Raw genomic sequence first — 72,089 nt, 5'->3', positions numbered from 1 at the left:
CACCCCAAAGAGGACTCAGAGTGGCTTACAAGGTATATATACATACAATACACTATACCATCAGCATAGTACAATATCAGCATTAAACAGAGCTATATTGTACTATATCAATTATATTATTATATTATTAGTAATATTACATGTAATATAACTATATAATTACAATATCATATTATTATTAGTAGTATTATTACATTACATTATAATATAAATATTAAATGTATATACAATATATTATATTATTTTATATTATATTATTAGAATAACACAGGAGTTGTGTTATTGTGGGTCCCCAGATGTTTTGGCCTTCAACTCCCAGAAATTCTAACAGCTGGTAAACTGGCTGGGATTTCTGGGAATTGTAGGCCAAAACACCTGGGGACCCTACAGGTTGAGAACCAGTGCTTGATTTTTTTCTGAAGACAAAATAGCCAAGTACTTTGACTCCTTTGTTCCTTCTCATTGATAATGCAAGCTGGGGTTTTACTACTGTTAATAGAAAGACTTGCCTGAATTCTGACATAGTTACACCAGATTTAGCTATACCAGGAATTAGGTGATTTTCCATTATTTAAATATTTGAACTCTTAGTGGCTACTAAATTGTAATATGTTTTTTCTATTTTTTCATATTTGGAATTACTTTGAGTGAAAGGTCAATCTTTTGGAATGATTCATACACATGGAAGGAGGACAATCCCTGTGTACGAATATATTTCAACAAACACGAAAACAGCATGAAATGCATGAAATTTTTTGTGTACATGTCATCAGATATGTGCATTTTTACAAGCAAGTTTGCTTTATATATACATTTTATTTTTTAAAAAAATGTCTAATGTACATCTTTTTAGCAACACTGTTCTCTTACTCACACATTTGTATGTAGCTGTCAGCTGAATAAAAATTTGGAAAAACACAAATATCAGGACAGAACCTTTTCTTTCCTGATGTTTGGAGAATGTGAACTGAGTAAATTGCCACTAATATGTGAACCAAACAAATTTATCTCCCAGTTATACCATCATAATACTTAAGGATAGTTTGCTTAGTAAACCATGTAAGAAAAGTCCTGATGAAACATAAGCTCTACTTTGGTTTCTTTCAGTCTTAAGCAATACCACTATATGAGACACACACACACACACACACACACACACACACACACACACACACATATTCTAGCATGCCTTAAGGCAAAGCTGTAGTTTCAACAAGAGAAATGAATGTTTGCAACCCAGCAGAATGGAACTGTTTCTCTCAGAGAACTGCAGATAAGTGTGGCAATAACTGTGAAGGGATAAGTGAAGAGCAAAGGGCAGATCCTCTCATCAACTTACAATCCTTGAGAAACATCAGTCTCACTTAGATGAGCTGTTTAGACAAGTGCTATAACAGGTTGGGGAATAAAACAAAGTAGAATATATTTTACTCTTAACATAAAGAGGCAGGAGATTTAGTACCATAACAACAAAAGAAATATTTTGCTGTTTAAAGGCAAGATGATTATTTTTTATTTTGCTCCACTTCATAACCCAGATCTCCAGTCTACACCACTGCTTTGTACTGATGGTTAATTATGGACAAACCTTAGATTAAAAAGTGTCATAGTATAGAAGATGCATTTGAGCACAATCTATATAAATAAAAATGCAATGTTTGTTTGTGGGATTAACATAACTCACAAACCACAGAATGAACTGATGCCAGATTTGGACACTACACTCCTAACACAACAATAAGTGAACATCATAAAAAAACCCATGAAAAAAGCAGAAAGAACTTCTAAACCCGCAACTCCTACAGGGAGAAACAGTGCATGCCCACAAAAAGACACCCTGGGCCACTCCCCCTCCTTTGAGCAGGAAACAGCTGGCTATTAAAGCATTGGAATCCAGGCACGCGTGCACACAGCCATGCACACACACATACACACACAAGCCAGCCATTAAAGAATTGGGAGAACCCTTGCGATGTGTGAGGGGGAATGGCTCACCTGGGCCACTTCTTCGATGTGCTGGCTTCCACGTGGCCACCATCTTCATTTTGCCTTCTCCGAGAAGAGGCTACTGGGCCCAGGAGTGGGCATCATGGGAGTGGAGGTGCAGGCTTGCCACATGGGCCCCCTTGTCAGGGGGGTGGTCTCCTCCTCCACTTCCCCATGCCTCCTCCTCCTCCCTGTGCTGGTCTCATCCTCCTCCCCCCACTGGCCACTGGAGTGGTCATCCTGGGAGCAGAAACACGCCGCAATGGTGAGAGGGTGGCCTCTTCCTCCTCCCCTTCCCTGGACCTCTGCCTCCTCCCTGCACTGGCTGCCAGAGTTGGCGAGGTCGGAGTGGAGGGCCACTGCAGGGGAGGGGGTTCTTTCCCTGCTATGCCAGGAGGGTGGCCTCCTCCTCCTCTGCTTCCCCGTGCCTCTTCCCCTTCCCCCCACCAGCTTTTTCCCTTCTCCAGACTTTTTCTTCTCCCGACTTTTTCTTCTCTCCTCGCTGACCTCATCCTCCTCTCTCCATTGAATCCACAGTGTAGATGCACCCAAAGTCACCACTTCTATGCTGTCATGTAAAATCTGGATTATTGAAGGAGAGAAGGAATGAAAGAGAGAAAGAGGAAGGGAAGGAAGGAAAGAGAGAAGGAAGGATGGAACCAAAGAGCAAAGGGAGGGAGGAAAGAAACAGATAAAGGAAGAAGAAGGGAAAGAGAAAGAGGGAAGGAAAGAAAGAGGGAGGGATGGAGGGAAGGAAGGAAGGAAGAAAGGAAGGAAGGAGAGAGAGAGAGAGAGAAAGGAAGGAAGGAAGGAAGGAAGGAAGGAAGGAAGGAAGGAAGGGGAGAAAGAGGGAGGGAAGCTTGGCCACAGCAAGACATGAAAGGTGAAGCTAGTACTTCACTGAAAATGGTAATTGATTCCTAGAGTGTACATCCTCCACCAGTTTAATCAAACCATGTTATTTGATTCATGTAATGCATACTGCTATGCTTATACCACAATATGTGGTTCAAATTGCAATAACTGAAGTTACATGTGGTGCATTTTATGGTAACCTTATGTTATAGTAAAATATCAAAAGCATTTCAGAGAAGTGGTAAATGAAGGGGGCAGAAAATAGGAACTACAGTGTGGCGTTGTTTTACTTTTTTGCTCTTGAAGACAGTTCTCTTTTATGAATCAATTAGCTGTACCCGCCACGCATTGCTGTGGCCAACCTTCCCTCCCTCTTTCTCTCTTTCCTTTCCTCTACTTCTTTCCCTTCCTATTTATCTTCTTCTTTCTTCCATCTCTACCTGTTTCTTTCCTCCATTTCTTTGCTCTTTGGTTACATCCTTCCTTCTTTCCCTTTCACTTTTTTATTTCCTTCTCTCCTTCCTTGTTTCTCTCCCTTTCTTTCTTTCCTTCCTTCTTTTCCTCCCTCCTTCCCTCTTTCCCTCCTTCATTCCTTCCCTCTTTCCCTCCTTCTCTCATTACTTCTTGACAGTCCCTTCCAAATCTATTCTGTAAGTCTATTTAATTTGTATTATATAGTAATATATAATAATAACATATTATATAGTAATGTATATAACAATATATAAAATATTGTTTATATCTTACATAGAAAGAAGGGAAGGAAGAAGGAAGGAAGGAAAGAAAAGGGAGGGGAAGAGGGAAAGAAGAGAAGGAAGGAAAGGAAAGAAAGAGGGACAGGAAGGAAGGAAAAGGAAGGAAGGAAGGAAGGAAGGAAGGAAGGAAGGAAAGGAAGGAGGGGGTGAAGAAAGGAGGGAGGGAAGGAAATGAAGGGGGAGGAAATGAAGAAAGGGAAAGGAGGAGGAAAGGAAGGGAGCGTGGAAGGAAAAGAAGGATAGGAAAGAAAGAAGGGAGGAGGGACAGGATGGAAGGGAAGGAGGGAAAGAAGGAAAGGAAGGAGGGAGAGACAGGAAGAGAAGGAAGGGGGGAAGGAAAGGAAGGGAAGGAAGGAAGGGAAGGGAGTGAGGGAGAGAAGGAGTGTGGCAGAGGGAGCTGCCTCCTGGTCTGGATGTTAATAGAAGAGAGAGAGAGTTAAACGTGTGCTCCTGTTGCCGGAGACAGATCTACAGAAATGAGAGAGAAGGAGCGGGAGGAAAGAAAGAAGGACTTGGAGGAGGAAGAAGGGAGCAGGACGCAGAGAAATGGGAGAATTCAAAAATAAAACTTGTTTCTGCCTCTTTCTTTCCTCCTTCCTGCAGTGAAGGGAGGGAGGCAAGGAAGAGTTGGTGAAGAAGGCAACAGTCTCTCTCCCCTCCTCCCTCCCTCCCTCCTGCCTGCTTCTTCCACCGGGGCATCTTGGAGGAAGAGGAGGCGACGAAAGGGAGGGGGGGGGGCAGCCAAGAGAAAAAGGCTGCTGCTTTTGCTAGCAAAGGAGGGACTTAGGAGCCCATCACCATCTTCCTCCTCTTCTTCCTCACTCCTAAAGCGGTGATGGTGCGGTTTCAGATGAGGAAGAAGAGGAAGTAGAGGAGGACAGTGGGTAGGCTCCTAAAGTCCCTCCCCCACCCGCTTTCCTTCCTCACATAAGCCTCCACCTCCACTCCCATGTTGCCCATTCTCTCTCTCTTGTGTGTGTGTGTGTGTGTGTGTGTGTGGCCATGCATGCGCGCCTGGCTCCTCATGCTTTAACAGCCGGCCGGCTGTTTCCTCGCAAGGAAGAGGGGGCGTGGCCATGGGTCTCTTTGTGGGCAATGCAGTTTCTCCTTTGTGAACATGTAGTTCAGAAGTCCTTTCTACTTTTTGTTTTCGTGGTTTTTTTGAGTGGAGAACATACATTCGGTTGTTAGGTATCTTGTGTCCAAATTTGGTGTCAATTGGTCCAGGGGTTTTTGAGTTCTGTGAATAGCACAAACGAACATTACATTTCTATTTATATAGATGTAGTCTAAAACATAGTAATATCTTCTATAAAGTGGGCTCTCCAGATCTTCAAATTCAACTGAACATGGATCATCATGGCCCATATTATTAAATGTCAGCAACTTGAACATAGAGACACTGAAGCATGGATGTTCATGACACCACCATATAACAGTATTTGGGTGTTACCATCCACATGTTTCATGTCACGTCAAGGTTTCAGAACCAAACCCCTGTGGATATAATTTATGGTAGTATTATTTAAAATAGTCTGCCTTTGAAAACCTACATTACAAATAATTAGGAATCAGTATTTTGAATTCAGAGACCCAGCATCAAAGTTTTCAAATTTAATCCACATATTCTAGAGATTGGTTGATTGACTGATATTATCAAGGAGTCAAAAAGGATCCCATATTATCATTAAGCATATTCCTCTTTTTCTATCTTTATGTTAGAGATTCTACACAGTGATGATATGAAAAATTGTGATGACTTAAAAGTGAAATATTTATTTCCCTGGAAACCATCCAGAATCCCAGATTCTGGATGGTGCTGGTTTAAAAATAAAAACAAGGTGCTGGTTTAAAAATAAAATACCAGAAGACTATGTTGTCAAAAGACAACTTGCACAAGATATAAATTTAGGAATGATTTTCCATCTTCAGTGCAATACTAAGCTAACCTTCTAATCATTCTTAACAGTTCTTTTTTGTTCAGAGCAAATATTCATTTATTTTTGTTCTAGAATCAAGTAGAACAATAATGGAATCCTCCTCCCTTAGAAGTCTGATTGGTTCCCATGTTGGCCTTGTTTTGCCTCTCAATAAATAGTATGGGTAAACATGTTTTTTCCCCTTAGCATTCTCACCTTAGGGTGCATCCACACTGTAAAATTAATGCAGTTTGATTCCACTTCAACAGCTGATGTTCAATGCTTTGGAGCCCTGGAAATTTTAGTTTGGTTAGGCAGAAAAAGCTAAAGGTTTTGAAAATAGATGCCTGCTGGGTAATATAGTCTTCTTTATTTCCCTCCAAGGCAGCTCCTGTCCCTTCAGGAGTCTGGCTGGAACTGGCTGCTTTGAAGGGGAAATTCTTAAAGACTGCATTATCCAACAGACATTGGTCCTGCTTTCCCCTCTCCTCTTTTCCACATCAAACCAGCCAACATTCTGTCAAAGGGAGAAGAACAGAGGCGGCTTTTTTCAGGACAGAAGAATGTGGATACGGAAGCACAGTAGGTTAAACTGCTAGCTTCAGAAAAGCTGCTGATCAGAAAATTGGCAGTTCAAATCTGTGAGTTAGGACGAGCTCTCGACTATCATCCCTAGCTCCTGCCAACCTAGTTATTTGAAAGCATGCAATGTGAGTAGATCAATAGGTACCGCCTCAGTAGAATGGTAAAAGGTATGCTGGCAACACAATCAGAGATGTCCATTGACAACAGGCTCATCAGCATGGAAAAATGGAATAACCACACCTCCCAATGAATTCAGTTGAGCATCACCTCGAGATTCCAGAGATGGAAAAGGGGAAGCCCTTTACCTTTGTCTATGTTGTATGTTGTTATTCACCGTGTGTGTAAAAAAGCATTGAATGTTTGCCTCATATGTGTATTTTAATCTGCTCTGAATCCCTCCAGGGTCATAAAACGAAATATAAAGTGTATTATTGTTATTGTATTATTATTAACAGTAGAACGGAAACCTGCAGGGTAATGTAGTTTTCTCGCTCTTTCCCTCCTCAACTGGCCAGTCTCTGCCAACAGCATGGCAGCCAAAGGGATGGGGGCACGGCAGGGTGGTGGAGGAAAGGAGTGGAGGAAGATGGGCAAAGGCTATACAAACCAGGGTGACTCCCTCCTATAGATGTCCATTCACTTCCATTAGGAAAGGCAAAAGGCTGGTGCTAGCTGAGAAGCAATGAGGAGGAAAAGAGGGAGAAATGGAACACGTGTTGCCAGTGCCGCTGCTTCCCAACAGGAGTAGGCAAGGAAGAGGAGAAGCACATTATATACGCCAACAAGTTTTTATTCTGTTTTAGCCTTTTCAGATTTGAGTTGTGCATTAGATTCAATGGCTCACTAGACTCAAGTAAATACAGTATTTATCTAGTCCACATTTAAGAGTCTTTGTATAAATCGACGAGTTAAGATTCCTTAAATAGACTAGAAATCTTTAAGGAGTGATAAAGGGATGAAAGAATGATAGTGAACGCTTATTGGTAGGGGGTTGGACTGGATGGCCCACGAGGTCTCTTCCAGCTCTATGATTCAATAATAATGATACATACTAGGCTTGATTGATTAAAAAAAATTGGTTCAAAACTTGTTTTGTACGTTAGGGGGTGCTGGTGGTTTGATTCTAAAGTCAATTCTGAGTTTCACAGAAAAAAAATGTTCAAATTTATTTGAAACTTCCGAGACTTCCGAATCCTTCCTTAATGGTTTGAAAGTGTTATTTCCTGTTTCATTGGGTGGTCTTTACTTTTGAAAGTTGCTATTTTACCACAGAAGTGGAGGGGGGGAGGGGGAGGCAAAGGGAGGAAATTCATCCACTCTTTTTAAAATGCTTCCCTGGCTCCAGACAGAAGTGAGGGGAGAGGAGAGGGAGGAAATTCATCCACTCTGTTTTAAAACGCTTCCCAGGCTCCAGACAGGAGCGAGGGGAGAGGAGAGGGAGGAAATTCATCCACTCTGCTTTAAAATGATTTCCAGGCTCCAGACAGAAGCGAGGGGAGAGGAATTACTAAGATTCCGACCGAACCTAACCATGCCTAATACATATATAGCAAATGTTTGTCTGCATAATATTAAGTTACTAAGCTACTAATATACTAACAGAGTAAATAACATTATGAAATTTCTTGGGTAATAATTAAAATTAGGTGATGACTGAAAAGAAATAATTGATGAAATTACAACAATGATAAGCTGGAAGAGAAGAAAAAAGAACAGGAGATAAAATAAAAAGATAAAGAAGGCACAATTATGAGGTTAAAAATTAGTGGACAATAACACTCCTCTCTTTGTTATAGAGTATATATGGAATGATTAATACTTTAAGTAATGTTTGTAAGTGTAATAGAGATGAAAAATAGATGTAATAATTATAACTCTGTACAATGTCTATTTTCTTGTCCCCTCATCCCCTCCCTCCTCCTGTACAACGTATTAGATATTGGGAAAGATATTAATTACTAACAATAACTCAATTCTCTCCACCCACATATCCCTTTATTTTTCCCTTTCTTTTACACCCAACCATGAGCCAACAATGTGATGTGGCAGCAAAAAAAGCCAATGGGATTTTGGCCTGAATGGTGTCTACTAAGTAATGCTACCCTTCTATTCTGCTTTGGTTAGACCACACCTGGAATATTGTGTCTAGTTCTGGGCACCACAATTCAAGAGAGATATTGACAAGCTGGAATGTGTCCAGAGGAGGGCAACTAAAATGATCAAGGGTCTGGAGAACAAGCCCTATGAGGAGCAGCTTAAGGAGCTGGGCATGTTTAGCCTGAAGAAGAGAAGGCTGAGAGGAGATATGATAGCTATGTATAAATATGTGAGAGGAAGCCACAGGGAGGAGGGAGCAAGCTTGTTTTCTGCTTCCTTGGAGACTAGGACGTGGAACAATGGCTTCAAACTACAAGAGAGGGGATTCCATCTGAACATGAGGAAGAACTTCCTGACTGGGAGAGCCGTCCAGCAGTGGAACTCTCTGCCCCGGAGTGTGGTGGAGGCTATTTCTTTGGAAGCTTTTAAACAGAGGCTGGATGGCCATCTATCAGGGGTGATTTGAATGCAATATTCCTTGGCAGGGGGTTGGACTGGATGGCCCATGAGGTCTCTTCCAACTCTTTGATTCTATGATTCTATGAACCTTTCCATTTTCCTTATTTGTGTGTGGAAAAAATGAAATGTTTAATTAAAATAATAATCATGATGATGATGATGATGATGATGATGATGATGATGATCATGATCATGATCTAGGCATGCAAGTCCTGGCAACTCTTTTCTTTCACTGACTCCAATTCCGAAAGTATGTCTACAAGATCCCACAATTTCCTGCATTCTCTTATTATAAGTTTGGGGAATGTTTTGAGTCTTTATAAGAGCTAAGTCTCTATTTTTGAGGATGTTCCAAATTGCACATCTAATCTAGTCCTCACTCGGTCTAAGGCCATATGAGGATTTTTTTACATTGTAGACTCTCTTTATTTGTGTGGAAGAAGCTGGGCCTAACCAGGCTATCAATAAAGTTAGCTCCTCTTCTATAGAGAATCTTAACTCTTTAAGGACTCTTTAGAATGTGATTTTCCATAACAGATAATCTTCTGGTTTGTCAGAAAATGTTTATATTCCTCTGCCAGCTAAGTCTCTTCTAGGGTTTCTGGAGAAAGTGGTATTCAGGATATCAAACTGGGCTAAAGGATACTGTGGAGGAGTCACCCCCCACAGGACCTAAAGACCTCATCACATGAAATTGCCCAATGCAGGCAACAGTGGGGGAATTCACCAGGCAGCATGGCAAATCTGGTGGGCAGCAGGGGAGCCTGTCGCTTCACAGCACCCACAGTGCTGCTTTCTCCATCCCACAGGGGAAAGCATCACTGCCCAACCTCCCCCATGGTTGCCTCATTGCTGGCAATGAGAACACGGGAAGCCCCCCATATTCTCTTTGCTCCTTCTATGGTACTTTCACAACAGTTCAGGAATGGACCCCACCCAGAAGTAACTCTGCATCATTTGATGGGATCTGGCAGGCTCCATCTCCAAACTGTAGTGAAAGTGTTGTAGGACAGGTAAATTCCCCCATGTGACGAAGTGCTAAGTGTTCAGGGCAGATTGTATAATGCCATTCAATGCATTTAACTGCATTATATGAGTCTAGACTGACAATATAATTCAGTTTGAAGCTGCATTATATAGCAGTGTAGATGGGGCCCGAGACAGGTGAAAACTTCTGGATCCTTCTTTATCACCATAATTGATCTATTGCCATTGCTAACATATATTCGCATTTGCATAGAGTGTTTCTGTTTACTGTTTGAGAATTCGGGCCAATCAGTGATGAAATGGTCCACCATATTTCATCACTGTGAACTGGTATGTGAATTGCCACTAATGAGAAAGGACTATGGCTTATCACTGTTGAAATATTTACTTACTTACTTACTTTGTTTTACATCTTGCCCTCTCTCCTTCATTGAGGGACTCAGAGTGGCTAACACTCTGCAGCAATTCAATGCTGTTCAACCATAATATAGTACTAATACAAAATGTATAAAAGAACAGCAGTGGCAAGGTTTCCTGACATATAAACATCTGATATGTAAAGATCTTAAAAGCCAACAGAGACAGTTGAACTCTCTGGGGTGTCCTTGCATTTGCCATGATTTTGCTCAATACCATCAAACTATAAGATAATTTGCCTTGCCTTATTAACTGTCTTCCCCAAATTTTTGGCTTGGTTTTCATAATGATGAGTGGGGAGAATACAGACAGATGACTTCATCAAAAGAGCAAGGATGGAACGACAAAGGAAATGCAATGAGGTGTAAACAAAACAAAGCAGCAGATGAGCTGGAGGCTAAGAGAGAAAACTGTAACACATTCGTTCCAGCAACAACTCTCAAATAGAGCCCTTTAAAAAATGTAAATCATTTTAATACCCCAAGAATGATGTACATTTCTTCAAGAAAAACAGGTAAACATGCATACGAAAGCAAAATTAAATGCATTCTTCTCTATGAGAGCTACACTGAAATGTAGCAAATTTGGATTGCATCACTAATTTTTAGGTGTCCCTTTACAAAGATAACTATGCCTTTTAGTTGGAATCAGCCAGATTTTACTTTACTAAATGATCAGAAACAAATTTGCATGATATGCTTTTAGTACCTTTATAGAATTTTTTTTATTTTGTGGAACATTGCTGCAGTCTAACCAAAATGTTGCAGTAATACTTTGGATATTGAATAGAGATTTTTGAATAGAGCTGAACTGTTTAAAATCTTAAAAGATGATGCTGTCAAGGTGATGCATGCCATATGCCAGCAAATATGAAAAACACAAGAATGGCCATCAGACTGGAAAAAATCAACTTATATCCCCATACCAAAAAAGGGAAATGCGAAAGACTGCTCAAACTTCTGTACAGTGGCCCTTATTTCTCAGGCCAGTAAGGTAATGCTCAAGATCCTGCAAGGAAGACTCCAGCAATACATGGAGCGAGAGCTGCCAGATGTTCAAGCTGGGTTTAGAAAAGGCAGAGGAACCAGAGACCAAATTGCCAATATCTGCTGGATAATGGAGAAAGGCAGGGAGTTTCAGAAAAACATCTATTTCTGCTTCATTGACTATTCTAAAGCCGTTGACTGTGTGGATCATAATAAATTGTGGCAAGTTCTGGGTTGGATGGGCATACCAAACTACCTTGTCTCTCTCCTGAGGAATCTGTACAAGGACCAAGTAGCAACAGTCAGAACTGACAACGGAACAACAGACTGGTTCAAGATTGGGAAAGGTGTCTGGCAAGGCTGCATACTCTCACCCAACCTTTTTAACTTGTATGCAGAACACATCATGTGATGTGCGGGGCTTGATGAATGCAAAGCTGGGGTGAAAATTGCTGGAAGAAACATTAACAACCTTAGATATGCAGATGACACCACTTCTATGACCGAAAGTGAGGAGGAGCTGAGGAGCCTTCTAATCAAGGTGAAAGAAGAAAGCGCAAAAGCCGGGTTGCAGCTAAACATAAAAAACCCCCCAAGATTATGGCAACAAGTATGATTGACAACTGGAAAATAGAGGGAGAAAATGTGGAGGCCGTGACAGACTTTGTATTTCTAGGCGCAAAGATTACTGCAGATGCAGACTGTGGCCAGGAAATCAGAAGACGCTTACTTCTTGGGAGGAGAGCAATGTCCAGTCTCGATAAAATAGTAAAGAGTAGAGACATCACACTGGCAACAAAGATCCGCCTAGTCAAAGCCATGGTATTCCCTGTAGTAACCTACGGATGTGAGAGCTGGACCTTAGGGAAGGCTGAGCGAAGGAAGATAGATGCTTTTGAACTGTGGTGCTGGAGGAAAGTTCTGAGAGTGCCTTGGACTGCGAGAAGATCCAACCAGTCCATCCTCCAGGAAATAAAGCCCGACTGCTCATTGGAGGGAAGGATACTAGAGACAAAGTTGAAGTACTTTGGCTACATCATGAGGAGACAGCAAAGCCTAGAGAAGACAATTATGCTGGGGAAAGTGGAAGGTAAAAGGAGGAGGGGCCGACCAAGGGCAAGATGGATGGATGGCATCCTTGAAGTGACTGGACTGACCTTGAAGGAGCTGGGGATGGTGGAGGCCGACAGGGAGCTCTGGCGTGGGCTGGTCCATGAGGTCACGAAGAGTCGGAGACGACTGAACGAATGAACAACAACATTGAATAGAGCTACTTGGAAGAGAACAAATACCTTGAAAATCACTATCTGATGATCAGAAACTCAGGATAATACTTTTCATATGTGTCCAGGACACTTTAAATTGAGGTGGCATCTATGTCAACAGAGAAACTGACAAGGAAATTAAGAAGTGGGTAATAATATTAGCATTTCATTGTATTTCTATCCTAATTGGAATCTGAGTTATCCAAGTTAATTGGGATCATAAGCAAGTATAAATCACTAGAAGCCAGTGGCATTGGCACCTATTGATGCTAATGCCATTCGTTTATATTGATGCTGTTTTGTTGGGTCATATGAGACTCAGATATGGCAAATGTAATGATGAGGCATTTAAAATGTGAATAGATTAGCCTTCTTTGATCAGAATCTGATACAGGTATTAATCTGAGTTTTAAAGGAGGAATCCAAAGTGCAGAACCATATCCCCATAACCAATTCAGCACACTGTATATGACTATTATGAATGAGTATCATTCTAGGTAAAAATATCATAGTAATGACATTGTTACATTTTCCCTGGCTCGTCTTAGGATTCATTGTGCTTTGTAATTATGAACTGAACCCAGCACTTTATTTGCTCAGCCATCATAGCTTTTAATTGTTTTTATAATGTCTGATTTTATGTTTATTGATGTTTGATATTGTTTGTTTTCGATGCTTCTTTTAATCTGTTTTGTTGGGCATGTCCCTCTGTAAGCTGACCCAAGTCCCTTTGGGGAGATGGAGGTGGGGTGTAAAAGTAAAGTTATTGTATTCTTGGGTTGTTGTAGGTTTTTCCGAGCTATATGACCATGTTCTAGAGGCATTTTTTTTCCTGATGTTTCACCTGCATCTATGGCAAGCATCCTCAGAGGTAGTGAGGTCTGTTGGAAGTAGGAAAATGGGTTTTCCCATATAGCCTGGAAAACCCTACAACAACCCAGTGATTCTGGCCATGAAAGCCTTCGACAATATATTGTATTATTATTATTATCTGAAAACTAAAGATGTCACATGTGGCTAGTATATAATCAGCAGTTTGCATTCAGAAAAGAAAAGTGGGAGGTGAAAGCATTACTACTGTATGTTATATGTGAAAATGGTCTAGCAACACCTGTGAGTCCAAAAATAAGATGACAAAACTGCTAACTGGGACTGACTGGTAATGATCACATGCCAGTATGCCGGTGATTGCATACATATTTCTGTGATTGGTAAATATGGCTGTTTTTTTTTTTAAAAGTCCCAAATCAGGTTCAATTTGTGGCATGACCAAGGATTCTACTTCCTAGAGATTCTACTTCCTAGAGATCAGATGAGATACCCCTTCTTTGTTGGGGCCATGACATTCTGGTGAAGTGCTGCCAGAAATGCCATCATGATATGACCCAGATACTCATCCCAAATGAACTAAATTCAAGGTTTCCTCACCTTTGTATGCCTCACTTTTTGACAACTCACTCTTTCAATGCTTGTAAATTACAGATACCATTAATTTGATGAGGGGTTCCACTCTTTCCTCATTTCTTTTTGCATATGAGATTCACTTGGAACAGCTTGTGAAGGGGGGAAATCCCAAGGTTTGTGTACAGAAAGAGCAGACAAGCCATACTCCAAGGCAGCACATTCCACTGTCAAACAACTCTTACTGTCAGCAAGATTTTCCTAATATTTGGTTGAAATCTCTTTTCCTATAGTTTGAATCCACTGCTTTTTGTCCCAATCTCTGGAGAAGCAGAAAACGAGCCTGCTTCTTCCTCATGTCATATGAACTTTCAAAAGTGGCCATGTTACATGGGGTTGATGAGATCTGCAATTCAAAATGTTTGAAGTGTGTCAGGCTGGGAAGAAAGAGACATACTTTTACTGGCTAGTGTCAAAAAGGGTTGTAAGAAAGGGTTATATAAATTCTTTTTGCTCCTACCAATTCTTCAGAACTATCAAAGTTGCAGCCACTGGTGCGGGCACTGAAAGATGAAAATGTGATTCAGATCATGCAGTGCACTGAACCAGAAGAGAAAGTAGGTCTTTGATGAGCATAACTAGTACACTTCCAAGTGCCAAGTGGATTACAAGGATATAAAGGTATTTGAATTTCATCTGAAAGGGTCAAGCATTTCAATATGCTTCTGTGTGGGATTAATTTACTCAAGCACATGTACATATTTTTACTCCGTTCCTTTCCAGCCCTCAGTTCCATATAATTGTATGTGTGGGTATGTAATATGTCTATGTATGTATATGAGGCATGCTACCAGTATCAGGTTGCCGTAGGAACAACTGTCAAAATCCCACATCATTGTAAAAGATTATTGTTTGCATTTACATAAAACAGCTTGCTTCCATTGCATTTACGAGTAATTCTGAAGTGATGATCTCATTTATCACTATTTGACTAAACCAAATTGATACTAATTTAAATGCAATCTTATTTTCTGCTCATTTGGTAATAACTGCATGATATCATTTTACACCAACAGTTATGTACTGATTAGTAGGGAAGGTGTGTTGCTTAATGTATTTTTTATCACATCTAAAAGAAAAGACTATGGGGTTAAAACTCCACTGTTAGAACTTGAGAAAAATATTATGAAGTTCCTTGGCAGGTAGCTTATAGTAGACAATGAGTTCCTAATATCAATTAATTGAAGAAGCATGTGCATCATGCTTCTCAGAAGAATAAACAGATTAATTATTTGGAAAATAATACCCAGTGTACAAAGCAGATATATGCAGTAGGTTTTATATTGAAAACACAGAAGTGTAATCACCAAAAATGGTAGCTACCAGCTGAAATCCTGAGCTGTTGGCACCTGGGTTTTTCAAGATAGTAGCCAACATTTTCACGATCTGTTGCTCTCATGGTGTGTGTGTGTGTGTGGCTGTAATTGCCACCATCCTTAGCACATACATAAGCAATGCTGGAGGAATGTGAAGAGAACTGTAGTCCAATACATCTGGAGCAATAAGTTGAGGAATGCTGAATTAGTTTACATAACTCTGGCAACAGTTGTAATGATGGAAAATGGGTGGTAATGGGGGGGGAGGGGGGCTGCACATGAGATTCTGGCACTAATATGGCCACTATTTGTGTATAATTATTTCAGCGCATCATGCTTCGACAATGTACTCACAGAGCTTATTTTCCACTAATGAAGGCAGCTTCTCAGCATTTTTGCACACATCCACATCATTTCAGGGCCCTGTCACACTGCATAACTATAGCACTATTTTTCTATTGGATACTGCGATTTTCAGTTTATCAAGATAATTTAGAATTCTAAAAGAGAGAACTGTTGCCTCACCCATCCACAACATTCAGCATTCCATTGGATGCTGCCCTGGCAGTTAAAACAGAACCATAGTGCTATAACTGTGGGATGTGAAAGGGCCCTTCAGGAATTACAGTAAGTGCTTGGTTAGCATAAAACTAGAAAATGGATGATTGTTTGAACTGTCACATTATAAAGCAAAAATGTATGCTACTGACAGGATTACAATCTATGACAAAGCAAAAATCCAGAAAAGTCAAAATTTGTAATATATTTATTTATTTATTTATTCAAAACATTTATATTCCGCCCTTCTCACCCCGAAGGGGACTCAGGGTGAAGCACAGCATATACACGGCAGACATTCAATGCCATGACACAGATTCACATACAGTACATAAACATTAAAAAACATTTATCAAAATATTAAAATACACCATTTAAAACCATCCTAGCCATCTGCATCAAATCCAATTGGCCTTGTCATCTTTCCCACTGCCGTTTCATTGCCCTGTCCCGAAAGCTTGGTCCCACAGCCAAGTTTTTATCATCTTCCTAAAGGACAGGAGGGAGGGGGCCGACCTGATCTCACCAGGAAGGGAGTTCCATAGCGGGTGAGCAATCACCGAGAAGGCCCTGTCTCTCATCCCCACCAATCATGCCTGTGACAATGGCGGGATGGAAAGCAGGGCCTCCCCGGAGGATCTTAATCTCCGTGATGGTTCATAGGGGGAGATGCGTTTGGACAGGTAATTTGGGCCAGGGCCGTTTAGGGCTTTATAGGTCAAAGCCAGCACTTTGAATTGTGCCTGGTAGCAAACTGGCAGCCAGTGGAGCTGGAGTAACATTGAAGTTGTATGCTCCCTGTATACCTCCCCGGTTATTAACCTGGCTGTCTCTCGTTGGACTATTTGAAGCTTCTGAGCAGTCTTCAAAGGTAACCCCTTTGAGTGTAGAGTACATTGCAGTAGTCTATTCTAGATGTAACGGGAGCGTGGACCACCGTGGCCAAGTCTGACTTCCCAAGGTACGAGCGCAGCTGGCGCACAAGTTTTAATTGTGCTAACACTCCCCGGGCAACTGCTGCAACCTGGGATTCCAGGCTCATTGATGAATCCAGGAGAACTCCCAAGCTGCAAACCTGTGCTTTCAAGGGGAATGTGACCCCATCCAGCACAGGTTGCGACCCTATACCCTGTTCAGCCTTGAGACAGACCAGGAGGACCTTCAATTTGTTTGCCCTCATCCAGACCGTCACAGCAGACACGCACCAGTTCAGGATTTGGACAGCCTCCTTAGCATCTGGTGGAAATGAGTGATAGAGTTGGATGTCATCTGCGTACAGATGGCATCAAACTCCAAAACTCCGGATGATCTCACCCAGCGGCTTCATATAGATGTTAAACAACATGGGGGACAATACTGAGCCCCGTGGGACCCCACAGGACAATGGCTGTGGGGCTGAGCAGGAGTCCCCCAGCAACACCTTCTGGGTACGACCCTCCAGGAAGGACTGGAGGCACTGAAGAACAGTACCTCCAAAATCCATCCCCGCAAGGTGCCCCAGAAGGATACCGTGGTCTATGGTATCGAAGGCCGCTGAGAGGTCCAGGAAAACCAACAGGGGCACACTCCCCATGTTGAGCTCTCTGCAGAGATCATCCACTAAGGTGACCATGGCTGTCTCAGTTCCATGTCCCAGTTTGAAACCCGACTGATAGAGATGACACTTCTTTCTTTCTTTCTTTCTTTCTTTCTTTCTTTCTTTCTTTCTTTCTTTCTTTCTTTCCTTCCTTCCTTCCTTCCTTCCTTCCTTCCTTCCTTCCTTCCTTTTAAGCTAAGAAGTAGGAAAGCCATGTGTGTGTATGTGTGAGAGAGATGAAGAAAGATTCACAACATTAGGTTCTTGTGGGTTTTTTCGGGCTATAGGGCCATGTTCTAGAGGCATTTCTCTTGACGTTTCGCCTGCATCTATGGCAAGCATCCTCAGAGGTAGTTTTCTAGTTACTTTATAAAAATTAATACTTGAGGGCATTTGCAGGCATTTCAAAATAGTTTTTCAGTAGACTATTGGTATCATTTTAAGAGTTAGTGCTTTTTAAAAAGAAAAACAATAGAACATACTATGTTGTTCACATAGGAAATGAAGCCCCAATTGGAGTTTAAAGTGCTGTGGGCCAAGTTTACCTCGATGAAAATGGTTTTAATATTTTCCATGCATACTTGAATAACTAGATTATTCTTGGAACTTTATGTCTTATGGCATAATGAGGAACCTCTGCTAAATATATTACTGTTTTATTAAACAAGCTTTTGGATTTCCAAATAACCAACCTTCAAAATCTGATGGACACAATTTCAGGGAAATTTTCTTGAACATGTTTGTGTTTGCTGTTTTTAGTAAGTGCCATAAAGTAAAAACAGGAGAATGAAACAAGCAAAAGCACAGTATGCTCTTTTTCTATGTACTTTAAATTGACATGACATTTTCAAATATATTTTTATTGCTGTTTATAGCATACTGTTAGGCACCCTGAGGGCTCTATGATGCATAGTCACGCTGGAGGGTTTACATTTCAAAATAAGACAAGAAGTGAAATGATAAATAAAATTATGTTTTCTCTTTACAGCTGGGAGCATCCTCTTCCTTAGCTGTATAAGACCACCTGTTCTCTCAAAGTAGCACTGAGATGGAAGACTGGTAAAGAAATCATTATTGGTCTGTTTGCTGGATAAGCAGAAAGTTGCTTTTTGAATTATGCATTAAAAACAGTCAATATCTTAAAATTCTAGGTTCTTGTAGGTTTTTTCGGGCTATAGGGCCATGTTCTAGAGGCATTTCTTCTGACATTTCGCCTGCATCTATAGCAAGCATCCTCAGAGGTAGTGAGGTCTGTTGGAAATAGGAAAATGGATTTATATATCTGTGGAATGACTGGGGTGGGGCAAAGAGCTCTCTGCTGAAGCTAGGTGTGAATGTTTCAGCTGACCACCTTCATTAGCATTTGAAGGCGTGGCTGAGCCTGGGAAAATGTTCTGTTGAGAGGTGTTAAGATGTGCCTGGTTGTTTCCTCTCTGCTGTTTTGCTGTAGTAATTTTAGAGTATTTTAATACTGGTAGCCAGATTTTGTTCATTTTCATGGTCTCCTCCTTTCTGTTGAAATTGTCCACATGCTTGTGGATTTCAATGGCTTCTCTGTGTAGTCTGACATGGTGGTTGTTGGAGTGGTCCAGCATTAAAATTCTGCTTTGCCCTGTTTTTTAAATCATAGCATCATGCCTGTTATCAGGGGCGGCTCAACCATTATGCAAAGTAAGCAATTGCAGTATAGTTGACTTTGCCCAAGGGCGCTCTTGAGGCGCTCTTGGGGGAAAATAGACCTTGACATATGCGAGTTGTAGTTACTGGGATGTATAGTTCACCTACAATCAAAGAGCATTCTGAACTCCACCAATGATGGAATTGAACCAAATGTAGCACACAGAACTCCCACAATGAACAGAATATATATATCAGTGATTGTTTGGGGGGGGGGGGCGGGGGCGCCAAAATATTGTTTGCTTACCGTTGAAAATTACCTAGGGCCTCCTCTGCCTGTTATGCTATGAGCAGTAGAAATAACATAGGTTTAAGTATTACACACCAACTCAAATAAATCTATCCTATCAGTCAAAATTTCATTAGTGAACACTAATATATGGTATGTTCCACTGGTTTAATGCATCTACTCAAACCTATGAAATTCATGGGGTGTCCATGAAGGCAACTTGAAACTAACAATTGGATGTAAGTCAAATATTTAGATATATAATTCTGTCTAAGAATGCATATTGATTGCTGGATTAACAGGTTTGACATCACTGCTATGGCTCAATGCTACAGAATAATGGGAGATGTAGTTTGGTGAGGCACCAACAGTAATAGAAACATAGAATAACAGAGTTGGAAGAGACCACATGGGCCATCTAGTCCAACCTCCTGCCATGCAGGAAAAGCACAGCAGAGAAGGCTAAAGATCTTATAAAGCTACAATTCCCATACTTCTGTATCATTGAACCATGACAGTTAATGTGCTGTGAAACAGAATTAATTCAGCAGTGCTGATGCACCCTGAATTAAGCCTTTGGATAAGCTGAAGGTACTGTATAATCAAAACAAATTAGGAACAATGAATCCTATCCCATAGATTAATTAAACATTGCTTTTTCTCTTTTTATATTTATCCTTTCATCTGTTTTTGGCAGATCAGTTTGTACTCATCCATCAGGAAATACAGAGGACATGTGAACTGTCACAAATGATTTTTTGTAAAAAAAATGAATCAGGGTGGAGTCCAAAACAGTACAAAGCAATAAGGGAAGTACATCCACTAATATTTAAATATTGAGTTAATTATTCTTGGGGCAACCTCTAAAACTTAACTGAGGCCCCTTCCACACAGTGGTATAACAATTATCTGCCTTGATATTATGGATGATATGGCTGCGTGGAAGGGCCCTGAGAAAGTGGTTAATGGTATGCTGTCATGCACACAAATCCACTGTTCTTCTGTAGGAATTCTGATGAAGTGCCCCAAATTAAAAGCAAGTTATCTTGCAAATATCCAAACAATTTTCAATCATTTTAGATACTGACTTCACCATAGGCTACTACAGTAGTACATCAGTTTCTGAGTTGAAAGATGACTATTTATTTATTTATTTATTTACTTTATTTGTATACTGCCCCTCTCAGCCCAAAGGTGACTTGAAGAGGTTTACATTTGGCAATCAATACCTTACAAGATAAAAATATAGTCAAAACAATTACACATAAAATAACCATGTAAAAAAATAAACAATTAACAATTAAAAACATAAATACAAATCTCAGTGTCTCATCATTAAAATCAAGACATGTAGGAACCAATCTGCACAATAACTATTTACTTCTTCTATTAGAGTCACAGTTATACCTTTCAAGGCAGTGCTTATGTGGAAAGCTACCCCTGGACCCAGGACAGTTTAGTCAACAGTCACAGTAACAAAATATCTGCTCTGATGGAAAGGTATTGCCATCTAAGGTCCCTTCCACACAGCTGTATAAAATCCACATTGAACTGGGTTATATGGCAGTGTGGACTCAGATTGTCAAGACCCAGAAGCTTCAAGAATGCCAAACACAATATAAAAGGTCCAAACACAGGTTTATTGAACAGAAAAAGGCTTAGAGACACTTGCTTCAGTGTCTCTAGCACAAACTAAAAGTCTATAGCAACCGCTAAGTAAAAAAAACCAACTTACATATAATCCAGAATATTCTGGAGTATTATCTGGGATAACGAAAATATACAGCAATCTGCTTGTAATTCAAAATGTCCAAAACAATGTGGAAGCAAGAAAAATCAACGTCCAAAAGCAGTCCGTAGTCCAGGCACATCCGAAGTAAGAAAAAGCAGTCCAAAAAGCGTAGTCATTGTCAAAACACGGTCCGGAGTCAAAAAGGGAGAGTTCTAGTCAGCACTTACGGAGTATCAGCCAGAAGTCATGGAAACACAAAGATCTGTAGTCCAAGGACCCAAGCTTGAGAGTAATGGCAGTAACAAAGATTCACACCCGAAAAGACACTTTGCCTTCTGCAAAGACCCATTGAAACCAAACCAACTTATATCCTATAACTCCTCATCAGAGGATGAACTGCTCCCCACCCTTTCATCATCACTTTCAGCTGCCCCATTCCCTGCAGCTGAGCACTGCCTCCCATCTCTCCACCTTTGCCAGCGTCTGTCAAGACTTAGGTCCTCCCAAGTGTTCCCAGATTGCCACTCTTCTGCAAACCCCTCAAAGTCATCACTGGAGGTAGGCTGAGTGGACATAACGATCACAGTGCCCTATACAATTATCAAATGTTTGCCTCCTGCTTCTATTCTATGAAGTTATATATAAGATGGCTGAGCCAAATAAGACAAGTGTGATTGCCAGTAGGACTCCTTTCTGCTTAATGGATGAAAGAGGGGAATTCAGTAGCCTGGCTTGTACTTAACCTGTTCTATCTGATTATTAAACGAAAGGATTCCTATCCTCATTCTGACCTCTTCTTCTCTATTTGGGTCATGTAAGTAGCAAAGAGAGGAATCTTGTATTTTTGTTATTATTGTAAAGATGAAATCAAAACTACTGCCAAGAGAAGTCACAAACAGCTGTAACATACCATAAAATGAGTGTGTATGGATCTTTTTGGGAACCCTGGATATTTTGTTTTTTATGAAAATATTTGCAGTTACAGTTTTTAGACCTACACCTGAAAGAAGCACAACTGAATATGGGAAGAAGCACTTAGCTATTTTTGAAAGAATACGTTTACAACCCCACAAATAGGACAATTATATTTAATTTTCATCATATTTGTCACACAGTTTACTTAACAAAGTTGCCACTAGGCCTTTCATTTCATTCATTTTAACTGTTCCTCTCCCCACATTTGACTTACACATTTAAATTATGGAAAGCATTTGAGACTAATCAGTAGGTGACTTTTTAGAGCCCAATATATTTTGATGAATATGCAGCAGTAATAGCAATGACAGTAGTGTGCAGGTACATTTAGTAGCACAAATATTACACGTTATGGTACTTAATTTAAACATGTTATGTGCCTAGATGAAGTATGTTTAGATGCAAAAAAGAATTAAGTGGTAAATAGTCATTGGTAAACTAGCACTTATTTAGTTTGAGCAGCATACCACTTAACCATGCTTTGTATTTTTCCCCATTGCTTTCACTGTTTTTTCCTGCCCTAGAATGAATAAAATATACCTCATTTCACAACTAAGGACTGTGTCTGTGTTGATATATCATGAATTAATATCTTCCTAACCATAAAAGTATCATAATGGAATGTAAAAAATAAAAGATAACTACTACTCCCTGCAGCTCACATCTCATGACTGCCCGCCGCCCCAATGGCTCACAATGACAGAATAATATACAAGTGAGCCATGATCTATAAATAGTCTGCAAAGGCACTCCAGCTACATTGTGCTTTTCCCATCCTCTTGCATCCACATGCACAAGTGTGAAAGAAGTGTGAAACACTATTTGCTAAGGAGAATATCTTGGAACATCACCTCTGAGGACTAAAATGTTAAATTCCTATTAATGGCTTTGATAGGGTTTCTGCTACTATGAAACTGTCTTTCCTACAATTAGACTTGAAGAAGTTCTCATTAGACATAATGGAAGGCTTCCTTCCATTCCCAGTATTAGTTGTCTATAGAAGGGGGTATAAGATTATCATATTTGGGCAGAAATTGTTAGATATTTATGCATTGGAGAGAAAAGCTCTCCAACCCCTCTGCCCCCACTGTTTGTGTTCTGGTGTACAATTAGTTGGTTCCATAAAGCAGTGGACATCTTGAATCATCCAAGCTGAGATGAGTAGGCTAATTAGGAAAGCATCCTGTAGCCAATCCCTCTGCAATGCCAGAAATGCAGCTCAATGGTGTAATAGGTTCTTGTAGATTTTTTTGGGCTATAGGGCCATGTTCTAGAGGCATTTCTCCTGATGTTTCGCCTGCATCTATGGCAAGCATCCTCAGAGGTAGTGGGGTAGCAGGAAGCAATGACTGCATATTCTGGTTTGAGTCTGCTATTGTTGCCAAGTACACCAGATTTCTGTGCAAGATTTGTTGATATTGAGTACATTCTGCTGTTTTTCCTTTGCTCTGATAGTCCATAATGCACTGTATTAGATGGTGATTTTCATCCAGCATCTTCTGGATAGTTTGCTGGGTGACCTCTCCTTTACCTCTCGGGCGAGCAGAAGCAAAGGCCACCAACATGATGGTGGGATGCTCTCCCTCTCCCTCGGTGCGTTTGTTTCCTCCTTATTGCCTATTTCCTTGAGAGGACGTGTCAATACAAGGGTGCCGTGCGGTGGGGAAGAGATGTCGAGGGGAGACCTGGGGAGATATATTGTTGTCTCCTCGCCCGAGAAGGAAAGGAGAGGTCACCCAGCAAACTATCCAGAAGATGCTGGATGAAAATCACCATCTAATACAGTGCATTATGGACTATCAGAGCAAAGGAAAAACAGCAGAATGTACTCAATACCAACAAATCTTGCACAGAAATCTGGTGTACTTGGCAACAATAGCAGACTCAAACCAGAATATGCAGTCATTGCTTCCTGCTACCTCACTACCTCTGAGGATGCTTGCCATAGATGCAGGCGAAACGTCAGGAGAAATGCCTCTAGAACATGGCCCTATAGCCCGAAAAAACCTACAAGAACCTAGTGATTCCAGCCATGAAAGCCTTCGACAATTCAATGGTGTAATGTTCAAAAATTACACCTTGGCAGCCACCTCTCAACAAAAGTCAACATTGACACTGAAATACAAGACTGCCTGAACTCTGCGAGTGCATCAGTTTTCCAAATGAAGCAGAGAGTATTGAGAACCAGGACAACCATAGGGGTACCAAGCTGCTTGTTTATAAAGCTATTGTCCTCCCAACCTTGTTATATGCTTGCAAAATGTGGGCTGTCTTCACTCAACTCCTGGAACGATTCCATCAGTGCTGCCTCCGAAAAATCCTGCACATCTCTTGGGAAGACAGGTGGACACATGTGAGTGTGCTGTAAAAAGCAAAGACCACCAGCACTGAAGTGATACTCCCACCTGGAAACTAATGTCCTCACTGTGGAAGAACATGTGGGTCAAGAATAGGGCTCTACAGTCACCTATGAATCCACCGCCAAGACCCTACCCTTGGAAGGCCATCATACTCGGAAAACGCGGGATCGCCTAAGTAGGTACGTAAATAAGTTGGTGCCATGAAGCTGTGGACATCTTGAATCACCCAAGCTGGAATGAGTAGGCTAGTTAGGGAAGTATCTTGTAGCTGGCCAAGTGCAGTTCTGTGTTCTCACTAACATGCTTAGCATAAACTTACCTCTTCGCCTGTACTAAGTGTTGTAACCTCAAATATCAAAATATATTATGAGCCCAGAATCTGTGGCAGATACTTTCTCAAACTGCAGGATATGAAAGACAACAGATGATAATAAACTCTACTGAAATTAAGGACTTTTGGCCAAAGAATGTCTATTTATCTATTTATTTAAAGTATTCATACCCTGCTCTTCAACCACAAAGGCTCTCAGAGAGTCTTACAAATTATTAATTTGCACTCAGGTTTATAATCAAAATAAGATTCAACAAAGAAGAAAAGTTAGAAATACTTTGGGAGTTAAGAAGTGGCAGTTGGGATGGTAAATAATCATCGGTTTTGTAAATCATTGTTGAGATCTTCTCCTTTCCAGTCTCTCCACTATTTCTCAGTGAGCGTTGCTTTATTTTCTGTTCAAGCCAAGGAAGTTATTCTGTTTTTATCTCCTTGTCATGACAGCAAACTAAATGATACATATATACTCTTTTCTTCATAGTTGTGTGGACCGTGACTTTGGTAAATCTGAATTTCCTAATCCAAGTCGTCCATCCTTCATGAGGTTTTCAGAAAATGATGAGGATAAACCCTTTAATAATCAAGAGTTTTTGTTACTGATTTAAAAAACTTCCTGTGCTTCTAAGTTAGACTTCTCAGATATAGGGGTTGTACTATGTATATTAGACTTGTGCATGGAATTTATTTCTTCCATTCCCTCCATTTCTTTTGGTACTTTCGGTACTTTGGGAGCTCATAATGGTAAGAGCTCTCCTGATACAAAATCCCACCTAACACAAAAGAGCTGATCTCAGCTCTTTCTCTACTTTTCAGCATCACAGTTTAAACTTTTTTATTAATCCCCCAGCAAACAAAAAAAGAAAACCCTCATTTAATGAAAACTACTATGAGTTACCTCTTCTCTTCTAGGAAGTCATTGCTCTTCTTTACCTGGAAGTGGGTAGCCTCATTTAAATGTCTTGGAAAGAGAGTGTGTGTGTGGACTGGGAGAGAAAGTGCATGCCTGCCTGTAACCATGTTCCTGAGTCTCCTCTAGAGTAAGAAACAGTTTTTTAGAACTTGCTTCCTTTAAATGCCTTGGAAAGAGTGTGTGTGTGTGGCGTGCATGTCCAGAAGAGAAAGTGTGCCTGCAGCTGAGCACCTCTCCTCTAGAGTAGAAACAGCTTAAATGCCTAAAATGATGGGAAGGGGAGCCTGGGGAGCCCCCCGAATAATGGGCTGATAGAAAACGGATCTTTTGCCACACCAGAGAGAAAAGAGATATCTCCCCCTCCCCTGATTTTGGGAGGCTCCCAAAAATGGATCAGGGCACCCACCAAAAAACTGGGACATGAAACGGGTCAAGGTTTTCCCCATTGTACAACTCTAATGTATAGTCAATGGGCTGCATTAAGCATTGGGCAGGCACAAAAAAGACTTCTCATAGTTGGGAAGGAGGGAAAATCCTCATCAGCCCAGCTAATCTTGCACTGATTAAGTGGGTGCAGAGTTTGGTTCAAAGAGTTCAGAGATGTGGACACCAGTGGCATGAAAAGTCTGGGTGGTCCTATTCTTTTGTTGTTTGGTCCTAGCATTTAGTATTTAAATGGATGCTAACTGATTATGGAAGTCTCATAAATGCATGCATCCTCCATGAATTTTATTTAACATTTTAAAATGCCCACAATTGGATTTGCCACACCTCTAGCACTTGTAGCAGTGCATTTGAGAAAAATCTATCAATTTGACTTCAGAATGGCAAGCACTTTGTAAGTTTCACACATACAAGTTCAATACTTGGCAAGTGTGAGAAAGCCATCCCAGATTAAATGCCACAAATAGAATTTCCTTGTCACCTAAAACCAACTCAAACACAATCCCTTTCAGTGTGATAGAAGTTCACACATATGAAAGCTGCAGATCACTGAACAAAATCATCAAGTGAGAACTATCAAGTGCTGAAAGTATACATGTCAATCAGTCTCAGTTTCATGCTAGTTTCACTCATGTGTCCCACTACAATCCTCTCTGAATATTTTAGTCTAGGAGTGATCAAATTACTCTTTGACCCTTACCAACAAGAACTAAGATGCCTAAGAACACACAAAGTGTTTTTCTTTGCTAGTCTCTTTTGTTCCCTATCAAAAAGGGGGAAAGTTACAGGCTACGGATTACACTTTAGCTTGGATGAAAAATAGTAAAAGTAGTACATCGTAGGCTTGTGCAATTTGGCTGAACTGTGATCCATTTCTGTTATTTGAATTTCAACAGACCTGTGGATCCATTTTTTGTGAACCTTCCAAAAGTGGCCATTGTCTGAAAAGCCGTTTTCGATCTTCAGCCAAAAAATGTGGCAAGATCCAGCCCATTGGCTGCAATTGGGGGGTTTCCTGGGCTCCCCTTCCTGTCATTTTTTAGGACTATTGGGATGAAAATGGCCACACTTGAAGGACACATCTACCACTGTTCGCTCACAAAGTTTCATAATGTTTGCATCATCCCCTGATTTTTAGAAATAAAATCTCCTTTAAAATCCCCCAAAATGTATGCCCACTGGCCCTGTCCTGTAACTTCTCCAGGAGCAGAAGCATGGCACCATTCCTTCTTGCCAAGTGTCCAAGATGCAGACTTCCACATCACATAGTCTCGACTATTACACTTTCTAATAAAAATAACCAACAGCAACTTCTTCCACAGCTTTTGCATTTTTTGTTCTCACAACACAGTGGAAGAGGCCAGCAGCCCACCATCCACAAGCAAGCAAGCAACATGTTCTCCTTATTAGAAAAACACTCCTGTATGATCCACTGGGAAAAATAATTAAAAATGTATTGTGGGAAATCTAGCCATGTTTGGGAAAAAAAAAGAGTTTGGAGCATATTAGTTATATTATTTGTATATCATATTAGCAAATGTTATTTTGATCCCAGTTTTAATGACACCAAATAAGGATCTTAAAAAAAAAAAACCCTACACCATAACAGTGACCCTGAGAGGTGTCACATATAACAGAGCTGTATATCCCAAGGTCACTTTCCCAGTTAGCCTCATCAGCTCAGACTTTATTGGTATATATGAGTAAGTATCCGCTTCATGCTTGGCTACGCCACATTGCACTTGCCAATACAATACCCAGTCTTCTAATTTGAAAAAATCCTATTGTTCTCATAATCCTAAACCATTTTGCATCATCAACAAATGTGGCTGCATCAGTACTTATTTCTAACTCCTTGAGGGGCCTCTGTATTTGCATCCATTCAAATTTTGTAAACATTTAAAAAACAGATTACTGTAGAAATCAAATAGAATAGATTTTAGAGGGAACACAAGTAAATGAAGCTTAGATTGACAATTGGAATAAAATAATGAATGCATAATTACACTGATTGTGGGTTTTGAAAATCATTACCACAATGTCACTTGCATGCAAGTAACCGTATTAGAAGCAACTATGAGTGAACATTTACAATTTAAAAAGAATAAAGTGCTTTTGAGACTAACCAGGGGGATTTCTTCTGTGCACTTTCGTGGATTTCATCAACTGCATTAACACTAAGACAGGCCAATATGGCTATATCCTTGAACAACTGCAATGTAAACTGTAAATATCTGGAAAACCAGGGAGTTGGCCCTCTATTTCTGTGCCTTCAAACCACTTGTCAACTCTATGAATATTATAGGGTTTTCTAAGACAGAATGTTCTCATACCTTTTTTTTCCTAATACTTTCCTCTGAAATACAGGCTACAGTACTGGCATTCATTAGTGACTTCTTATCCAAATAGTAACCAAGGCTGACCTTGTTTTGCTTCCAAGATTAGTCAGTATGTGATGCCTTTGGACTTTTTAGACCCATTGCTATATGGGATTTGAAATTTTCAGACATACAGTCTGTCCTTCTGGGACATTGGTTTTCCAAGTACATGTGTATTAACAGATATATCAGCACATTTTTTTAAAAAAAAATCTAGTGGAAAATATAACCATATATCATTTAGTTACCAATAAAATGGATTTTAATATCTCAAGTCAAGTTTAGTGAGTTTTAGATACAGTTCTAATGTAGATAAATTTCAACTGAGGTGACAGTGAGATGGCAGTGGAAGTTTCCTGCGATAAGGGACTGGGGGGAAATGACAAGATTTTTCTTGTAAGGAATCAGAGTGATAAGAGATATGGAGGGAATAACAAATAAAAGAAGTGTAGTTTAGTCATCTGGTCTAACAGAGAGGGAAATAAATCACATTTGTCTCTCCTATCCCATGTGTTTAGTCTCTATATGCATTAGTCACTTCTCTTATGGATCAAATGACAGACTCACAGACTTATTAATTGTCCCTCTGACAGTCAGAGGAGCAATTTATGCTGCTGTTCACAGGAAGAGGTAAAGGGTGCTCTTTTACATGTTGAGGTGAACCTATTTGAACAGCCTCCAGAATACTGAAAAAACAAATGATCAGAACACCAAGCCTAAAGCAAAATTAAGCAACTTTAAACTAGTTAGATGCATACAGAGAGAATTCTGTTCAGATGAAGGGGAACAGATTGCTTTGGTATTACAGAAATTATATTGCTTCAGCAACTAAAGTATTGATGAAGACAATTATATTATATTATCACCATTTCCCTTAAAGGTACAGTATATTGAATTATCAAAAAATGTGTAAAAAAAGACTGTGACTAAATTATCATTGAATACATTACAGGTGTGCAAGATTTTCAAGCTATGTTGTGTGCTTATTTGTATGTGTTTTGCATTAAATTAGAAAGGAAACTTCTGGAGGAAATAGAATAATTTACTATGTTGAAGATGTGAATAAAGTAAGTCACTGCTGAAATCTGCAACCTACAAAGTAAAGACTGATGGGACTGTCAGAGGTTTTACACAATAATAAAACACCTGTTAGTGCAGAAGGGACTCAGTTCTGTAACCCCCTTACGGAACCAGATACAATCAGATAGGTGTAGTGGACTTCTGCAGGAACAACAACAGAGACACAGCTGTTCTTTCTAAAAATGTGCAGGAAGGCCAGTTTACAAATCCTGCCAGTGACTAGGACACACAAAACTTCCCATGGCTAGTTTTCTCCAGAATGACCAGTCCAAAACAAATGCATGGCAAATGGCCTGGGATAATGGCTTTCTTGTGAAGCCCAAATGTCTATTCCAATTCTGTTCTACTCCAATTCAATATGACACTTTTCAACCATCCAATATTGTTCCTTTAGCCATCCTATCATAGAGTGATAGTGTGATTCGTTGATGAAGTAGTCATCACAGACTATCACTTGTGGCCGATTTTGAATAGAGTCTTGGTGGTGGTTTGTAAGTGACTGCAGAGAGCTGTTTTGGATCTGCATGTTCTGTTGCAGTGGGGGCATACATTTCAAAATGGAAGGCGGTCTCAACAAGACTTTGCTTGATGCTCTTGGCACATTTCTCCCTTTGGCAGACTATGTTTAGGGCACCTTTTCTAGCCCCCTCCCCATATGGGGTGATCAGAGTGGATTCTAATTAGGGCTGCCCAGATGTGGATATAACTGCTCAACTGCTCAACTGCCATGCATCTTGAGTTAGAACATCTGAACAACTGAATCCATAACAAGCCACACCTAAAAATTACCAGGCCATCAAATGCTAATCAAGGTGGCCAATTGAAACATTCACACCTAGCTCCAACAGAAAAGAGTTCTTTCTCCCACTCTGGACATTCCACAGATATATAAAACCAATTTTCCTAGTTTCCAACAGACCTCACAACCTCTGAGGATGCCTGCCATAGATGCAAGCAAAACATAAGGAGAGAATGCTTCTAGAACATGGCCATACAGCCCGGAAAACCTAGAACAACCCAATTGAATCCATATCCAGCACCCATGTGGTAGTCCTTAGCTAGGGGCTTCCAAATTTCACAGTCCTGCCCCCGTCACCACTTGTTCATAGTCATGGGACTTTTGTTGCTTTTTCTTTTTTTTGGGAGATGCCTATGTGTGAATTTCTTTTATATATGGAGATTGGTGCACAGCTATCAACATGTAGTCTTCACAGATGGAAATTCTTGATCCTATGGCATGTTTAACATGACTGGTGACCTCTCATCTGTTGCAGTGTTCTTCTGTTTTCACAGCTAGTTTAACATATATTTTGCTATCATCTGCCTGCTCTGCTGTTGAGGTCTTGTTTTTTATCTGGCTCCTCCCCTATGACCCTGTAGCCTCTGGGAGTTTCCTCTGGGAGTACATGATTTTGATGCTTTGCTCTGGAACATGCAAGCCCCCTCACAATGACAAGGTGACAATCCAGAGAGGGGGTAGGTATTAGTAAGTCTGTGGCAATAAATAAATCATTTTGTTCATAACTTTCTGTCAATTTCTTGATATCACAAAATATAATTTAAGATTGTGGCTAAACCTAGATATTGGTTGTGACTATAAACTGCCAAAGATATACCAAAGAACAATCAAATTATTGTTAATAAGAACATATTGCTTGAGCTTGGATAATTTCAGATTGATTTTTTTTCTTTCAGAAAACAGATTACCAGGATTCTCTTTAGTCTGGTTTCAGCTTTAGTTCTGTCAACCAAAACACTTCTCTAGATAAAAGACAAGGGAAATACTGCCTGGCAGATTTCTTTGGCTCTCCCTGTGGTTTTGACCATGGTACTTTGCTGGGACAGTTCCATTCAATGTTTCACGTTTCCATTTCCATCTATAGGTCTGGTTCCACAGGCACTTTTTGTTCAGTTCCATAACTATTAAGCTGATAACGTTCATGCTGAAAAAGTGTACCTTATTTTGACATCAGTAGAGGGGATGGATACAGTGATGGCTATGACATGGAGGTGAGATGTATACTGCCTTAACAGAGCAGATATGCTCCCTGGCTGTGTGAACAATGACCCTGGGTGTCATGTGAATGTGCCAGATCTGGAGCTATTCCAGAACAGTAGACTCTCAGTTAACCATCACCCATGGGAATTCTATAGACTCTCAGTTAACCAGCACCCATGCAGACTGGTAGATGCCAGATTATTGTAGTTTCTGATTGTCTGACAGTTTCTATTAAAAATAGATCTAACTAATACTATACCCCATACTTCATCATTAAAAGTTAATTAAAACCAAACTAAATCTGTGCAACATATCCCACATTCTACTATACTCTGAAGACTTTTAAAAATTCCATCCTCTTTCCCTGTTCTCTTATAGCCCCATCTCCAGCTCTTTTCCCCAATTGAACATCCAGTTTGATAAATAGTTCTGAAAATCTCAAGAGGCTGTTGACTTTTACTGACATTTTAGATGCCTCTAATAAGAACTGGTGAAACCACCTTTGAGTATTCCTTGCCTAAGAAAACCATATGAAATTCACGAGGTCACTGTAAGTCAACAGGCAAATTGAAGGCACATGCACACACAATAAAGTTATTCCCCAGCTATTACCTTTTAGATCTCCCCCACCCACTAATGGACCAGTGTGATTACCTTCGATTTTCCCCTAATAGATGTTTGTAGGAGCAAGATGTATACTTTCTCTTCTAGGGCATGAAGCAAATGCCCAAACATTTACATGGAAATATTGGCAGAAACAGCTATTTCATTCCAAGTCATTAGTTTTTATAAGTTCTGGGCTATGTTAGGCTGGAGGAGGGGAATCAAATATTTTTGCTGAAGGTGTTGTCAGCTGGGAGGGCAGGACAAATAATGTGTTCAGCTTGTCTTTTCAGGGAACCAGAACCAATCAATGTCAAAAAAGCACTCTAGCTCTAACATTTGTCTGAGCCTTAGCAAAACAAAAAAGGATGCTCAGTATTTATACTCTGATATATTTCTCAAGTTATTTGAACTACACTTTAGATTTTAATATGGCATGCTGACAGTGAAATACAACGTTGTCATCTGGCCTGTACAATCTAGATAAAGATGGGGCGGGGGATGATCATAAGCTACAAAGTCAAATCTGTTTTGTTTTTTGTTTTTTTGCTTCTTAGTTTGTCTTGTCTCTTCATGTCCTCTGAGGAAGTTATGTGTGCTTAAAGGAAAAAGCAGGACACACACTTTAGTGTAAGTTGAGTCTAAAGACTCAAAGTTGTTTAACTTTATGCCTCTGAGCAGCATCTCAGACAAGAGAAGTGTCAAAGTCCAGATCATGAAGAATGTACCTTCTGCATAGCTGGGAAAGATATTAATTTGAAACTCTGAAAAATTACCTGACCAGGTAAATCCATGTTAGCCCTATTGGAGTTAGATGGACTATTTAGTCTGGAACTGTGAAAATATTATTGAGCAAACTGTTAAGTGGATATTCTCAATAATAATGTAGTTGGAGGTGACCCCCACCCCAATAAAAGATAGTTCATAATCAGAGAATTCACAGTTTTGCCAAGGACACGAGGCTGGAATGACGTAATAAGAGTTAAGTTTTAGCCAATCTGCAGAAGGACTAACAACCACAACAAGGACTCATCTGTTCCCAACCCTGCATGCCCCCTTATCCTTTTATAAACCCCTGTATATGATTCATGTCCCCAATAATTCTATATATGTATGTGTAAAACATGAGGCAAGGTGACATTTTTATGAACTCTAGCCAGCTCTTCCTGACTCCAGAGCCACAAGCTGACCTGGGTCTGCATTTTGTTGAATGGACTCTCAAGCATTTCACAATTTAGACAATAGCTTGATGGCCTCTTTTCTTAAGCCACTTAAGAATTGGGTAACCTTTTGGACACTTTAATCACTCTTCACAAAGGATATTTCCCCTCTGCAAGGAGAAGGGGATGTCACCGTTCCTCCAACAATGATGTTCCCCTTCACAGAAGAATGGATCCACAAGATCCCATCATGAAACCAGTATAGCCGTACTTTTGAACAATGGACTGGCTCTGAGTTTTGAAATGTTATTTCAAAACTCTATATCCATAGCCAGAATGGGCTTGAGGGCTTGCAGCAATCACCTAGGTTGCTTTTCAATAGGGTCTGGTATGGGCCACTCATAATCCCATCATTTAGAAACTATTTTCCTTTGTTTTTACTGTTGCCATGCCTCCTTTCACATCACTGGATTCCCTGACATCCACTGGGAAGTAGCAGCCAATAGTTAAAGGACCAAGGCAGTGACATTTCCAACTCATCCCTTGTTTGGGTATCAGCCAGCACGTCAACAACTTAAATCAAGAAATAGTTTTCTAAGATCTACAGAGACACTCGCTGGAACACCTCAGCAAGCGAGAGTCCAAAAGTGGCAGGCTCAAACCCAGAACCTCAATCAATGGCTGATACCAAATGACAGACTCCCCCCTGGGCACACAGAAAACTGGGCGACTTGGAAGGCACTGAACAGACTGCGCTCTGGCAGATGCAGAGCCACTCTTAAGAAATGGGGCTACAAAGTGGAATCCATGACATGCGAGTGTGGAGAAGAGCAAACCACTGACCTGCTGCAATGCAACCTGAGCCCTGCTACATGCACAATGGAGGACCTCCTTGAGGCAACACCACAGGCATTCCAAGTGTCCAGATACTGGTTCAAGGACATTTAATCAACTACCAAGCTTGCAAATTTTGTGTTTTGTTTGTTTGTTTGTTTGTTTTGTTCTGTTAGAAATGTAATACAATTGTCTGGTTGCCCCTGACACGATAAATAAATAGCCAGCATGTCAACAACAGGCTCAAACCCAGAACCTCAATCAATGGCTGATACCAAATGACAGACTCCCCCCTGAGCACACAGAAAACTGGGCGACTTGGAAGGCACTGAACAGACTGCGCTCTGGCACCACGAGATGCAGAGCCACTCTTAAGAAAGTGGAATCCACCACATGCAAGTGTGGAGACCACCTGCTGCAATGCAACCTGAGCCTGGTACATGCACAATGGAGTATCTCCTTGTGGCAACACCAGAGGCACTCCGAGTGGCCAGGCACTCCAAGTGGCCAGATACTGGTGAAAATACATTTAATCAACTACCAAGCTTGCAAACTTGGTGTTTTATCTGTTTGTTTGCTTGTTTTGTTAAAAATGTAATACAACTGTCTGGTTGCTCCTGACACGATAAATAAAAATAACTTCCATCAGTTCTAGTGCAGTCTTTTGATAGAAAAAAATACTATCTCCTCTCTCCTCATTTTTTCATGGCTTCAGAATTATTCCATAGGCATTTTATAACCAAGGTAAAATATGGTGGTCTTCTTCTTCTTGAATTGTGTAAATTGTAGCAGATTTATTCAAAGGCAGAGTACAACTTAAATATGTGTACTTTCACTGTACAAACTGGACACTTAACAAGTTAGCTTAACTCTGGTGTAGGCACTGTTTTTGAAGAAAAATAATATCACTTTCAATTCTTAGAATTAGAAATGAATTAGGATTAGGAAAATTCACCTTACTGATTTTAATGCTTCCATTTGTACTTGCTGAAATGCAACTAAGAAATTTGTGATTTCTAAATTTATGAGCTTCCAGTCCGATTCATGGCTTAAAAGGTGCATAAGAATTGCACATTGAAAAAAATGTTCAAAAAATAAAAATGCATTTTAGTTAACATAGGCATAACATTTACATTTCAAAAAAAGCGATGTCAACGAGTGAATGTTGTTTAGAAACAACATTCTAAACAACATTTGGGGACTTTGGTGCAGCTGGCTAGGTGTCAGCTGCAGTAAGATCACTACTGACTGAAAGGTCATGAGTTCGAACCCAGCCCGGGTCAGAGTGAGCTTCCAACCAAATTTGTGTAGCTTGTTGTCGACCTTTGCAACCCGAAAGACAGTTGCATCTGTCAAGTAGGAAATTTAGGTACCACCTATGTGTGGGGAGGCTAATTTAACAAATTTACAAGGTCATAAAAAATCTCCAGCAAAGCATGTGGGGAATGCGGAAAGTACTTCATCAGTGTCGCAGATGGGCGGTGAAGCGACAGCTCCCCTGGTGGCCAGGAAAGTTAGAATGTTAAATAGCCTCTCACTGCCTGTCTATTTGTGTTGTGTGTATATGGCATTGAATGTTTGCCATGTATGTATGCATTGTAATCCATCCTGAGTCCCCTGCGAGGTGAGAAGGGCCGAATATAAATACTGTAAATAAATAAATAAATAAATAAATAAAATAGAAATACAATCTTGTGCAGAACTTGCAGGTATGAACTAGACGTTTCAACAACATGATTTTATTTTGAGAAGATTATTAATTTTAGTTGACTATGAGTTTGTAAAGAATTCTATTATTTTGAGCCATTTCATTAAGTTTGACATATTTCCCTGTCTATATTAAAAATTAGTTCAAAATATATTCCTTATAACATGTTAAATTATTTTGCTCTTTTGCTAATTTCAGGACAGCATCTTGATTCTCCAGATGGAATTATGAATTACAAACTCCATCTTATTTATTTGAAATGTATTCACACTAAAATCAAAATGGCATGAGTTGTCAATTCATCACATAACAGATTTTTCCACCACCTGCCTTTCACCATGAAAGACGGCTTGACATTTTGCATCTAAATTCCTCTCTGTTTTCAATCTACAAATTGCCAATACTCATAATCTTTCCTTCTTTTTTCTGTTCTTAAAAACCCTGGAAATGTATAATCCTGCATCTTTAGCAAAACTTATATTCTACTTTTGTTAAACCTTGGCTTTATCTATTTGAGGGAGATCATCAAATTAGTTCAAGAAAAGGTAAAATACCTATCATGTTATTTCAGAGAATTAAATAGGCCACAAAGAAGCCTCTTTCAATATCTTTCTAATATTCAGATCCAGAGGAGAAATTCATTTTATATGTATTCTTTTTGGAATCAAAAAATCAAATATGACTATTGCAATATAATACATAAAACATGCTAATGACTATGTGCTCCCAGATTTGAAACCACTGAGTTGATTACGATATATATTTATGTATAATTCTTATAGTTTTAGTCAAAATTTGACCTAAAAACCTCATCCACAAACCTTACCCGTGTCAATGTAAATACTGTACCTTACATTTTTTTATAGGAACCATTCTTCTCCCTCAGTAGCAAAAGACGCTACTTTGTCCAGAAGAAACGAAAAGAAGCACTGACTATCCTCTCTGCCATGGCATTGCTTCTCAGCTGTTCAAATGCCTGGGTAAGGAAATGCCAGCAGTAGCAGCCAGGGTCAGCAGTGCCACTAGCACTTTGCTCTCTTTGCAGAATGAACCTCAGCTCATTCCCAGGTTATATCAAATTCCATAATTTTGTCCTCAAACTTGCCCTTGATTCATACATGAGGTCAACTTAAACACGAGTATTTATTTAAGGTATCTATAGTGTAGCTACAGAGTTGTTCTTTTCCTTCTTAGAGAATTAGCCTAGAGGAGGCATAGGGACTAAAAAAGAAAATTCATCTAACAAAATCCTTGAGCCAGTATTCACATAAGTAATAAATTAGGAATATAACTCAATTAACCACTACATCTGGGGGCATCAGAGATAATGATATGACTGAATATCATACAGCCGAAGGGTTTTTATCTCTCAGTGTGTCAGCCTGTAAGAGGGAAACATTGCCTTAAGGACAGGGAAATCAAATTGACTAGGAAGCTCACTTTTTATTAAATTATCAGATCAACTTTTTTCTTTTGAATAAGGGAGTGCTCCCTTAATTTCAACTTGGTTACTTTAATCAGTTATTTTGTACTTTTGTAGTTTGATTGTCCACCAATAAAACGATAAGATCTTGGTACAAATTGTGAAGCATGCATACCTTGCGAGTTTGCTTATTTGACTTCATATTTCTGCATGCAGACACAAGTGTGTTTTATTAGCTAATTACTTATGCCACACTTGATTTCTGAAAATATTCCATCAGTGTTGCCTTCAAAAACTTCTGAAAATTACCTTTCCAGTCGCCCGCAAAGCTGGCGACGGGGAAGGGCTTTGCCTCTTCACCCCGTGGAAGACTAACCCAAAGTAGTTCCAGCCGGAACTACTTTGGGGGGCAGAGCTGGAGGAGATAGCTTCCCTCCAGCTCAGTCTTCTCAAGACGTCGAGGGAGAAGGACGTTTTGGAGGGACGCGTGTGAAGGTCTGTAGGTGGGGCCCAGTGGGGGTGGAGAGGTGGCCGCCCCTCCCCACCCTTTTTTGGGCCTCGGGGCCCAGTAAATTTCCCTGTGTGCCCTAAGCATTGGCGCATGCTTTGGGTGCCGCCGGAATCGTGGCCGTGCCCCGCGGCGGGACTGAACGGTGGCGGCGTGGACATGCGGCTTCCCGCCCCCGCGGGCCGCATTTTGGCGCTTTGCTGGAGGCTTGGTGCAAGGTCTTCAGGTGTTTGCCTAATTTTTAGACCCCTGGGCCATCTGAGGCCCTGTTGCGCCGTTTTTTCTCTTGGGGGTTGAGGCACACATCTGAGGCACAGCGGGTGGTTTTTTGGGGCCCCACCTGCCTACCGGGTTAGATGCGGTCGCCACAGCTTTGTCCCGGTGGTCCGCGAACTCCCCCTCCCTCCGTTTGTCGGTAGGACACCAGGTAGCCATAGATACTCTCTGGCATCGTGCGTTGGTGGCAAGCAGGTTCCTGATGGGTTGTCCCTGCTTCAGGCGCTTAACGCAGTTGGGACTGAAGCCACAGAACGTCTCCCGGGTTGAGGAACAGCCCCCTCTCTCTGCAAAGGCAACAGCATCATCAAGGGTTTTTGGGTGCATGATGCCAGCCATGTACATGGGTTTGGGTGGCTATACTCCTGAGACGTTGGGGGTCTATAGTGATATACGCATCAATTTGAATGGGTGTATATGATTGCATGTTAGGGACACACAGATTAATATTTACTAATAATGATCATAGAGTTTAAAAGGGGCTTAGCCCATTGGAGGGCTTGCCAGGAGAGTTCAGGGTTGGGCTCATGGCCTGAGCTAGGCCAGGTTTGTGGGTCTACTACGTGGCAGGCGGCCATTTTACTTTCACTTTAAGTCCGGCGGCCATCTTGGCTACCACGAGCCAGTGGCCATTTTATCTCTATACAGGGACAGTCTTTAAACTCATCAAGGGGTTAAACCCACCAGAGATCATACCATTGCCAAGATTGCTTTCCCTCAGGCTTAACCTGTGCTATTGGACTGAATTCCACTCTATCTTGGTTTGTCATAGCCAAAATAATAATAATAATAATAATAATAATAATAATAATAATAATAATGTAAATAAATAAATAAAAGAACAATGATAACAACAGCAACAACAACAACAACAATAATAATAAATATAAGAATGACATCTGTCTGTATGTGTGTATATATATATGTATGTATGTGTGTGCGTAGGTATGCATATGTGTATATATATATATATATATATATATAATTAAAAGAATAGATAAATCACAAAATAAAACCAAAAAAAACGAGTGGTACACCGAGGGTTTACAAGGTTTTTGGGTTTACCTAGTAATGACCCTTCTGGTTACATATATATATATATATATATATATATATATATATAATAAAAACAAAAAAAAGAAAAAAAAGAAAAAAACATACAAATGCAATAGATCAATAAGTACCGCTCCAACAAGGACTGAGCGATGCTCCATCCAGTCATATCAGCACATGAATAGAGAAGTGTCGATTGACAACACTAGCTCTCCAGGTGGGAGACGGACTACTGCCAATCCATAGAGTCAGACACGACTGGCTTAATGTCAGGTGAAAACCTTTACTCTTCAAATCTGGGTGACCAACATACATAATTATTTACACCGGAATGGGTTATATTGGTAATAACACCAGTTCAAAGGTACTATAGCTCATAACCGGTACCCAACATCAAATTGAGACACATCACAATTACCAGGCATTCGTTGGACCATTACCTTACTAATATTCGCTAACTTCCAGGCCCATATGTATATAAGCATAGGAGATACAATGTCACAGACCTGGGTCCCCGGCGAGGCTAGAGGGGCGAAATATAAATGCTGCAAATCTATATATATAAATCTGTTATAATAGTACAGATATCTACCTCAACTTTGATAAGTTTTACTATAGGCCACAGCAACGCGTGGCGGGGCACAGCTAGTAAAACAATAAATTAAGTGATCTCAACAATATAGAGCCAAGGCTCAACAGCCATCCAGGCCCAAAGGCTCATCATTATTAACCTTGGACCGTGTTGAATTTGGTTTACAGATGTTACCCAGGAAGAATGTCGGTGGCCCAAAGGGCAAGGGCCCGGCTAGAAGAAGGCTGACAAGACACCGCCAGTCCCACACAAGTACTGAGCTGCGCCATGAAATATCGACGGAGCTATATGACAACATGTTGGCGTGTATCGAGACTTTGGAGAACAACGAGAGCGTTTCCCTACTGGAACAGAGCCCTCAGGCTGTACAAATGGAAGGTGATATCCCGTTGCTTGAAGCCCCCTTTTCTTGTGTGTTTCAGTTACTACCTGATATCGAGCGAGCGTTCGAAGAAGACCCGGATCCATCCCTGCATATAGATGCTCAGTCCTATAACTGTGAGCCAGCGACGGTAGGAGTCTCACCAACATTAGCTCCCAATACAAGATCACAGCAACCAGGGACACCTAATAATCTGGTTAGGCCGTCAGGTAATATTTTCTTACCTCCGGGACTAGATAACAACACCGCTACAGTAAAAAGGGAGACGGGGCTCGTAAGCTACGGTAGCCCAGGCACCCCAGTCGCTGATCTCCATGCACAATCAGGGGCCTCAACGAGCAACACAGCTTATGCCGGACAATACCTCAACCACCTGCGTAGGAGGGTGACAGAGCCCGTGGCACTACGGAATAGTGTGGGCAATACATCGTTCGGAGCCCACATAACAAAGGGCTCATTGGAGGCCATTTTAAATAATGAATACATTGATCTATTTACTCTATACTTTACGGCTCACAAAGAGGCTCAGGATGATAATATTAGCGGTGAACAGAAGGTGATTATTCAGTTGCAGGAGGTTGAACCCAATTGGGAAAACTGGTTTAATTGTTTTTGATTTACGCCAGTGTGCTGATATAATATTACCCAGCCCGGGCATATTCCCTTTTCAGTTACCTAGATATTATTCAGGAAGCTTATTTCAGTTTCACGGGAGACATTTGGCTACATTACGACAGGCTTTTTCGCCAAAAGGCGGCCGGCGATCCCGCGCTCCAGTGGGATTTGGTGCAAGGGCACTTATGGAGGCAAGCATTGGCCCTCTCACGCCTGGGACATGCTAATGCATATGACTGGGACAGGACAGTTGTGTCGCCAGCTATGCTTAATCATAATATGAATACCAATTTGGTTCAAGGAAGAAGACCCCTGCCACGCAGTCACAAATAGAAAATACTCCACCACAGCGGCCGGCGGAGAATAACAATGTTATGACACCGACAGTTGACCAGGATAACTCTGGGGCTGGGACGGATCGTGCCCCCTCAACGGCTGGACGAGACGACTAGCCCGCAAATCATATTCCAGTTGCTTCTATCTATAGACAGCGATAATTATTTAATTAGGACGCCACAGGATAATGTCAGGTTAAATTGAACTGAATGACTTTGACAATATACTATCACAAGCTTGCGATTGTGACCCATGTTATAGGGACTACACCAATGTGGCAATAGATAGTACAACCACCAGCTCATTAGATGACTAAACAACAATCGTGAGACATCACCCCTTCATCTAATTTTACTTTTACCACGGTTTGCTATATATTCCCATATATATATATGGCCCATTGCCAAGGCTAGCCTCAAGTTTGGGAATGGGGTTACCCGATTTTACACAAGGGCTAAGACTTCGCCCCATGGCCTATACCTATGTGAAGGTGTTGCCTAAAAACACAGACTGGCCAGACTTGTGAGATGCTAATCATTAACAACTCGATCAGCACCGTTGTCACTGGTCATCGAGGTTATTACCAACTAATTGATGCTGTGGCATTTACAAATGCAGACCTAAGACACTAACGATTAAACCGGGTTACAAGATATTCAAGACCAGCCGGTCGGCACCAGACATCATAAAGGCGTCATCATACATTTATAAGAGCTAGGAGATACTAGGTTAACTTATTAAAGTCATTACTAAGGCTTAATTTTAATAGATATGACAGCGGCAATACATAAGCCGGGTGGGCTCAACTAAGACACGACCTGTTGGTTCAGTTAATTTACTCCCATAAGCCATTTGCCTAGAGATACAATTTGTTCAGTTAGTTTGGAGGTTACCCACAGATGCTGCTAGATAGGACAGGTTGTCGAACTTATTCAAATAAGATAGTTGCCATCAATTTAGGACATTATTACTAAATCTGGTCCGCTCAATCCCCTCCCCACTCTTAACCTTGTTGTTGTTGTTCATTCGTTCAGTCGTCTCCGACTCTTCGTGACCTCATGGACCAGCCTACGCCAGAGCTCCCTGTCGGCCGTTACCACCCCCAGCTCCCTCAAGGTCAGTCCAGTCACTTCAAGGATGCCATCCATCCATCTTGCCCTTGGTCGGCCCCTCTTCCTTTTGCCTTCCACTTTCCCCAGCATAATTGTCTTCTCTAGGCTTTCCTGTCTCCTCATAATGTGGCCAAAGTACTTCAGCTTTGTCTCTAGTATCTTTCCCTCCAGTGAGCAGTCGGGCTTTATTTCCTGGAAGATGGACTGGTTGGATCTTCTCGCAGTCCAAGGCACTCTCAGAACTTTCCTCCAACACCACAGCTCAAAAGCATCGATTTTCCTTCGCTCAGCCTTCCCTAAGGTCCAGCTCTCACATCCGTAGGTGACTACAGGGAATACCATGGCTTTGACTAGGCGGATCTTTGTTGCCAGTCTGATGTCTCTACTCTTCACTATTTTATCGAGACTGGACATTGCTCTCCTCCCAAGAAGTAAGCGTCTTCTGATTTCCTGGCTACAGTCTGCATCTGCAGTAATCTTTGCACCTAGAAATACAAAGTCTGTCACGGCCTCCACGGTTTCTCCCTCTATTTTCCAGTTGTCAATCATTCTTGTTGCCATAATCTTGGTTTTTTTGACGTTTAGCTGCAACCCGGCTTTTGCGCTTTCTTCTTTCACCTTGATTAGAAGGCTCCTCAGCTCCTCCTCGCTTTCGGCCATCAGAGTGGTGTCATCTGCATATCTGAGGTTGTTAATGTTTCTTCCAGCAATTTTCACCCCAGCTTTGCATTCATCCAGCCCCGCACATCGCATGATGTGTTCTGCATACAAGTTAAAAAGGTTGGGTGAGAGTATGCAGCCTTGCCGGACGCCTTTCCCAATCTTGAACCAGTCTGTTGTTCCGTGGTCAGTTCTGACTGTTGCTACTTGGTCCTTGTACAGATTCCTCAGGAGAGAGACAAGGTGGCTTGGTATGCCCATCCTACCAAGAACTTGCCACAATTTATTATGATCCACACAGTCAAAGGCTTTAGAATAGTCAATGAAGCAGAAGTAGATGTTTTTCTGAAACTCCCTGCCTTTCTCCATTATCCAGCGGATATTGGCAATCTGGTCTCTCGTTCCTCTGCCTTTTCTAAACCCAGCTTGAACATCTGGCAACTCTCGCTCCATGTATTGCTGGAGTCTTCCTTGCAGGATCTTGAGCATTACCTTACTGGCATGAGAAATAAGGGCAACTGTACGGAAGTTGGAGCAGTCTTTCGCATTTCCCTTTTTTGGTATGGGGATATAAGTTGATTTTTTCCAGTCTGATGGCCATTCTTGTGTTTTCCATATTTGCTGGCATATGGCATGCATCACCTTGACAGCATCATCTTTTAAGATTTTAAACAGTTCAGCTGGGATCCCATCATCTCCTGCTGCCTTGTTGTTAGCAATGCTTCTTAAGGCCCATTCAACCTCACTCCTCAGGATGTCTGGTTCTAATTCATTCACCACACCGTCAAAGCTATCCTCGATATTGTTATCCTTCCTATACAGATCTTCTGTATAGTCTCGCCACCTTCTCTTGATCTCTTCAGCTTCTGTTAGGTCCCTGCCATCTTTGTTTCTTATCATACCAATTTTTGCCTGAAATTTACCTCCAATGTTTCTAATTTTCTGGAAGAGGTCTCTTGTCCTTCCTATTCTGTTGTCTTCTTCCACTTCCATGCATTGCTTATTTAAAAATAGTTCCTTATCTCTTCTGGCTAACCTCTGGAATTGCGCATTTAACTGGGCATATCTCCCCTTTTCACTGTTTCCTTTTGCTTTCCTCCTTTCTTGGGCTACTTCCAGTGTCTCAGCAGACAACCATTTTGCCTTCTTGGTTTTCTTTTTCTTTGGAACGTACTTTGTTGCCGCCTCCTGAACAATGTCGCGGACTTCTGTCCATAGTTCTTCTGGGACTCTGTTTACTAAATCTAGTCCTTCAAATCTGTTCTTCACTTCCACTGTATATTCGCTAGGAATGTTAGTGACATCATATCTAACTGGTCTGTGTATTTTCCCTTAACCTTAGGCCATTTAAAATCAGAAACCCCACCGTATAGATTTAATTTTATTACTAGACATAAACATAACAATTATAGAAGACTGAGTCAAGGGACACGGATAGGGGTTACAGGGGAGGTGTCGCAATTTGAAAGGGGTACAGATAATGGTGCAATTACTGCACAAGGGTTGACTTCGACATGCCGGAGACTGACAGACTACAAGATGACTGTCACATTGTTGATTAAGCCAACAAAAATTATAATGCCTATTAATTGGTTTGGGTTTTCAAAATCTTTAACAGTGGTTAAGAGGCACGACATCCTACTATATGCTACCAAATAGGGGCCAGTGTTGGGTTAAATAGGCACCAATATATGCGTTTGTTTATGTATGTATGTGTGTATATATGTATATATGTGTGTGTGTATATATATATGTGTGTGTGTGTGTGTGTGTGTGTGTATTAGGCCTGGGCGGTTTCGTTCGTTAATTTTGTAATTCGTTAAATATTCGTTAATTTTAGCAATTACAAAATGATTACAAAACTTATTTTTAAACCCGGAAGTGTTTTTAAATATCGAAACGGCAGGCGCCAAAAAATTTTGTATTTCCGTCCATTTCGGAAATACGTAAGATGGCTTGGCTAGATGCTTGCTGGGAGCTCTCCTCTCTCTCCTCTCTTAGCCAGTCAGGGGCAGAGCCTGAAAGAGGAGGAGGAGGAGGAGGAGGAGGAGAGGGCGGGGAAGGCGCCGGCTGAGCAAGCGAGCGAGAGGGCGAGCGAGAGGGCGAGCGACCCTCAGTGGGAAGGCGGCCCGTCCCTCCTTCCTCACCTTTGCGGTGGGTGTGCTTCATTCTCCCAATTCCTTAGCGGAGGGCTGTGCTTCGTTCTCCCAATTCCTTAGCGGAGGGCTGGGCTAGATGGCCTTTGGGGAGCCCTTCTCCCAATTTCGCATTGCTTCGGAGGAGCCGGGCCCGACTCGGCGGCAGCGCTTGAGGGCCCGCCAGAGTGAGTGCCTGCCTTCCCTCCTTAATAATAATTTCTCCTCCCTATTCTACTAAATTAATAATTAAATTAAAAAATATTTAAAAAATATTGAAAAAAAAGGGCGCCATCTTTACAAAATGTTTTGTAAATATTAACGAAATTTCGTAAATACTGAACTTTTTTAAGGGAAGTTTTTGTAATTATTTTAAATATCGAAACAAAAAAAAAACCCCAAATACAAATCGATTTTAGAAACAAATTTTTGCGTTGTTACCCAGGCCTAATATATATATATATATATATATATATATATATATATATATATATATATATATAAAGGTCCTGTAGGTTAAGACCGGGCTACGATAACAACCAGGAGAGTTTTTACCGGACTATGATAAGCCTATCCAAGAGTTGTTGTGTCTTATAGGCGAGGTAATCCAAAATTACCTGATATGTCTCTAGCCCACACCTAAAGGGCACGCCATTAGAGGGTGATGGTGTTAGATAAAGTTATAACCTGGAGACTGGCTGATTGGAGTCTATATTTACAAGGTGGCGGCCAGAAAGAGACAGTTTCCAACTGGCCATCAAACCATGGCAAGTGGTCGGTCCAGAGGGACAATTCCTTGTTTGGGGGAGGGGATGCAACCCCCCCGTTGATCTGTTTTATTGAGTTTTTGCAGCTCCAGTTCCGGGAGCTCATCGATTCAGTGGCCAATGACGAAGGAGTCGCAGGAAGTCAGCCGCGGCTCAGAGGGGCTACTGTGTCAGCGTGGCGCAGATGTCCAGCATCCAGCACTACATATTCATGATAGGCAAATTTAAAAATTCAGCTGCAAAATTAATGGTAACAATAAAGTTGCCCAGTTTTAACCCATAACTTTGTCTGGTGTCTTCATTTCGGGGGGTTAGCAGGCAATTCTCTGTCATCAGCTTTACTGGACTGGCCATGTTGTCTGAATGTCTGATCACCATCTCTAAAAGCAGTTACTTTCAACTCAAAAACAGAATGGAAAAAATGAATGTTGGTGGACAATGCAAGATATTTAAAGATGGGCTTAAAGCTAACCTTTAAAAATGTGGTATAAACACAGAGAACTGGGAAGCCCTGACCCTCAAGCATTCTAACTGGAGATCAGCTGTTACCAGTGGTGTTGTGGATTTTGAAGATGAATGAACTGAGGGTTAAAGGAAGAAACATGCCAAAAGGAAGGCATGTCAAGCAAACCCTTGTAATAACTGCCTTCTATCTGGAAATCTATGTCCTCAATATGAAAGACCATGTGGATCCAAAATAGATCTCTACAGCCATTTACGGACTCACCACCAAGACGCTTATCTCTGGAAGACAGTAATACTCAGCCATGAATGATTGTCCATGCTACAATATGTTACCCACTTATTGTTTGACATTTGAGAAGCTCTGCTATTTTCCCAATGGGAACAGTGTGCACATTTTAATTTCTGTCTCTTCAATAAGATTCCTTCTTGAAAAGTCCAGAGTGGGTATGAATTCTTTGGTCAATGAAGAGAAACAGGAGAGTAAGATGATAAGCTTGTGTATAGCTAGAGAATAACAGTCTCCTTAAGGCTGTGGAAGGAAATCTCATATCAATGTAGAGATTTAGCTGTTTTACTCTCAGATAGAATCAGATGCGAAAAAGGTGAGATAGAGATAGGAATAGGATCAAGATAAGGGCAGATAGAGATGGGATAAAATAGAGATAAGAAGAAATAGGAATATAGCAGGTTATGCTAGGCAAGAACTGAGAAGGAAAAGCAAGTGTCTGAATATATTAAGAGGAATTCAGCTAGCCTGTATGCTTAATTTTGCATCTTCAGTTTGTCAATGCATTTTTGTTATTTTCTGTATTACTACTGTGCCTGAAGACATGGTCAGACATACTCCATTTTGAAATTAAATGGATATCTCAATCACATATTAGCAAACTATCCATTTTATTCAGGAGTTCTTAGTTGATTTGCCATCACATTGTAGAGATTATTATTATTATTATTCAGACGCAGGAAGGCCATCTATCAGAGGTGCTTTGATTGTGCTTTTGCTACATGGCAGAACAAAGGAGGTTGGACTAGATGGCCCTTGGGGTCAACTAAAGGAAGGGAGGAGGAAGGAGGCATATGGGGGAGGTAACACAGGGTACATGCAAAACAAGGAAGGAAGGAAGGAAGGAAGGAAGGAAGGAAGGAAGGAAGGAAGGGAGGGAGGGAGGGAGGGAGGGAGGGAGGGAGGGAGGGAGGGATGGCTGGCTCTCAGAAAGTGCACGAGATAGAAAGGAACACAACATACTGCCAATCTTCCCTCCTCCGTGAGCAAAAGATAATGGTCGAGCTTTTTCTCAAAGGGGCTTTTCGGCCCCCTCTCACAAATTTCATAACTATATCATTTTAAAGCTGAGAATGACAAATACCATAACATGAAAGGATTGCCCATTTCTATCCAGATAATTTGCAAAAAAAGTCACTTACCAACCAGCTTAGAAAGTATCTTAAAAGATAACCCTTTGCAATCCTTTTTTAACCCCAAGATATCTCTACCCTACCCTTGAAGCCTACATCATGTGATGAACGCAGGTTGCAGTTTCTTAAGTGGGTGGCTCAGTAGTATTTAATGAATGTTGTGAAGTCCTTTAGCTGAATGTGTTTAAGCAAAATCAGGAAGCCAGATATAAACCTAAATTAAAACATATTTACTTACAGTCAATAGACATTTTAATCCCCAGCTACTAAAACAAGGAAGTGCTTTAAAAATAGCAAGGGAAAGGTGAGTGACAAAAGTGTAGTTTTTGTGTTTGTGTGAAGACCTTGAAGAAGTGATTTATTGAAATGCCTAAAACTTTAAACATTAAGTAATATTTTGAAACCTTATTTGGGGTTAGACACCATCTATATGTGTATCATATAGGTTTGCTATTAAATCAAATGCCTAAAACTTACTACTGTCAAGTGTAAAAGATCTCTTCCAAGTGTTGCAAAATTGGCTGCTTTGTATACTTTGAAAGCCAGCACCAGATTAATAGGATCTAATAGATGCTGGGTAGCAGCCCAGAGTATTCACAGTTATATCACTTCTATTCCACTTTAACTTCAACGTTTCCCTCCAGCAGAATTGTGGGACTTAGTGTTTTGCTAATTTGCCAACCACCTCCACCAAGTCTGGCCTCCTTAATGAGAGCATTCAACCCCCCCCCCCCAACTTGGCTGCTTCGCTACATCGGCTATTGCTGCAAGTAATGACAGTGTGAATAAATTGTCAATATTTGCTTGAGATAGTGCTTGCAGTTCTGGAGGGACTCTTAATTTTTTGCGTCTCATAGACTTAGCAGGGGGATTTGGTTAACTAGTTAAAATTCATGAGTAAATCAGATTTTTCTGTTTAACCTGAAAAATTGGGGGGGGGGGGGGGTTAACCCCTACCCCCCCCCCCCCCGGCTACAGGCCTGGGTGTGGGATATAAGAATAAAGTTATTATTATTATTGTGTAAGAGATTTAGAATTCGTTGCCAGAGATCTTCAGGGATTGCATTGGGCAAATCTTACTAGCTTATCCATGTAGATAAAACAATGGTTGATAAGGTAGTATCAAACTGTTATGTGTGTATATTATGGATACAGTAACAGAAATAGATCTAAAACACTGGGTCCCATTATAAATACAAGGGCAAATCCAATTTGGAAGGTGAATGGACCCAATATGTACTAGGGGCTTAGATCAGATAGTATTCTAGAATCTGTTACTTGTATTAACACTCAGTAAAATTCACCTACAGATTTAAATTAAAAAATAGTGATGAACTAAACAATTATTGTAGTATGCATAAATGATCTTTAATTACTTACTTACTTACTTAGGTGATCCCTCGTTGTCCAAGTAAGATTGTCCTCCAAGTGTGGTGTCCCGGCGGTGGGTACATAGGTGACTGTGGAGCCCTATTCTTGACCCACATGTTCTCCTGCAGTGAGGGCATCGGTTTCCAGATGGATAGCGGTCCTGGTCAGGGTTGGCTTGACACGCCTTCCTCTTGGCATATTTCTTTCTTTTGTCCTCCATTCATGCCTCTTCAAATTCTACAGCACTTCTGGTCACAGCTGACCTCCAGCTAGAGTGCTCAAGGACCAGGGCTTCTCAGTTCTCGGGGTCTATGTCACAGTTTTTAACGAGAATTCTCAACAGGTACAATGGAAGTAGTGGGACTAGCTTTTATCCACAGTTTCATTCCCAGTACATTGATATGTTCCTCTCAAAATTTCATCTGATTTTATCTTTGTCGAAGCTTTTTGTATTAATCACAACTTAGGTTGAATTAAGTCAAATGCTATGTTTTTGGCTTGTGTTCTCCAACTGCATGTTAGATGATCCAATATCCTTGAACAATCCATGAAATTGGGAATAGTTTACATTAATTATATAAAGGGTTGCTGTCTGCTTCAGCTTACTTAGGCTAGGGAAATGTGCCAAATTTAATCAGATAAAGCAGGGGTCCACAAACCTTTTAAACTGAGGGCCAGGTCACAGTCCCTCAAACTGTTGGAGGGCCGGAGTATTACTTGAAAAAAATCAATTGATTTCTTTGCACATTGCACATATTTTATTTGTACTGCAAAAATCACTTAAAAACAATACAATAATTAAAATGGAGAACAATTTTACCAAATATAAACTTATTATTATTAACTGTCCATGATAGCTATCACATATAGAAAACCGATACGTCTTTGTCAGTATTAGAAAATATAAGTTAATTTGTCTCAACAGTGATATAAGTGTATATGAGTGTGATATATCTACATATCAATGTTATCTCACCTTTCACAGAAAGCAATCCTGCAAATCTAAAATGCTGTCAAGAGGTAGCAGAGTAGAAGGGATCATAAACTTATGAAGAAGCTTCATGACAACATAGTGAGATATAGCAGTTGTGCATTCTTGAACTTATTGGAAGTTGGCTGTAGTCTTAAGCAGGCAGATAGAAGTTGAAAGAAAAGTGCCATTTTTTTTTAAAAAAAACATCAAAATGGCAAGGAGAATCCAGAAATAGAGTAAGGGAACAGGAACAAAGCCAAAATATCACATCTTAATTAGAGGAAGGTCAATACATAATAATCAGCCCAAGGTTAGACATGAGAAAAGCGAAGTTGGCTAACTACCTAAGATCTAGCAGACACATACACATTTTACTCTGCATTTTATTCTTTATTATGGCTCTCTGTGTTTTTATTTTCTCTATTTATACTTACTTTCTTACTGTCAAAAGAAAAAAAGGTTTCATTGAACAATATTACATTAAATCCCCATATCAAATATAACCACCAGTATCACCTGGATAATTTTCTTTAAAATCACTAGAGATTTGCTTCACAGAAATTACAGCACGCAATGCATTTCTGAGTGTGCATTTATGTTTGCCTGTGCGCGTGTAAGTATTAAATTTAGCAGGCCTTTTCATATATTTTGAGATTCAAGATGTATAGCAAAAGTAGAAACTATTCCACCAAGAATTCATCCTTAAAATTTGTGGCTGTAATTCATATTGATATTTAGTTCATTTTCAGTTATCCTCACTGGTGGTATGTTGATGTGCTTATATCATGATGCCAGTTCCAGTTTAGCTGCTCCTAAACTGGGATATTGTCTTCATCTTGCATTTTGGAAGAAAGACATGAGGTTATACTGTTGCTTTTAAAGTCTAACATTACAATTAAAAGAAATGTGATTACATTGACTGTGTCAGCACGAGCCTGAATGGTTCATACGGGCTTGCCTCCATTCAAGCATTTCTCAAACTATAAAACATTTATTAGCTGCACTGTGCTGCTTCTTGAGCAGTGCCCTTCATATTAATCTTCAAGTCATTCTGGCAGAATTGGGCATTAAGGAAAATGTCTTCTGCCAAATTGGTGGGATCAGCCTTAACATCCTAAACTGTGTTGTCAAAAATATTCAAAGCATCATTTAACTTGCTTTCAAAGTGAAAATACTCCACAGTGATTCTCCTGTTTCCTTCTTTTCTGATATTGGGATTTTCTTCTTTTCTGATAAACACACACTTCGACACTGAATATATCTGAGATCAATTTCGTATGCACCAACATGGAAACAAATAGGCCCTTTATAGCCATTAATAAAGGAGGATAATTGCAGCCATTAGTCATGGCATTTAATTCTACCAAAGTGGTAGTTGGGCATTTTGTTTTCCTCAGGTGACGAGTTTCTGCAAGGCCTTTTCAAGCTCCATGGCTTTTGTTTTATAAATAAGTATCCCTTTAAATGACAAGAGCAGATAGGTATGTTGCAGATATTGAAAATGTATGTCCTACACATATTGACTATTCTTTCAGGAAATATTTTGCTTGAAAATAGGCTCAAATATTTCAGAATGCATAGTGTATGTATTAATAACATATTTGCGTAAAACAACAACAGATTATTTATGACTGCTTGCATGTTTACTGGAGTTAAACTGTCTTATTCTGCAATACTTATACTGGTTTATAGGGCCCTTTTACATGACACAATGAGGGTGCTATGATTTCATTTCACCTGCCCTCTCTGCATAACATGGAATCCTGGAACTTGTAATTTGTCAAGACAATGGTATTTTCTAAGAAGTTTAAATATTCTTCCCTAAATGGCAGATCCCAGGATTTCATAGGATACAGATAAGGCAATTAAAGTGGAATCAAGGTGACATCATTCTGTAGAGTGAAAGGGACCTTAATGCTTTTTCCAACTCAACTGGGGGGTGGCAGGGGGTTGGACTGGATGACCTACGAGGCCTCTTCCAACTTTAGGATTCTATGATGCTAACCCAAAGTGCTACTTTTGATCTTTAGAGCTCTGAGTCAGAGATGGATATGTGCAGAGGATCAGAAAACTGTCTCTATATCCTCCCAGTACTTGGGGCATGTTCTGTATAGTGCAGGACCATTCAACTCTTGCATTCAAAAGTCTTTACAATCCCTTTCTTCAGGTGACTTTTAATTATAAGCTTCCATTAGATATGTTGTTGATCCTCTTTCACAACCTGGGTTATATCTGAAGATTCTGCTGGTTTCTTTGGGTCTTATTTATTTTACTATAAGGCAATACTATTATAATGTTTAAATTGCTGTACACCATTTGTAAACATTTTAGATAAATGAATACAGGATGATAACAAAAAAGAACTTATCCCAGAAAAAAGGTGGCTGCCATTATATGTAGGGACAAAGCCAGTAAATATAACTACTAGGCATGGTTAGGTTCGGTCGGAATCTTCGTAATTCAGAATAAATTCGGAAAGATTTCATTTTTGAAGTTATTTTGAAGTTTTTAAGGAAACCAGAAGTCCCTTTGCCCTTTGCCCTTCCGAAAGTTTTTCCACCATTTCTTTTACAAATCAGTAAGTGAATTGGAAATTATTCAGCTTTCCTCCCGGTTCTGTTCCCTGGCCACAGTTCAAGCCAGAGAAGCATTCTAAACCAGTGTGGATGGATTCCTTTCCTTTCCTTTCCCTCCCATGTCAGTTTAAATTGGTGTAGATGGATTGCCTTACCTTCTTTTCCCTCCCGCATCAGTTTAAACCGGTGTGGATGGATTCCCTTCCTTTCCCTCCTGTGTCAGTTTAAACCAGTGTGGATGGATTCCCTTCAGAAGTCTCGGAAGTTTTGCAAAATTTTCAACTTTTTTTCTGTGAAAATCTGAATTGACTTTAGATCCGAACGAGTTTTGAACCATTTTTTAAATCAAACAATCCTAATAACTACAGTAAAAGCTAGTCAACGTAAATACACCTCTCAATAGTCTGATTATTCACAGATTTCATTACAATGTTGTCCCTAGTTCCTCCAGTGGGATTCTAAGGACCACATCAAGCAGACATCCAGCAGATGCTAGAGAACCTAGATATTCCTAGAGCAGTATTCTCTCAAGGAAAAGCATAGCATTTTTTTCATTTATGGTTTTTCACTTTTGTGGAAGTCCTGTGCCCCGACACCCTGTGCGTAAGACTACATTTGGAAAATGGCTCAAAAACATGCCATAGAATATGCACGAGTGCATAAAAATATGTGTGCTATGGAATCATGGGATTTCATTTGGGGGGGAGGGGGGCACCATGTAACAACATCTCTATATTGAAGAAATGTGCACAGAAATGTACACAGAAATGCATACAATTTTTTCATGTTAGAAAAAAGGCCTGGATCCTATTGCTATTCCCACATAATCAATAAGATTTGCATAAGTCTTGATTCACCATAATCAATGGAGCTATGATTATTGGAATCACAGAAGGATGGGTGTCACAATTCAATGTAGACCCAGAACGTAGGAATTAAAATAAAACAGCAGCTTAGGCTTTTTAAATGGAAGTTCTGGTATAAGTATGTCTGCTTCAAGTTCAATAGATTGGTTCAATGTGGTATAGGTATAGAAGAAAAGCAGCTTTCCAAATATAGTTCATGTGAATATAAGTACAGATGTTTATATTATTCCTTATCTGGAATTTTGGAATACAAAACTATACAAAATCCAAAACTTGCCCATATGAGTGGCTGAGATAGCTATCTTTGCTTTCTAATGGGTACATGTGCACAGCATTTGTTTTATACACAAAATTATTAAAAACATTTTTTAAAATTACCTTTAGGCTACATGTGTAAAGTGTATATGAAACATACATTTAGGGTATAGATTTGGGTCCCATCTCCAAGATATCTCATTATATATAATTAAATATTGTATTTATTTGAATGTAATGGCCATCTTTTTTGGCTTAATTGTTTAGCTAAAATGCAGATGGGACATTACAACCATGCGCCAAAAGGTGCCTGTATCCCTCTGTTAGGCTGAGTCTAGCAAACTCACCATGCTTGGCCTGATGGTGGAGCAGAGACTTCCCACTCCAACCCCTTTCTCTTTTGTCTCTCAGCTGAGAGATGAAGATGAAACTGTGTCCCTTCCCTCCCCAACCCCTTTCTCCTTCATCTCTCAGTGGAGAAATGGAGAAAGAGCATCATTTCCTATCCCAAGCCCTGGCAGAAGGGTGCTGCTTCTTCTTCCTTCTTTTTGTGTAATGTACACCTCAAAATTGAAGTTCACATTACATTCAATGTGCATTAGACTCCATTAGAATACGGTATTACAAAACTTTTTTTTAATAAATGAAAAGTCGAAAACACTTCTTCTCCCAAGCATTTTGGTTAAGTGATACCCAACCTGTAGTTGGTCCTGTGGAAACATTTTGTGTGGCTGAAAGGACTCATAACCTCTGTACAAGCCTGTCCCTGTTTCTGTATGTGAATTATACCCAATTTGTTGTACAAAACTAGGAATGGATTTGGGCTCATTGCTTTCATTGGGTTGTAAAACATAAATTTCCAAAGGATTTGTTCCATATTTTGTCATTATGATTGTCTTGTTTGGATATGAAATAAAGACACAAAAGGGAAGGAAAAACAGAATGAAATCACTGGGTTTTTGTAGGTTTTTTCGGGCTATATGGCTATGTTCTCTAGCCATATGTTCACTAGCCAACCCAGCCATGAAAGCCTTCGACAATAGAATGAAATCATATTTCAAACAATTCTTAGTCTAAAAATAATTTAAGACAGACTTAATTAAATTAAATGTCTTTAAAATTCTTACAGCAAATGATTTTAAATATGGGTGAGTTAAATAATTGCAGTGATAAGAATGGCATAAAACCAAGCTCAGGCATATCCAATTGTTCACTTTATCAGTTTATAGTTTCCAAATGGTTACACTTTCCATATGTTTGCTATAGAAACTTTGTAGCTTTGCATATCCAAATTGATTTAAGTAGAATTATGAGCTTTAATGGACACGGAAAAGACTGATGAGAGATATGCACAGTCAGTTATAAAATCTTAAGACAAGGGATTTTCCAAAGAGATAATTCTGAAGAATTGTTTCTTCTGAATGCAATTGCACAATGCAAAAATGGGAAGAAGCTGTTTATCTGGACCTGAAATTGAGGAAAAATTACAGGTAATTTAAAAATCTGTTGATTTAATTAAATGAGGCCACCTAGCCTCATATTTAATTGAGGAAGAGCAAGATCAAGATTTTCTTTTCTGCTTCATTTCCTTCACATTTCTTCTGCATGGAGGGAAAAGCAAGATCAAGAGGGAGAGAGGGGAGAATGAGAGAGGTGTGGGCCTGCTACACAGACTTTGCTTCCTTCCTTCATATTCAAAAATCACTGTAAGGAAATCTCAAGGGCAAGCTGTTTACCAAAGCACACCCTTTGCTATACCAACATTATTCACCTGACAAAGGCTACTCCTCACAGATCCTATCAAATAGGAGAAAGTAGGCAGCATAGTCTATTGTGAATATAGTCATAAAGCTGAAGGTGCCATGGCAGGATATTTAGATGGGTAATGAGCAGTGCCAAATTAATTAATATGGAGACTGGGACATTAATATTCACAGTAGAAAGAACTCTCCCATTCGTTCAGTGGCAAAGACAATTAGAAGCCTTGGCATTTACTTCTACATTCCAATTTAATAACAGTATAGTTGGTTTAATCCTTTCTTGAGGACATACATTATGTGTAACTGGTGCCCTGAGCCTATGGAATTAAATTTAGTTCACCATTCAAAGTCTGAGAAAATATCCATTGCTAATTAAAGTCTTGTATTACACTAGCCAGTATCTTTAAGGGTGACTGCACAGAAATGGAAATATGACCCTCATATTTTACCCAAGGAGAAAACAAGCTGAGAAAATACAGACCAGTATTCCAAGAATTATGAAATGAATTCCACAATCACATTAGCTATATCCTCCCCTCCCCTCTCCAATACGTTAAATATGGGAACATTAGAAATATACCGTTTTACATTTCATGAATGAAAACTGGGACACCGTGGACAAACGACATCAAAATGTGATTGAGATGGCAAGAGTTAATGATAATAATAATAATAATAATAATAATAACAACACTTTATTATTTTCCACCCTATTTCCCCAAGGGGACTCAGGTCAGATCACAGTACACATACACAGCAAACATTTAATGCCATTTTAAATAGACAGGACAGAGACGGACAGAACAGAAAGAAGGTATGTCGTGTTGACATCCAGATTTTTGGAGCCTTGGGAGTTGTGCTTGAATTCAGTCACAGGGGGGTGTTGTCACTCCATTCTCTATGACAAAGAACCATTAGGACTTTCTCCTTCCTTTTGGTTGTTGGGAAGTTTCTGATATTTTTCTTTATGTTGTCATAAAATACCTCCCCTGCTTGTTTTAGCAGTACCTAATTTCTCTACTTACAGCTCAAGTTGTTTTTGAATTGTTTAGGTACACAGTAAGCTGGACTGACAGTTGGAAGCTCATGCTGACCCAGGGCTTCAAACTGGCAACCTTTCACTTGGTAGATCTTATCATTGCTAGTGATTTACCAGCTGTGCTAAAGAGGAAGAACACACAAGCTCAGAAAGGCTGAAACAATTTGCTTTTGTCAGAGGTCACCAGGAATGGCAAATTGCCATCTCTTCCTGTCCTTTCCTTGTTGACTTGACTTTGAATTCAGTTTGCAATAGTTGCCATGAGCTGAATAAAATGGTGAAAATGGGAGGAGGGGAGAGAAACATGGACATTTTAAAATCAGCTGTAAAAGTGGGGATTGATTAGGGCTGTCTCTGTCAAATCAGGACATTGGAGAGCATGCAGTTCTGTCACACAAATCCTACATAGTTAACAATAATAACTATACTTCTTCACTCATAAAATTCAATGTTGGACTTTAGAAGCTTTACTTTCTGGGTCACAATGTTAACAAATGGATTTTTACTGTATAAAATGCTTGCACACAACAATATGGTTATGCTTGTACATTTTGGGCGTATTTTACTGTGCATTGCATCCTTTCTGCAGATCGTATTAAAGTTTCTGTCCCTTGTCTTCATGCTGGTGGGCCTTACTCTGTTCAGGAATATTGCTGATTAGCTGGGCTCATTAGGCAGGATCCTCCCTGATTATGGTCCACAGTCTAAATTCGACTTCAACAGCAGTGGCTGAAAAGAGTGTTGTCCTTTCAGGACATAATTTATGAGATGGTATATCTCTTTTACTTACATTTCCTTTTGCATGGTTTTTATTGTGATGACCCAGAATTCTGAAGCCAGCATATCCATGACCATGACAGGCTTGTAGTTCTGGGAGTCATAGTCCAAAAGGTAATTTTTCTAAGATTTGCCCAGCCCATGCAAGTCCCTGATCCAGACAACAAGGTTGCATAATATATGTTTCTATACCAGGCTTTTAGATTTATATATGACTAATTAGAGACTGACTAATCTCAGTCAGCTCCAGCATCTAATTTGTTCTCCTCAAACAGATCTGACCTGGAGAGCTAACGCTTCACTGCAGTGAAGTAATAGCAAGATAACATTACATTTTCCTTATCTCATGTAGTTCCTGTGAGATAGTGTCTCACTGTGTAACCTAGGAATAGCATAAATGGGCTGATTTATCATTTCATGATATGGGGATAACTCAGTGTCAGACTGAACATCAAGCATTCCAATTTGTTCAACATAAGAATGAATTTGGCAGATTCTAAAACAAAGATATGATGCAGAGTGGGTTTAATTAATACAGAAAATATAGCAAATGACTGCAGACATTCTTGTTCCTTGCCCAGCTTGCTATAGAATGAAATGTAGACATATAGTTATGTGGCAAACTGACATTTTATGTAATCTTATAAGATAGTGAGGGAAATTATAGCTTTCTTTTAACAAGTAAGAAATATAAGGAAGCTGTGATAAGGTATTTCCTAATATCTGTTTTTGCAATAAACTATAATAAAAACATCTTGCAGAAAGATTCATATTCTTTTGTGCATTAAAATACACATTTTAAAATATATTTCTAAGGTAGAATATACTTTTTAAATGCCTGTAGGTATTTTTAAAGAGAAGATGTGAAATATGAGTGGGGAGGGGGGAATCCAAAGGATAACTATGCTGTAATCCTCACATTAATTTGACAGGCAAAGCCAATCTGATTCATATTGAAATGGACCAATGTCCCCTAGTTTATTTCCCCTTCTTTTTAGATTTTTATAATTTTCCAAATTGAGGTTTTCCAAACAAAGTTGCTGATATTTCCCTCTTGTGCATGGGTGATACCATTTTAACTATAAAAGCAATTGTTCTTGCAATCTGAATATTTCACATAGATGTGCATGAGAGACTGCAATATAAAGGTTTGGCTGAACACGAAGGCTACTGCTGAGGATTCAAGTCATCACTCTCTCATTCATTTCCTTTTAGTTTCCTGTCCCATCCCTCACTAGTAGCCAATGACTGAGTGGGAGGTCTAGACCATGGACAACCCTGCCAATCTCTAATGACCACAGGCTCTTGGATTGTTTTACTCATGATATATTTCAGCAATATTAAGATTTTTTTTCCATTTGTGCAAATTGTGATGGTTCGTACCACTCCTTCTTTGACAAGGGTAGTATATTTGGCTGCATTTCCCTCCTAAAAATTGGCCAACATTTCCCCCTTTGTCTGGGCAAATGAATCACTCCTTTTTTCTCTAATTATTCTATCCAACAATAGTATGTTAAATGATTCAGAGATAAAAGAGAGACACCATGCACATTTTGCGAATATATATGAAATTTAGTGATTTACCTATTAGAGCAGTGTGCACTGCAATAGTGAAATCAGAACTATCATTTCTTCACTAATTCAGATTAAAATTATCTTTCACCTACAAGCCTGAAGTGAAAAATAGTTAAATCTACCTTTTTGCACATTCCCTATTGAATGTATTGTGTCATAAAGAGGTGGCTGAAGAGATGTAGAAGAGGAAATAAGACCTACACATTTTACTAAATATTCTATTATCGCACTGATAACAATACTATATTTGACAGTGTTTTTAAAAAATTCTGGCCATAGCCAGAGTGTCTGAAAACTTACAGTTGTCATTATTTCGGAGGTATTTGTTTACAAGTTCTTATTAGCTACTTTTCTTGCTGCAACAAGATTTCTCACTCTAATACCCTTTCTGCTTTCCTTGCATTAATATATTGTGATACATTGATTTATTCTATTAAAGTACTTCTGGAAATGATATGAAGGACTACATATAAGATTGGAACCTGCAGATTTAGATCCATTGGGATAATGATAAATGTTTCTCATTTTCTCCATGCTCAAGCAACCAACCAAAGTTTACAGTTCATCGTTTAGCAAAAGTGCATTTTTCAAATAGGATTTTAAAAACTTATTATCTTTTCCAGAGGAATATGTCTAGCATTTGGTTGATTATTTTATTCAGTTTGTATGTTTTATATGGCATATTCTATTATTTAAAATCTCCCTTTAAATACCACTATACAAATGGATTTTGTAGCATGTTAGAGACTATCTGAGAGAAAGAATGTAGTAAAAGGTTTTATATATCAAGGGCACATTTACATGGATACTTTATCCAGAGACAGAACTGGTTGCAACTGCTTACAGGACTATCCCATATTCTCCGGGCTTGGGCTCATGAACATGGGGTGGCACTTACTGTTCCCTCCTGTTCTTATCGCAGCAGTAACTACTACGCATGACATGACTAGTGGCTGTTGCTTAGTGCCTGAAATAATGTCAGCCAGAACACAAGGACAATCCGATAAGGGAAGGGGGGCATGATGGACGATTCCTCCTTTTCCCTCCTCTGGCATCCAGTGGCTACCCTTACAATGAGAACAGGAGCGTGGTGATAAGAGCAGTGTCAAGCCCGCCTCTGCAGGATTGTGGGGGCTGGCAGTAAGAACAATCCCAGGGCTGAGTTCAAGAATCCAGACTGGTCTCAGGATAAAATAACAATGTAGAAACACCCTAAATCTACCTCCTCAGGTGCATTTCAGAAAGTAGACTTAGAGTGAATATACACTGTGTGAGTAATTCAATTTGTCATGACTTTAATTATCATGGATCAATGCTATGGAATTATAGGACTTTAGCTTTCTCTGCTTAAAGAGTGCTGAGTGCTGGTTCCTCAACAAACTCCAGTTATTCCATAGCATTGTGACATGGCAGTTAAGGTGATGTTAAGCTGCACTAATTCTGCACTGTGAACCCTCCAGGTGTTTTGGACTTCAGCGCTCAGAATTCCTGACCATTGGATAAGCTGGCTAGGGCTTCTGGGAGTTGGAGGCTCAAACACCTGGAGGGCCACAGGTTATGCAGGAATGCTGTAGATTGACAGGTAGTGTAAAAAAGGTGCATTTGAGGAAGCATTGGCTCTATTTATATAGAGATTAAGAAAGTGACAGCACTAATCTGTTCTGCTTCAGGACACTGTCCAAGAAGAATGTGTGTCCAAAGGATGGAGGACAAGTTCTGAAATCAAGTTCTAGGAGGATTGTCTTAGAAAGCTGGATATGTTTAGCTTGGCAAAGAGAAGACTGATGATCTCAGCAGACAGGCTGATTTGCCTGTTGTACACCACTTGTGCTCCACTTTCAACATTCACAATGCACAGGGACTCCATGCCAAAGGGGGAGAGCAAGTGGTATGTGCTGCCATGGCAATGACATGGGAGGTTTCCCATGTTGCTTTCTGAACAATGGGGGGAAGATGGGCAACAACACCCACCCCCCACCCTTTGGGAAGGGGATCCAGGTAAGTCGAGCAATGGGTTCATCATCCACCCCCCACCCCCCGGAACTGCATGTATTTCCCATGATGCATGATGAATCCATAGCACTTTTTGATGAGATCCTTAGATTGCTATCTTTAAATATATAAAAGGATTTCATAAGGATGATAGCAATGTTTGTCTTTGCTGTTGTAGGGGCTAGAATATGAACTAATTCATTCAGTTAATGATAAATGGAATTCCACATAAACATTAGGAAAAGCTTTTAAACTGTAAGAGCTGTTGGGAATGGACACTATTTTCATAAGTGGTGATATATTCTCCTTTGGAGGTTTTTAAGCACATGCTTAAAACTCTCTGGAGTACTCCAGCTATATATTCCTGAATGGCAGGGAGTTAGATTATATTGCCCTTGCAGTCCTTTCTAATTCTGTGATTCTATATTTCTGTGCTTCTGTAATTCTCTATCACTTGGCTTCTATTTTTGGTATTTTATTTTGAAGATTTGCATGTTTCTGTACTCATTTCAGATCCAATCATAATTATATAAGTCAATATAAAACAAATATCTAACTTTTTATTTTGAAGAAGTGTGCAAAATATTAGATGAAATATACTGCTCATTCAGTATTCTCTTATTACATTGTAATAATTCTCTCAGCTTTTAATGAGCTCTGATATTAAGGTACAAAATTTAGCAGTAAGTCAAATTGCTTTTCTGTTTTATGGGGGGGGGGGGGTGGAGAGAATATATCATCTTGATAAAGAAAATAAAGGTTGTCAAAAGAAAGCTATTTTCAATTAGTCATAGCAACCAAATAAAACTTAGCTTCATAGAAGGAGGCTTATTTTATTTTACTTTTTTATATAGCCAAACATTTTGCAACAAGTTAGAACATACATCTAAAAAACAAAATGGGGAAATAATGCAAATACTAAAAAATATGTGCCTGTATTGCTGCTCTAATCAAGGACTAGCACAATTGAATATTTCCTTACATTTAGACCTTTTTGCTTTTGAAGTGGTATAAAATATGTTTGAAGTTCTAGGGAAGACTTTTTTAAAGCATTACTGAGTTTTACTATTTATGAGTTCTTACTATACACTATGGGTGGATGACATTCAGTTTGCTCACACGTTTAGAAGAAAGAATCCGGACTCATGAATATGGGTAACCAGGTAAACTTTCTTAAGTATTTTGAGTACAACTAAAGGATTCAAAACAGTGCTCATTTAAATCAGGATAGAGTTTCACAACCTCCTCCACATCCTTGTCATGGGTAATTCAGCCCCAACACAAGGTGGCAAGCCATGTAATAGCTCATTCTCCTGCCGGCCATACATTCTCAAGAAGGCCTTCACAACATAAGCCTCCTGAGACCTGAACCTCAAAAAAAATGTAAACTGGAGTGCTCCCACTCCAGTGTACCTTCCCCTTCTTATCCTGGGTCCCAGAACCTGATGGGGAAAACAGAGAGTCTACAAAATAAAGTCTGTATCTGCTTATATAGGCAAAATATAACGGCACTTTCCTTGCTGTTGGAAACCTTTCCTCCTTTCTCTTCTCTATTTCAAAAATCTCTACAACATTCTTTGTTGTTTTTTCCACTGGGAATCAATGCTATGGGGCTATAGATGCCAAACTGAATTTATAAGATACAAAGAGCAGAAATACAAAAAAGCCCCAACTTTGTAGCTACAAAAATAAAGACTAAGATAATAGTAATAATAATAACAATAGTAACTTTATTTATATCCCATCCCATCTCCCAATACAGCACTCGAAGTGACTGACAAAATAAAAGGCAAATATACCGACATAACTTAATAAATAGCATTTAAAATACAACCACATTCAATAATAAAAAGTTATAAAAATACAACACATTGCCACACTAAACATTGCCTACTTACTTACTTACTTACTTAAGCGATACCTCGTAGTGCGACGATGATGGTCCTCCAAGTTCGGTGTCCTGGCAGTGGGTCCGTAGACAACTGTGGAGCCCTATTCTTGATCTGCATCTTCTTCCGCAGTGAGGGCATTGGTTTCCAGGTGGAAGGCGGTCTCGGTTGGGGTTGGCTTGACACACCTTCCTCTTGGCATGTTTCTCTCTTTCACCCTCTATTCGTGCCTCTTTAAATTCTGCAGCACTGCTGGTCACAGCTGACCTCCAGCTGGAGCGCTCAAGGGCCAGGGCTTCCCAGTTCTCAGTGTCTATGCCAGAGTTTTTGGGGTTGGCTTTTAGCCTATATTTAAATCTCTTTTCCTGGCCACCAACATTCCGTTTTGTGTTCTTGAGTTCAGAGTGGAGCAACTGCTTTGGGAGACGGTGGTCGGGCATCCGGACAATGTGGCCGGTCCAGCAGAGTTGTTAGCAGAGGACCATCGCTTCAATGCTGGTGGTCTTTGCTTCTTCCAGCACACTGACGTTTCTCCGCTTGTCTTCCCAAGAGATTTGTAGGATTTTCTGGAGGCAGCGCTGATGGAATCATTCCATGAGACATCTGTAGACAGTCCACGTTTCCCAGGCATATAGCAGGGTTGGGAGGACAATAGCTTTATAAACAAGCACCTTGGTATCCCTATGGATGTCCCGGTCCTCAAACACTCTCTGCTTCATTCAGAAAAATGCTGCACTCGCAGAGCTCAGGCTGTGTTGTATTTCGGTGTCGATGTTGACTTTGATGGAGAGGTGGCTGACAAGGTAGCGGAAATGGTCAACATTTTCTACCATTAAGCTGTATCTCTGGCATTGGAAAGGGGTTGGCTGGTGATTGCTGGAAAAGCACTTTGGTTTTCTTGATGTACAATGACAGGCCGAGCTTCTCGTATGCAGGGGGTTGGACTGGATGGCCCATGAGGTCTCTTCCAACTCTTTGATTCTATGATTCTATGATTCTATGATTCTGCGAAGATGTTTAGAGTGGCTTGTAGATCTTCTTCTAAATGCGCACAGACAATGTTGTCACCAGCATACTGGAGTTCTATAAGAGATATTGTTGTAACCTTGGTTTTGGCTCTCAGTCTGCTGAGGTTAAACAGCTTGCCATCTGTCCGATAGATGATTTCCACTCTGCTGGGAAGCTTCCCATCAACAAAATGAAGTATCATAGCAATGAAGATAAAGAATAAAGTTGGGGCAATAACACATCCCTGTTTGACACCTGATTCCAGCTTAAATGGGTCATTTTGGGAGCCATTGGTGTCCAAAACTGTTGCCATCATGTCATCATGGAGGAGCCGCAGGATGTTCACAAATTTGTTTGGGTACCCAATTTTTTGGAGGATGGTCCAGAGAGTGCTGCGATTCACTGTGTCGAATGCCTTTGCAAGGCCAATGAATTCCATGTACAGAGCTTGATTTTGGTCCCTGCATTTTTCTTGGAGCTGTCGTGCAGTGAAGATCATGTCCACTGTTCCTCCGGACGAGCGGAAGCCATTCTGGGATTCTGGGAGGGTGTCTTCTGAGAGGGGTAGAAAGCGGTTTGGATGAATTCTTGCGAGGATTTTCCCAGCTGAGGTTAGAAGGGCGATACCTCGATAGTTTCCACAGTCTGTTCTTTCCCCTTTTTTTTGAAGAGGGTGATGATGGTGGCATCCTTGAAATCTGCTGGGATTTTCTGTCACTCACACTTTTTCTATGAGCTGGTGGAGTTGATGTGTCAGCTCAGGTCCTCCCTCTTTAAAGATTTCAGCAGGGATCCCATCAGGTCCATTGGCTTTGTTATTTTTTTGTTGGCTGATGACATTGCTGACTTCTTCCAAATTAGGCAGTGCTGCAAGCTCATCCTTGGTTTGTTGTTGCGGGATTTGTGAGAGAACCTCTTTGGCCACATTGGAGCTGCGGTTCAGGAGGCTTTGGTAGTGTTCTTTCCAACATAGTGCTATTGATTTTTGGTCCTTCAGGAGTTTGGTTCCATCTGATGAGTGTAGAGACTGTATGCCATGGTTTCTTGGACCATAGATGACCTCTGTGGCTTGGAAAAATCACTGAGCATCATGGGTATCTGCCAGGTGTTGGATTTCTTCAGCCTTCTTTGTCCACCAGGTGGTCTTGAGTTCTCTTGTCCTTCTTTGGACCTCAGCTTTTGCACTGGTGTACATCTTTTTTCTTAGCAGCACAGGAGGTCAGTGTACAACTGATTAACACACAGTCTTCACAGAGTGAGGTTCCACTGGTGGTGTAGTTTAACACATTGACTGTGGCTTCACATTCTGTTGCAGCCTTCTTCCTCCTTCACAGCTGTTGTAACATGTACCATATTATCCTCCGCCTGCTCCGCCGTTGAGGTCTTTGGGTCTTCGGACTGTGTTTGGTCTGGAACCTCCCCCGCTGCCACTCCTGGGAGTGCACGACTTCAGTTCATTGGAACACACAAGCCCCCTCACCACGACAAGGTGACAGTCCATCGAGTGCCTATAGTGTTAAAAGTCATATTCCCATTCCACATTGCTTAAAAGCCTTAAAATTTTTAGAATCTTAGGTTAACTATGTGCTGAAAAGGTACTGAAAAATGCCTCTTCTTGCTAACGATGATTTCTGGTGAATTACAGATCCACCTAACCATAGTTTTGCCTAGCCCACATTTGACTAGTTTGTTTACCAGAAGGTTATGGGGGACCTTGTCAAAAGCCTTACTGAAATCCAGGTACACTGCATCCACGGCATTCCCCACATCTACCCAGCTTGCAACTCTATTGAAAAAAGAGATTAGATTAGTCTGGCATGACTTGTTTTTGATAAATCTGTGTTGACTATTAGCTATGACCGCATTTGTTTCTAAGTGTTTGCAGACTACTTCCTTAACAATCTTTTCCAGAATCTTGAGGCTGACCGGACGGTAATTGTTTGAGTCATCCTTTTTTTCCCTTCTTGAAGATTGGGACCACATTGGCCCTCCTCCAATCTGCTGGAACTTCTCCCGTTCTCCAAGAACTCTCAAAGATGATTGCCAGTAGTTCCGAGATGACTTCCGCTAGTTCCTTCAATACTCTTGGGTGTAGTTGATCTGGCCCTGGGGTCTTGAACTCATTTAGAGTGGCCAGGTATTCCTGGACGATTTTTTCCTTATTTGAGGTTGGATGTCCTCTAATCCCTCATTCACTCTATCTTGCTGAGGTTGAAGATGATTTTCTTTTTGTGAGAAGACTGAGGCAAAGAAGGCATTAAGTAGTTCTGCCTTTTCCTTATCCCCTGTCAGCATTGACCCATCTTCTCCTCGAAGAGGCCCTATTGCCTCCTTGTTCTTCCTTTTTCTACTGACATAAGAATAGAAGTCCTTTTATTGTTTTTAATGTCCCTGGCAAGCCTGAGTTCGTTTTGTGCTTTAGGCTTGCGGACCTTTTACCTACAGGAGTTGGCTATTTATTTGAATTCTTCTTTGGTGATTTCTCCCTTTTTCCACTTCTTGTGCATGTCTCTTTTGAGTCTTAGACAGTTAGAAGTTCTTTGGACAGCCATTCTGGCTTCTTTGCACTTGTCCTATTTTTTCTCTTTGTTGGCACTGTTTGCAATTGGGCCTTGAGCATTTCACTCGTGAAAAACTCCCATCCATCTTTAACTCCCTTGTCTTTTAGTATCTGTGTCCACGGAATGCTGCTCGGTGTTTCCTTCATTTTTCGGAAATCAGCTCTCCTAAAGTCCAAAATGTGGGTTTGACTTGTCTTAGTTTCGGCCTTCCTTTGTACCTTTGTACTGTCTGTTTATGTACTTATTATCTATCTTCTTATTAGTTTCTCCAGGTGCCAAGTTTTTTTCAAACCCCAAATCCTGGGAATTCTCTGGTTCAGGGAGTAAGCTATCATCCCTATACGCTGTAGGAACATTCTCATGGGAAATTACACTTTGAACCAGTGTCCCTATGTCATTCCCTGCATTAATTTCATTGACCAGACCATCGCCATCTTGACCCTCAGTGACATCATTCCCCACATCTAAAGCACCTTGATCTTGAAACACAATCACAGGCTGAACTCCAACAGTTTCACTCAAATTAGCTGTTGAGTAGGCCAGGGAGGGCCACACCGAGTTCAGGCCACCTTTTAGAATTATGTGCAAGTTACAAAGTTTAATTAGGTAACATTAATAAATGTAACCCATAGTTGTTGTGGGGTCTCTTTATTTCGGGGGTTTGATGGCAAAGGAAAGGTACTGCATTTCCCTCACATCAAATGCCACAGAGCCATGCCATTACATCATTCCCCTTTATACCTACAGATGTTAAATTGTAGCCTCAGACTGAAATTACCCAATGGGCTGCCCATTCATCGTTCCCATACAATATTGATATTTACCAATCATCCCTTAATATTTTATAAATCTGTTGAGAGTTTCTATGAAATCATGAAATTTAACTAAAACTACCTAGGTGCTATTATATATCTTCCATCCATTACATCCCGCTTTTCTTTATTTACCAGCAATGAGTAGCTGTTAATATGATTGACAGACTGAAAATTGGGGAAATCTGTTTGAAGGTTGTGCAGAAGAGGGAATTTGAGCCTACCTCTTCTACGCAGCCATTAGTGATAGTGGCCCTCTCCAGTTTTCACTAGTTGTAGGAGTTGAAATTTAGCAGCAAATCATGGTCAGTTATGTAGTCTGTTTTGCTATTGTGCTTATGTACTTGCTATACTATCTGTTGAGTGCTTTTGTAAGTTTTCCCAAGTCTCCTTGGGGAGATTGTGGTGGAATACAAATAAATTATTATTATTATTATTATTATTATTATTATTATTATTAGGTGGCTTGCTATTGCTCTCATGAAGGAAGCTTCTGGTAGCACAAGTTGATCACTTCTGCATTTCCATGCACCCCTTGCAACTCTGGTCTGGAGGTCTGACAAGTGTTCTGGAGAAGGTTTTTGTCCTACAGAAGGTTAGCAGTGAAACGAAAAAGGCCTTAATGTTACTGTGAGCATTGCTTTGGACTGTGGCCTATATGTCCTACCATTTATCAAGTCTTACAAATAATTGTTTCCAACATTAACTGATAAATCTTTAAAAGGGCTTTGAAATGACCCACTTCCATTCTCATTTTCATCATGTAGATGCAAATGCTAGCATTTATCAAGGCAGGTTAGGGCATGTTCATTATAATAAAGAAATTAATTGTTTTTCTATCTTTTGTGGTAAATATGGTCATTTACGTAGTTTGCTCCAGCAAATTGACTGAAAATACTACTGTTCAGCCAGTCAGGACTTCATTTTCTTGCATGGTAAATAATTTTATTAAGCATTTCTAAATAAAAATAAAAGAATTTAACACTGAGGGAATTGGGGAGAGGGAAAGGAAAAGAAAAAAAAGATTAACATGGGGATAGTAGAGTTGTTATTATTGATTGGTTAATAACATATATCTAAGGGGGATCAAAAAGTGGAGTTGGTTGGGACAGGAGGGCGTTATTATACAAAATTATCATTGTTAGAACTAAATCTTTATATCTATTCCATTAACATGCATTACAAGGGATATGGGAGTTTCTATATATCTTATATGACAAATCTAATTTTAAATCTATGAGCAGTATCTTATTGTTTCTTCTTATATTGTCTCATATTCTTCTTGTTTTCTCTTCCAGCTTTTCTTTATTGAAATTTAATCTTGATTGTTTTTGCTTAGCATTGTTCTTGATTACTTCCTTTTCTTAATCATGAGAAATTATTTAAAAATAACCATAGAGCAGGCCAGAGAAGTGGCTAGAAGTAACTTTATTTGTATGAGCAAGTACTTGGTCAATGCAAACATAAATCCGATTACAACTGACATCTATATATATAAATCTGAAAGTGGCGTTGAACGGAGCCACAAAACTCAAAAAACCCCCAACGGAAATTAACCAAAATTCCCATGCACATAACACAACCCACTAGGTACAAATGAATCGAATCAAAATGAAAAACAACACAACAACACACTCACAAAATGACAAAACAACTGAGCATGCGCAATGGCGCCCAGCCGCCAGTTCCCCCTCACGCGCACATGGCCTGCCGGCCCATGCTCCCTCCACAAAGCCCCACCCCCATCCTCCCTTGCTGCGCAAAGCCGGAGAACCTAAGTTAGTTTACGTGGAGCCCTTTGCCAATGCTCCCCATCGGGAAGCAGCAGCGCTGCCGCCGAGTGCTGCAGCCTTCCCTCCGCAGGAAAAAAAGCCCCAGCCGACGGGAGGAGCGCTCCGAGGTGCTGCCTGTGGGACCGCGCTTGGAAAGCTACTGAGGCAAAACACAAGGAACACTGCTTCCGCCGCCGCTCTTCCCTCTCGGCTCTTCCGTCTTCCCTCCCTCCACCCCCCGCTTCCTTCTTGCCTTTTTGGAAGACTCCGGCCAGAGGGAGGGACAACGGAAGAGCAGCAAAAGAGGCAAGTGCTGGGAAGGGGAGGGAAGGGAAGGGAAGGGAAAGGCGGGGGGGGAGAGGAGGGGGAGGCTCCACAACACAACACAACACAATGTCTCACAATAGAAGGAGTGACCATCACTCAAACAATTATGATTTTGTCATTTGGGAGATGTAGTTCCTGGGATTTATAGTTCACCTACAATCAAAGAGCATTCTGGACTCCACCAATGATAGAATTGAACCAAACTTGGCACACAGAACTCCCATGACCAACAGAAAATACTGGAAAGGCTTGGAGGGCATTGACCTTGAGTTTGGGAGTTGTAGTTCACCTACATCCAGACAGCACTGTGGACTCAAACAATGATGGATCCGGACCAAACTTGGCATAAGCATTCAATACTCCCAAATATGAACACAGATGCAGTTTGGGGGAAATAGACCTTGACATTTGGGAGTTGTAGTCACTGGAATTCACAGTTCACGTACACTCAAAGTGCATCCTGAACCCCACCAACGGCAGAATTGGGGCAAACTTGCCACACTGAACCCCCATGACCAACAGAAAATACTCAAGTTTACACACAAGCATAAAGAAGGGGGAGGAAGGAGAGATGCGAGAGAGAGAGAGGGGGGGCGAAGGAAGGAGTGTGTGAGAGAGAAAGAGGGAAAGAGAGCAAGAGAAGGAAGGAAGAGAGAAGAAAGGAGGAAGTGAGGCCAGGCAGAGACTTCAAAACTCTTACTATAGGCCACAGCAACGCATGGCAGGGCACAGCTAGTATTTCATAAAATGAACACTCTGAAATGTTTGTTCTCCTAATAAGTTATTGAAATGCTCAATGCAATAAGTGTATCATCATTGTTCTTCTCATAACCCTTCTCTTACTTTGGAATGAGACCATTTTGCCTATCCAAGTTAAGATTGCATTTCCAGCAGGAGGAGAAGGCAGGAAGAATGATTTTCCAACACATTCACTCTGATTGACAGAAAGCTTTAAAATAGCTAAATTGAATTGGGCTATGGACAAGAACTGTGAATTTCCATTTGTGAAGAACTCTGGATAAAAGGTCATAGAAATCCAAGTGCACTGGGAAAAAGAGGATTCACTCACCCATCAAAAACAGTGCTACTTTGTGTAGGAGCAGTTTCAGAAATTGTGTGGAAAGAGAGTCAATAATTTTGAGATAAGTTCATATAGATATGGAATCCTACAGTTTGAATTCCATTGATTGCTCATTCTTACATGGGTAGTTGCTATCTCTTCAGCCAGGTATGTGGCATTCTACCAGATCTTCAAAATAGAACTCTTGACATTTTCCCACTGGTTGACTTATAAGATTGTAACGAACATTAATCTCTTTTGTCATCTTCAATTAAAGAGGGCCTTCCAAATTTCAGGACTTTTTGCTTGTGGCTTTTTGTATGCAATATCTTTCCATAGATATGGTAAATATATGCATTTTTACATAGAAAATTGAGATTTTTGTGCAGTCCTATTTATTTGTGCAAAAATCAAAATTTCTAATTACAGTTAGGACCTTATAAGATGCTGTGCTCTCATTTGTTTCTATACACTTTAAAAACAGAGTCCCACAAACCCGTCAGACAACGTAAAACCATTCCAGGGGGTTGCCTGTGTGACTTCATTTTTGAAGCATATGCTAACAAGATTTTTTTAAAGATGGGCAGGAATTGACTCCAGTGTTCTCCCTGCCCATAGAAATGGCTAAAAGTGACTACTTTAATGCGGGATGGGAAGTGTTCTATTTCTCCATCTTCAATCTGTTTTGTGATGTTTCAGTGTGAGTGATAATGTGGGTGGTCTTTACATACCCCTCTGTTGCTATTAACTCTTTGAACATGGAGAAAGACTGGTAAAAAAGTAAATGTGAGGGGGAAGAAATGGCATAAGACTACACATAATAATAATAATAATAATAATAATAATAATAATAATAATAATAATAATCTTTATTTATACCCCTCCACATCTCCCCAGAGGGGACTCGTGGTGGCTTATTTCCCCTTGTGATGGGAAATAAAAAGATGGCTCATCTAGAAAAACAACGAGGCAATCCCATGTGATGGGGTGATTAAATTTTCCAGTTCTTTTAAAGATGAAATGCTACCAAATGCCATGCAAAGAAGACTATTCTGCATGCCCCATCCCTCATTGTGGGATGAGGTCCATAAATCCCAACCTATGACTAGCCATAAAAACACCACATATTTTGAGGATTTCCTTACAGCAGGAAAAGTGTTTAAATTATTCATTTTTTGTTATTTTTAAAAAAATATTTGAATATTGATATTCCTATTACCTGGCATTATGGAGGGCAAGGCATTGGGCACCCCTTTATACTAAAAGGAGGCATGAAGACAGTTTATACTGGTTAAGGTAGGAACACCAGCTTCAAGCAAGCACCTAGAAAGTGGCACATGAAATTGCTACTGCTGCTTTTTCCTCTCCTATAAATTACTGGAAAGTGACATCACAAACTGAACAGAAAAGGAGAGTGAGAAGGAACCCATGCACCGCTTCATCTGGTTGAAACAATATATGTGTCCTCAAACATGTTCTATCGAAATCTGACTGGAGGATACTATAACTTCAAATGAAGTGTTTAGGAAGGTGTTCAGAGAATTTTGTAAGACAGGGTATGAGATTATACTTGCTGGGGAATTGGGAGATATACTCCAACAAAAGTCATGTTTCCAAGTTCTTGTGAGAACAATATGTTCTTCCTATCCCTAGATGAGAACCTAGTTCTTCTCGTATTCCAACTACAGAAGCAAGTCAGCTCCTTAATCAAAAGAAGATACTACATTTTGCCATAGAGGATGCTCTGGTTCAAAGACCATAAAATCTTCAAGCAGTGCTCACTTTTGTAGTGGGTTATTGTATACTGCAGAGCATTTTAACCTCAGCTATCACCCTTTACAGCCAGAATCTCACTTTCAAGAGGAATGTCCCTTTGTGTTTCTATATGAAGTTATTTCAAACTGACACTATTTCAGAAGCATTGGATAGAAATCTCAAGACACCTGAGCAATACCTTCGTGATCAATTTTTCCAAAGTCTCTTGGTGATTTTAAGGGAATTCTGAATATAATGGAGCTTTGCTTACTCAAGATAATGACCTAGCTCTTGTTTATATTGTCATGGATCCCAAGACGGTATAGAATTGAGTCA

Source organism: Anolis sagrei, chromosome 3 (assembly GCF_037176765.1).
Source record: "Anolis sagrei isolate rAnoSag1 chromosome 3, rAnoSag1.mat, whole genome shotgun sequence".
Lineage (NCBI taxonomy): Eukaryota > Metazoa > Chordata > Lepidosauria > Squamata > Dactyloidae > Anolis > Anolis sagrei.
This window is presented reverse-complemented; position numbering follows the sequence as displayed.